Source organism: Calidris pugnax, unplaced genomic scaffold, assembly GCF_001431845.1.
Source record: "Calidris pugnax isolate Ruff unplaced genomic scaffold, ASM143184v1 scaffold195, whole genome shotgun sequence".
In the NCBI taxonomy this organism is placed as follows: Eukaryota; Metazoa; Chordata; class Aves; order Charadriiformes; family Scolopacidae; genus Calidris; species Calidris pugnax.
The window spans coordinates 284,719-356,807 of record NW_015090918.1 but is presented as its reverse complement, the minus strand read 5'-3'; the positions used below and the strand labels follow the sequence as shown (position 1 = coordinate 356,807).

The 72,089-nt window shown below is 36.7% G+C and overlaps 4 long non-coding RNA genes across 4 annotated transcripts; all 4 read left to right on the top strand.

The window, feature by feature from the left end:
• Positions 1-31,440: 31,440 nt before the first annotated feature.
• Positions 31,441-35,833, top strand: LOC106892477. The gene is made up of 3 exons (XR_001412863.1): positions 31,441-31,514; positions 33,904-33,986; positions 35,710-35,833. It is a non-coding gene; the product is annotated as an uncharacterized LOC106892477 (long non-coding RNA).
• A 4,819-nt stretch (positions 35,834-40,652) lies between these two features.
• LOC106892475 lies at positions 40,653-43,647 on the top strand. Its single transcript, XR_001412861.1, has 3 exons — positions 40,653-40,760; positions 41,369-41,433; positions 43,519-43,647. It is a non-coding gene; the product is annotated as an uncharacterized LOC106892475 (long non-coding RNA).
• Positions 43,648-45,441: 1,794 nt separating this feature from the next.
• Positions 45,442-51,181, top strand: LOC106892476. The gene is made up of 3 exons (XR_001412862.1): positions 45,442-45,849; positions 47,473-47,576; positions 51,109-51,181. It is a non-coding gene; the product is annotated as an uncharacterized LOC106892476 (long non-coding RNA).
• Positions 51,182-57,523: 6,342 nt separating this feature from the next.
• On the top strand, positions 57,524-61,409 carry LOC106892478. The gene is made up of 3 exons (XR_001412864.1): positions 57,524-57,589; positions 59,740-59,804; positions 61,130-61,409. It is a non-coding gene; the product is annotated as an uncharacterized LOC106892478 (long non-coding RNA).
• The last annotated feature ends 10,680 nt before the right edge of the window (positions 61,410-72,089 follow it).

Below are 72,089 nucleotides of genomic sequence, written 5' to 3'. Positions count from 1 at the left end.
TAGGAAAGTGCATTAAACCAATATTGATTTAAAAGCAAACTGCAAAACATACAATAGGAAATATGTTTATCCATGGGTACAGAGTGGACCATTACCACTCAAGAGAAAACTCTCAGAATGGTGTTATAGCTTCACTTAGGAAAAAAAAAAGAGTCAAAACACTTAAAGCTTGGTAGTTACTGAGTAACAAAGTTGAGAAGAGGAATTTTTAGAGGGGAGGGAAAAAAGAAGATAATAACTTTATCACTTGGAGTTCTATAAAGTTTACACCCACATCTCAAAATGGATGTAGCAGAATGGGGAAAGCTTCAGAGAAGAACAACAAGGAGGAATAAAAGGCCTTGGAACAACCTCTGTACAAAGGACAACTGTCAGGTTTCAGTCTTAAGAATTAGACGAGGGGAAAATAAACTAAAGGTCAAAAGAAACAGAGAAGTAGTCTGGAGAGGAAGGATAGAAAAAGCTATTAATCATCTCTTTTGTACAAACAAGATGTTGGGGAATGAAATTAAGGTAATAAGAGACTGGTTTAAAAGAAGTAATGAAGCCATTTTTTTGTGCATCAGATCTCAAAATTGTGAAATCCCTTGTCAAAGTTTATTGTGGGTGGGAAGCTTGTATGAGCTTCAAGAGAATGAAGCCATTTTTTTGTGCATCAGATCTCATAATTGTGAAATTCCTTGTCAAAGTTTGTGGGCGGGAAGCTTGTATGAGCTTCAAGAGGAGGCTGGATAATTGCTAGGAAAATGAGTTCACTGAGAGTGCTGGACACATACAAATCATGCTTGTTTCAGAATTAAACGAAGGATGAGAGAATACTCAAAACACCATTATCCCATTCTTCACTCAAGCTTCCACTTTTTGGATGCTGTCAGAGAAAAAATACTGAGACAACTGCAATTTTAGTCTTCCTAATGGCAGCTTTTGTTGTCTCAGTCTTTTATGCTAAAATACATGGGCAAAATTGAGTTGTTTGGTTTTTTTTTTTTTGTAACATCATAAAGAAAAGGATAGGCCAAGAGAAGGTGGTAATGCCATGTCACACAAGATATTAGTCTGATGCCTTACATACACAAGGTTAGTTGCTATTATTGCAAGTATTAAGATATTAATTATTTTCATGATGTTTTTGCAGAATATTTTTAAAACCCTCTCCTTTTCTTATTTCTTCAAATAGATACCTTTGAATGTAATAATAAATAAAAAAATAAAACAAACAAAAAAACCCCAAAATTAAACCCAAACAACCCAGCTGCTCCCAAACAGAAGCAGGTTTGGCTCAGACAGAAGGGTATTTTTCAATGATTTTAATAAACCGAACCCAGCTGCTCCCAAACAGAAGCAGGTTTTGCTCAGACAGAATGGTATTTTTCAATTATTTTAATAGACCACTTTGTTCTGGAAGCATTAACATTGACTGTGGTGGGAGACAGGCTAAACCTCGGTAGCTGTAGGAGCTGGAAAAGAGGGATGACTAAATTAAACTCTTGCAGAAATAAGAAAATTGTGTTTGGCCCCAGAACAATAAGATTAGAACTGAGGACAGTGGTGGTATTTTTCAGCCCTAAATACCAGTGAAAGGATGGATATTACTTCGGATATACTGTTTATCCAGTACTGAAATAGATGAACATCTAATTATGCAGTTTGTCATAATGTTAATTGTTATCAAACACAGAGAACATTAAATATTCATATATAATGAAGGAAATTATTAAATACTCATTTTTGAGGGAAGCACCATTCCCTATCAAATATTTTAGCATTTGTATATTTATGGAAAACTTGGTTTTGTGCGTCTTCTGGAGAGGATTGTTTGGCTTTTGAGCATGACATTTTCTGATGGTTTTGCATTATTAAACTGTCCAGTACAGCCCAGCTGCTAACAGCTGGCCAGAACAAATTTCTTGGGGTTTATAGATTCTGAAATGAATAATTATTCTCAAAAGATGATAAGCTGGCAGAGTTAGCATAATATAGGAGACAAATTATTTTACAAAGACTGACTCTTGACACTCAGAAGCTCTGTAGTTTCTTCTAGTCTGTTCTTTTGTTTTCACTATAAAACCACTTCTGAGGGGACTGTCTTTCCTGGAGGAAATCTGAAGGCTGTGGTATTTCTAACTGACTACTATTTATCAGCCAAAAAACTACTTGATATTTTAATCTGGAGACATATGGTTTGCTGGTTTAGAAATGAATTATAAAAAGGCCACTGAAAAATGATCATTTGCTTGACTTCGTGTTATATTTTAAATTGTGAAAGAACTTTTGGATATGCAGCCTATTCTGAAATAATCCAAGATATTTATAGGTCAGTTTATAATGGTATAAATTTTTGTAAATGTATAGCTTTTTGCAGCAAGGAAAAATTCTTTAACTTGAATATTTTTAAGAGTAGAAAAAAAATAATAAAAGGTTTTGTTTGTCATATTTTTGTAAAATGTCTTGCCTGAAAATTTTATTATTTGCAGATAAAATATAGTTGTGCAATTGCCTGGGGTGTGATGGTCTTAAATATTTCATAAGCATTACTTTTCTGTGTTTAGTTGTCACGGCTTAGGCTTGCCTTGTCAATTCATTGATGACTGATTACTTGAAACTGAGTGTTAAACACCTTCTCACAGTGTTCCAGGACAGGTCCTCGGACTGGTTTGGTTCTAAAATTCAGGTACACAAAAGGAAATGGGGAAAGGTTTTAATGGACAGGGTAAATTTCTGAAAACACTGCCCAAAACTTTGAAAACATTCCCATTATTGGACTTGGTATTTCTACTAGTCATGAAGATTTCGCAGAAGAAAGTGTACTAGCCTTTATGGTCATACTTCAAAATGTCTTCAGTTGCCATAGAAGATCCTTAGTACTATTTTATTTTAGTGAAAAATATGCGGCTTTCTTTATTCTCTAGGCAGAGGGATTTGTTTTTCGTGAGTTATAATCCCCTTCACAAAATCTAATAACTCCTATAACAAACATCGATCTACTATGCTGTGGAAAGAAATAACTTTCCTTAGTTATATTAAACTTCTTCTTTTGACACCACAGCTCAGTAATAAATCATGCTAGAACCCTTTGTTTGAATTTTGACATAGTTTAGATGTATTATATTTCACTGAATAGATGTTGTAGGAAATGTTTGCCTACTTCAGGAAAAGTATTTTACTTTCTACAAAAAGTTCAAATGTAGATGTCTACACTGTTGATGGAAAACGTTCATGAAAAGGACGCAAGTGAATGCACCTTGGAATTATGTAGTGCACTGATCTATTTTAATTTTCTGTGAATGTCAATATTTTTGAAATCTTCATTGATGAGCTTCCTTGTTCTGTTTGTGAGTTTTTTGTCTAGGTTTTCTTTTTTTACACTTTATTTGAAAATTTAGCTCAGAATTATCAGTTTCTATAAACAGATTTTATATTTTTTTTAATTTTTAAACAAAGCTTAATGGCTTCACAGGAAACTCAGCCGTGTGGGAACATCCCTCTTGAGACTGATTAATGCAAGCTGATGTTGTTTTCAGGTGACTGTATCTGATCTTTGTCATGGTGATATATGTAATCTATTTAACTGTTCCAACTGCACAGAAACTAGAATAAATGAATATGCTTGTGTAGGGTTCACAAATACTTAGACAGTTTTTCACATTTATTTAGCTTGCCAAGATGAGTTTAGAAAATAATATTTTATTTCCCTTAAAAGTAATAAAAAAACATTGAAAAGCTCAAAAATAATTATATGTATAAAAAACCAAAATTCTGGGAATATCCTGAAGTTCCATGGCTACATGAAGAAACTTTAATGTCTGGAAGCATTGTAGATATTTAAAATATGCCAATATGTTCTTTTAATTCTCACCAATGCAGTGTACTCCCATGTTCTGTAGAAAATAGACCACTATGCATTAAGGGGCAGGTAGGAGACATGTCCTGTCTCAGAAATGACTTGATTTAGAATAAATCAAAGAGGGGAAGAAAACCTGCCAAGTGGTGTATCTCCAGCGTGTGTTACGTCATGACTACTGGATATTATTTTTTTAAAGACAGCATATATAAAAACATGTATAATTTGTCTGCCTGGATTTAAATCTATCTGCCTTAGACCGTAGAAGGTAAGAAAACAAACTTTTAAAGGTGAAATATCCTCCACAAACAAAACAGAGACAAGAATTTTGGCTGATTATGGATTGCCATCTGTGCCATATTTTGTACTCAACCAACAATTCATAAAATGTGAGCACAAAATAAGTGGGATCACCTCATCCTCACTGAAAGCACCACGAAATAATGAGCATCTGATTGCATTAATTATAGGTCTCATTTTTTGGTTTCTCTGCTAACATAGCCCTGCAACTCAAGACAGTCAAAATTCGACAGAATCACAAAAGCAGAAACCCAGAGGAACTTCCCGATATCTAAACAGTTGTGTGTGCTGTGGGAAAAGTGGCAGCAGTAATTGCAAAAAGGCAAACCAAAAATGTAAATGGTGAAAAACACCATTAAGGAAACTAATAAAAGCCTTCTTGCAATGTTGTTGGTTTAGCAGACCTCTCTCATGAATATGTAGTGGTTTCACTTTGTGCCTTCAGCATCTGCAAATTGAACCTTGGAGCAAATAGTATCATACTATGTTGGTTAGAGTGTTAGTTTTAGTTTTCAGTCAGGATATGGGGAAAATATGTCATGTATTACCTGAACCTGCATGTTTGCATGCACAAATAAAGATGGAGGCAGGAAAAAAAAGATGAGGAAGGATTCAAGTAGGAGATATCGAAGATGTGTGCAAAATTGTTTTATTTGATGGCAAAATTGTGCCAGTTGCATTCACCTTTTTCAGGTATATTTTTAATCAAATGTTTATGTTCAGATTTTTATGGCTTGTATGACGATGTCTTTAACTTTTATTTCTGTAAATATTTTACATGGGAACTTTTATGGCGAAACAAAATAGATTTTGTTGTTAGCTTGTCTCTTAAATTAAAAAATTCTATACTGGTACTGGTTAATTTAGACACTTTCTGCCTACCTAAGCGTGTTAAATTACAGTCTGTTCACTACAGCTGGCAGTGGTTGAGAGTTGTGTCCAATGCATTTTAGGATTCATGAAACACATGAGGTCTTTGATCTTGTGATTCAATTCAGAAAAACATTATTTTAGTTAACGTAAAATTTTTCAGAAGTTAACTCTTAAAACTTAAGTTCAGAATGGTATCTGACTGAAAGAATTGTTTGGTTACAGTTTTTCATGCATAATAGGGTTTTTTTCAGACTTCTTTGGCATTTAGCAGTGTTGCAAAACAGCCAGGAGTAATACAGTTTGCTTAATAATGAATTTTGCTTCCATAAATAGTGCACGTTACGGTTTCGGACTGTGTTTGCTGCTGTTTATTAGGAAACTTGTGTTCAGAAATCAGTAGTCATGTTTGCAATAAATAATGCAATGAAAAATGGTAGCAGTTGCTGGGGCCACTACTTGCTGCATCCTAATAGGTATCCTTAGGTTTTTAATGTGTGAAGTCTCCAAAATAAAAGATGGAAACAGGAAGGAATTGGAAATATTTAATACTGTTGGAGTGAAAAAGTGACAGTAGACTCTGATGTCCTTGGAGGCAAACTTTCATTTGAAGACGTGGTCCTGAAAGTTCTCGAAGTTTATTGTATGTGACGTGCTTTTTGAAAATTTTGAGTGGATTTGCAGTGAGTCCTCCCAATCAATATGGCCTTTAGATGTCAGAATGGAGATCAGTCTAACACCACCACCAAATCCCGCCTTCAGAGTTCTTATAAATCACTGGAAAGAGAACAATAACAAGAGTTGTAAATTTTGTACTCAATCTATTAACTCAGTAGCAAACTCTGGAAGTCTAAAATCAAAAACTGTTTGGTTCCATCGTACACATAGGGACATTATCAGTATTCCATGGTCCAAGAGGTGAGCCAGGTGTTTCTGGCTTCCCAAAGGTTTCTGTAGCTTTAGTAGGGGACAAAAGAGCCAGAATCAGGTTCCAACCCGACTGTTTATTTATGAAAAAGTAGCTGACATCTGGCATAAGCAGTTCTCCCCTTCAAAGTCAATCTAATACTTGTTACTCAAAGTAAAGGATCAAATCTAAGAGTCTTCAATCACTGTGGTGACTTTTTGCCAATCAAATAATCTGCTATTTAATTATTAACAAAATAATTTTTAAGGGCCTATAACTATTCCAGAACATTTTATTCACTCTCATTCTAACATCTAAGCTGAGACTCATTACTTGGGGAAAAATGAATGATTTTTTTCTGCCACCCCACCCCTTACATGCCCTGCCTTCTGATTTCTTCAGACGTCTCTCTTGATTTTTTCTTTCCTGTATCTTTTTTTCATGTCTTTTGTTGATTTTACAGGTTGCTTGCCACTTTTCATTTATTTTAACAGTAGCTCAACTCTTGTGCCAGTATAATATAATAACAAAAATTCATAATACTTCATATTTTGTCCTTGTTATATATTCATCCTACTAGACCTCCTGGCATTGGTGGCTTTGTAAGAGTGTTTTCTGAAATAACACCATGTTAGCAGGCTTCATTTTTCACTAAAGACAATATCAATCATAGCAGCCAAGCAAGGAGTTATAGGATTAAGAGTTACATCCCATGTTTTAGCTACTTTTCCATGGAAGACTTCCCTTATTCCTCCCTCTGTCCCACTTGACGTTTCCATCAGCAATCTGATTGTTTGAATGCCTTGCATAGATTTAGGGTCTTTTAACCTGGTTTTTGAGCACTTGATACTTTTGAACAAGTGGAATAGTCTTGCTACAGCTTTTCTAGCTCTTGGGGGAAGATGAGTAGAGTCATTTTGGTCCTTCTTAGTTACAGAATATGGCTTCCTGCAGCTGAATCCAGGTTATAGCACCTTTGAATGACAACCCCGAGCAGCACTGGTTGGGACAACAAAGGCTCTGCTGTCCTGGCCTTGGTCTCTGCTCCAACAGCAGTCAGGCAGAGCGTTCCAGCTGAACGGTTATCCGCCAAGAAGCTTGAAAATCCCTCCTAGCATAAACATCTCATTTGTGTATCCAACTGGACACAGCCCGGATTAACCAGGTTGTGCACCACCTGGAATGGTTCTGCAGACCAGGGTATGGCCAGATGGCTTTGGAGAAGCAAAGAAAGCTTCATCTCTTTGCCCTTAGCACAGACCTTGCTCTACAATTCTGAAGTAATTTGGAGTAGTCAGGAAACCTAGAACACTTGTACTTTACCCAGCTCTCCTCCTGCTCCATCATCTTCAGATCATTGGCTAGCGAGGTGCGCTCTCAGAGTGGAGTGGGTTTAAAAAAGCACTAAAGGAAAGGCACAATGTTTATAGCACAGAAAATTGTTATATGTTGCTGCTGTGGGAACTGTCTGGCAAGTCTACAGCACTACCCAGACTGTGGTTTTCTTTGGTGGTATTTTCACTATTACTTTTTTGCTCCATTCTTGACTTCTCTAGGATTTATTTATAACTTTCAATTTATCCTTTTTTTTTTTTTTTTTTTTTTTTTTAAGATCTCTATTTCCTCATAGACTACCTTTTTGTCTTTTTTGCTTTTCTTTTTCCCAGGAATCTTCTTTCAAGTTCTGGCTCTCTGAACTTATTACAGTTTTACTTTCTGCTGTAAGAATGGTACTCTGTTCTTCTCAGCCTTCCTTATCTTTCTCTTTTTCCTATCTTCTGCAATTGTGTATCAAATTGGAAATATCACAAAGCATGCTGATTCCTCATGGGAATCACAATGAAGAGCTGTGTCTCTTTGAAAATGCCATCATAATTAAAATCCATTCCATGCAAAAACATACAATGGCAGAATAAGTGCTATTTATCTCCTTTCACTGTGATGTTCCTGGAATTTGGAGTGACTGGTTAATGATGCCAAATTATTAATACCTTTTCCTTGATGATAAAAAGCAAAGACTAATCAAAAAGAGTTACACTGTGTTGTAGTGTGCAAAGTGATTTTGAAATTGTACTTTCTAATAACACAAGGTGTCAAAACCACTGTACCTTAATGTTTCCTCCCTAACCCCAAATGATTAGTCAATCAGTGGTTAAAAGAACTGGGGAAAAAAAACGCACAACCAAAGAAAAAAACCAACAACCAAAACCAAAAAAATAACCCAAACAAACCAACATAAAAACCCACCCCAAAATTAAAAAAAAGCTTTTTTTTTTTTTTTTAATTAACAAATATTGCTAAATATTGCTTTTCCTATCTTGGAGAGAACTCAGTGTCTATGACAGTACCTTAAGGTCACTCAAGGTCAATGTGACAGGGGTTACCTTGGTTTTCATGCAGTTGATGCTGTGGAAGGATGAGACCATGGCCAAATGGTATTAGCCAGGCTGTACTTCCTGCAAAAATTAACATCCCCATAATTCCTGTCTGTGCTTTCAGACCTTTCCACAAGATGACACCAGCGCAGATGGCAGTGCAATAACACAATAAATCCCACAGGAAGCTTGTTGCCATCAGGATAGGTGAGGATGGCTGATCAGTACAGAAGGGTTGTCCTTATGTGCAAATGCCTCAGTCCACAACAGAAGCTCAAATCTGTGAAACTTATTTATCCGTTCATCTTGAGTCACTTCTGATGCTGGCTGACCACAACTCTTGTTCCCAACCTTAAGGGAAACAAATCATGCATACTAAATCTCTCCTGATTATTCTGATGTACAAGCACCATAGGCCCAGATTGCAAATAATGTTTTTTAGATGTTTAATTCATCTTGATTTAAGTAGGGCTATGTATCTAAGCAACTTTGACATTAAAAACATTCCTTTCTGCTGTTTGTTGCAAACCAAAGGACTAGTGTCTTATGTTCCAAGTAACGTTGTACAAAGTAAAATACGAATTTTCTTTCCTGCATCTTATAGAAGAAACAGATACAATTCTATCCTTTTTTTTTTTTTTTTTTTCTTATCCATTTTGGGGAATCACTTTGGGTTCAATCACATTTTATACCATAATAATACTACTATTTCTGAATAACATGTTATAGGGCTCTGCCTTCCTGGAAGTGGTGAAATATCTGCCTGCTGATGGGAGGCAGTGATTGAATTTCTTGCTTTGCTTGTGTGAGCAGTTTCTGCTTTGCCTATTACATTGTCTTTGTCTTAACCCTTGAGTTCTCTCACTTTTACTCTTCCAGTTCTCTCCCCATCCCCCTGTGGGGCACTGAGTGAGTGGCTGGGTGGGCCTGAGCTTCTTACAGGGGTTAAACCACAATGACTGTCTGTAAAATTTGTGTATTGGGAAGATTTTCAGAATCTCTTAAAAGTAGTTCGCAGTTAGGGATTTTGAAACAGTAAGGAAACCTGGGGTATTTTTTCCTTCTATTTTTCAAAGCAAAAGTCTTATTGCAGAGTTCCCGGCACTTTCAGCCATGAAGTTACCTGCACTTTTTTTTATATCTTGTCCAATGCACTTCAAACTTATTTGTTTGGCATAAAAAAAAAAAAAATCACTATATTCCAAAACACATTATGACTGACTTAACCTGCCATAATGCGTTCATCTTTAAATAAACTTTAAAACGTAGAGGTATAAAATCAGGAAAGGGTGTTTAGATGAAGTGTCATTAATGGTCAGGAGAATGGGAAGCAAAGATAATTGCAGAAGGAAAAACCACACGACAGTCCAAGGGAAAATGGGGAACGTCTGGTTTTAACCTTTAGAAAAAGCTGGAGTGAATTCCAAGTTTGAAACCACATAATGGGAGTTTTATACAGAATGTTCATCAGAACTCTAGTGATTTTCACTTTTTGGCAGTCTACTTTGTGACAAAGAGGAGTATCGCTCTGTTCTCCTGTTCCCTGACAACATCACAGATAACGCTGTAGCGTATGAAGTCTTGGGCATATAACTGATTCCCACTTCAGTTATCTATGTGCTCAGAGATTTTATAATGATAAAAGTATTTTGTTTCAATTCTGATTCTTTTCATTGATTTAGAAAAGAAAAAAAAATAATCAAATCACTTATTTTCTGTTAGAAGTATGGGAATGAACAAGTGAAATACAAATGTTAAATAAGGTCAGAAATGTTGTACTGAGATCGAAGTTACTTCAAGAAGCCATAGATATTGGATTTTTAGTTTCCTATGCTTTGTTCTTTTGCCTCTTCCTCTTCTGTGTGTACAACATTTATATATGTGATGGCAATAGTAATCCAGGGAAAGAACAGAGGAAGGAAATGGCGGAAACCAGTGGTGGGGAGGTGGAGGTTAAAAGAACTGCTAGTGAACAAGAGAAACACTCGTAACAACTTAAATAAAAGATCAGTGTAATAATGTTGCTCTTATCCAGGGACCTCTAGAAGCATGGGGTGAATTTGTTGTGGAAGAGGATTACTTTTGCTCTTGGAGTTGTAGTTCCTGCTGGGGGCTGGGGTCAGTACTGAAGGATTTCTCTCGATTCAAAATGCCTGTTCTATCTCAAGGAATTCCTGGTTTTACCTTCCAGGTGGGTTTCAGGTTGGCTGGAATGGGACAGGGATGGTGTCGCTCCCATCTTCCACAGAGATGTGATTATGGATGGCAATAGAAGATATTTGCCTGTTTCAGGTGGTTTCTGTCATTGCGTAGGAAGAAAACCCAAATGTTTTAGTTTATGGTTTGAAAAGGAAAAGGTCTGTCTTTCCAGTGTTGGCAATAACTTTCAAACACCTGCTTACCTGAGCTGTTCAAAACATTTGTATTTCAAATGCAGCAGTGTTTGGGAGAGGATGAGCGTTCCTGAGCTGAAAAAACTGTTAACTTTTGATGCACGATGTTACCCCATGCTCCATGCAGGGAGAGAAAATTGGACACACTCAGTCGTGATGAGGCTCAGCGAGACTTTCACACACAGAATATCGCCTGCCAGATGTGCTTTATCTGGGCTAGAGGGAGGAAGAATATAAATGAGGCCAAACACCTGTGTGTGTAAACTGGCATTTCAGATCATGTTTTATCGCTCTCATTACGTTTGTAACGTTTAGATTTGTCACTTTGGGAAATTGCGTGACACCGTCAATGTGGTGTTAGATTTTTTGATTAATTATGCTACTTGTAAAAATTATCCCAAATCGTGTGCCCTGAACCAAAGTGTAGGTATTGTAGGATTTTAGGATTTGACATCTGAAACATGACTTTTGTTTCCCGAATGCTGAGGGCAGCAGTAACTATGAATCTTTGATGCAAAGCACTCGCGCCTGCTCGTCCACAGAAGAAGCTATTGCATTTCCCACCCCCAAACAAATGAACCAGCGTTTCTGCTTCTTTCAAAGGTGTACTATGGATTGGTTTGGGATTGATTAAATAAAGTATAGCATATGTCAGAAAAGTAAAAAGCATCACAGCCATTGCTCTTTCAAAGCCCAACTCCCATTATAGTGAGAATACTTCCATATTTTTCTTTATGTATTGATTTTATTTAATTTATGAAGTATTAATATTTTAAGCATACTGTTGATGTAAAAATTTAAGAGCTCACATAAGTTACAATGAAATGGGCAGAGTAGAGGCAGAGAAGAAACTAAGGAAGACACAAGGAAGCAGCTTTTACTGTTTTCACTGATACCAGTAACAGTTGACAAGACTCCAACGCTATTCTGAGACTTCACCAGCTTGTGCCAATGTGCTCCCTGGCATAAGTCAAACAATTAATTTCTTATTCCAGAGACTCCATTCCCAGTATTTTCAGCAAATTTAGTGTTAGAAAGCTGGACAACACCTGAAATGGTTGAATTTTTAGCTCTGTATTTCCACTAGGAAAAATGACAAACGTTAGGGAATAAGAAATTATCATTTATAAATTGAATATATTGAAACTATTTTAATAGAAGAAGGTAGAAAGGAAAATAGACACCTATGAGTAAAAAAGTACAGCAGGTAACATAAAAGGGATTACTGTAAAGGGATTTTTGCCAAAGATATCCAAGAAAGGAAAATAGACACCTATGAGTAAAAAAAATACAGAAGGTAACATAAAAGGGATTATTGTAAAGGGATTTTTGCCAAAGACATCCAGCAGGATTCGTCCATTTCTGATTTCTAAGGTTGGTGGGGTTTTTTTCTCTGAAATAATCTGATATTTCCAACCACCTTTAACCCTCAGCAGTACAGAAAGGCTATTATCAGCTCCTATTACAAGGATGGCTGGAAAAAAAAGCCATTGCTTGTTTCAGTGATAGGAGTTTCATTTCCATGCAAAAGGTTGTTAGAGGCACGATGGGCAAATTCAGTTGCTTTGGGATGATGGGGCGGAGGAAGGCTCTGGTTAAGGGAGGCATGAACTGAGGACTGGGCTGTTGCTCAAGGAGAAGCTTTGACTGGAATGGAGCTTCTTCCTTTCAGCTTTCAGAAAAATGATTTTCTTTTTATTGATGAAGAGAAAATGCACCTAAATCTTTGGACAATATTTGACATCTATCTGGGTATAGAACTATAATACTGGGCAATGAATATCATATACTCACTGATTGAAAAGCATACGGTGAAATGGCTTTTCAGTGTCTCAACTGATAAAAGTTTTACCCTCATTTACCACATAGGACATTGGACCTATCAGATGAAACTGATTGACAATGCTTATATTAATAAGCTTCTGAATATAAATTAAAAAGAAAATGATGCATTTTCCTCAAGCCTTCTGTCATTGTATTGTGTTGGATAAATGCATATGAGATCATTTATATTCAGGTTTTTTCCTCCATTTGTATTATAGTAAAAAAAAAATCTATGGTTTACTACACTTAATATTTTAAGATCTCAGAGCAGTCTAAGCAATATTGTTTATTTAGCAATATTTAATTTAAGTTTAAAAATCAAAATATGACTACCAGATATTGGTTAAGAGTGCATCAAGTTCACGTATCCATGTTTATATTGGCATTATCTCTGATTTAGGAGGTGGAGAGAAAGACTGGTTGCCCTCTAACTGCCTCTGCTGTTTCCTCTAGTTGCTAATATTCTTGTATCGTTATTTTTAGACATGCTGGCATTATTCAAGACATTAGCAAATCTTGACCAATAAGGACAAAAAGCTCCCCTGTAGGAAGAAGAGGGCACACTTTGATGTAAATTTATTTTCTTGACAGGACACCATGTTTCTTGCTACTGAATGTATAAATGTTATTAAAATTAGACAAAAAGATGGTGCTAGTTATAGTCTCGGTCATGACTGCTCCGAGTGGTGCAAAAGGACAAAATCAATCAGTTTATTTATAACTGACACTTAAGGAATTTGCTACTGATGTAGGCATTTTACTTTTTTTTAATGCAGTAACCATTTTGCAGTACTTATGTTTAATTAGTGTATTCCACAAAGAATGGTATCGTAGTAATCTTTGAACTTGCACAAACAAGAAGTGCCTATGGACTTGTGAATCAATGTGCTTTTGTTTTTCGTTTTGAAATATTACTCGAATTATGTCTCAAATAGTCTGAAGATTTTGACTGATGTTAGACATCTAGAGCTGATAAGAGAGAGACTGTTTGTGAAAACAGTTGTGATGGAAAGTGGGTTTTATTTCTCATGTTGTGCTCAGAGTATGTGAAATCTCCTGAAATTGTGATGTAAAAATGAATTTTATAATCTGGCATAATCACTTAGAGAGATTTCAAGCGGGACACTTGAAATTCCACTGCTTCCCCCAGTGCCTGAATAGGGATCACTGCTGACTCTGGGCTTTATAGTTTGAGGGATTTGGGGGTTGGAACAAACTCCTAAGTGATGGAGAAACTGATTTTCTGCATCAAATATTTGTGGTACTTGGGAAAGGAGCATATTAGTTCACAGTAGATGATGCTGGTTTTTCATATGCAAATAAAACCGAATTAGTCAAAGTCAGCGTTATCACCTTGTGGCTTTCTGTAATGTCTTGCCAACTACAGGCAGTACTTACTTCATTGGCTGTTGGCAGTAAGTATTTGTATTACCACACACTTTTTTTTTTTTTTTTAATCTACTGCACACAGCTGATTTTTTGAAAGTAAAGATGCAGGGGGATATTATATGCATAAAATCTAGTGATTGCGTGTCTGCAAGTGTAAATGCCCCGAAGTCTTAGAAACAAATTTTGAGATCCACTTTCTAAAGATATTCGGTCCAATTAGTTTCATTGGCAAAAATGTACATCAAATCTGGTTTTGGACCTAATGTTATTGCTCACCAAGCAGAGAGAACTTTGAACCTGTAAAGGCGGGTGTATCTGTTAGAAATATTTTGATTGTGATCACTTACTCAGCCAAAAAAAGGAATTACACTGTAAGCAGCTGAATGTGTCTATTCATTCCTGATGAGATTCTGAATAATCTATAGCAGTTAAAAAAAAACAAACACATACTCAATCCATACAAAAGATCTATTTAACTTCAAAACAAATTGAGATAGAATGTTGCCTAAGAGACAAACTCAATAAAATTGTACCCTTGTTGCAGACAAGTAATTGGAAATGAAGCTTGAAAAATCCATATTATATAATTTCTTTATTATCCAAAATTGAGTATAGAAGGATGATCTTGTGATTAGGGCAATAGACCAGAAAATAGGCAATTCTAAGTTTAATCGCTGGTTCTGCCTTGCCCTCCATGTATGATATAGACAAAATAACTTCTCCTGGTTCTCAGCTACATAAAATCACAATTTATAATAAGATTTAAGCTTTTCATAAGCATAAGGTGCAACCAACTGATTTGAAATATAAATTTTGACTAAGTAATAGTCATAAGTTAAAATTTGGTTCTCACTGAAAGTAATTATGCATGAAATAATATTTCCCTCTTTTGTGTCACTGCCACCTCTCTGGGCCTACTCTGCTTTGATAACTGATGTGGGGATTTTTTCAAAAGGAAAATATTTAATGATAATATTTTAAAAACATGGTACGTTTTATCTTTGTGCTTACCAGGTTATTGGGGGTATATATGTTATATAGGAAGTCAAATAATATTCTTAGTCTAATTATTCCTGAAAGTTAATTAAAACACAGCAAGAATGTATTGTGGTTTGTCCAGTTACAAAGGTCTTAATGTTCCCGGTCCAAATTACCTAATTAATACCAAAAAAATCTCATTAACAATACAGTTATAAATTGTTTTTGAGAAACTTATTAATATGTACACCTCTCTGGTGTCCTGTTCACCCTCCTGACCCTCCAGGTGACCAGGCTGCTGAGAACTCAAGGGTTGTAGTGAGTTGTCAGCATCCCCGGTTCTTTGGTAAAAGTCTTGTTATTTTGATGGAAAGAGGATATAATTGTATTTTGTAGTTTTTTTCAGGAGTGGCTGACTTTTTATTTTTTTTCCATACACTTTCCCCTCCTGTACAGTGGTGTGAAATTATAGCAAACTTGATCCTATAAAACTATTCCTTTTTTTTCTCATTACTGTGCCTGTTGTTCTGTTTGTTGATTATTTATAGCAGCTTCAACTTTCCTTCTTCTTATCCTGTATGTGTATATGCAGTTGTGTTGTGACTGAAGTACTGACTGGAAGATGATTAAAAGTTTAGGTGTGGAGATAAGCACCTCAAAGTTCAGAATATGGAATGGCAAGCTTTCTTCTATTTCAACTTTTTAAAAAAAAAAAAAAAGCCCCTCCTGTACAGTGGTGTGAAATTATAGCAAACTTGATCCTATAAAACTATTCCTTTTTTTTCTCATTACTGTGCCTGTTGTTCTGTTTGTTGATTATTTATAGCAGCTTCAACTTTCCTTCTTCTTATCCTGTATGTGTATATGCAGTTGTGTTGTGACTGAAGTACTGACTGGAAGATGATTAAAAGTTTAGGTGTGGAGATAAGCACCTCAAAGTTCAGAATATGGAATGGCAAGCTTTCTTCTATTTCAACTTTTTTAAAAAAAAAAAAAGTTAAAATAATTTTTCATGGTATTTGAGGGTTGAGGTTTGCAGTGAAGCATACCTACAGGTTTTTATTCTCGTGCTTCAAAATTTGAGTAGGAGGAGTGCTTGGATTTCCTTCTTAAATTCATAGGTCAGATGGCTGAGTGAAAGAAGTGAAAGACAGAATTTTTTTCTGAGTATTTCTGGTAACAAATCCACTGTATACATCCCATTTTGTGAGTTCCTAGTTCTTCACAGGAATTTCATTTTTTTTAAATATCTTTAGAAAATTTTTATGCATCATTCTGCTTTACCAAGTAGCTTCTACTATAATTTTGGAACAATTAAGTGACAAATGGGAAAATCTTTAGATAACCCTCCACAGAAATGTCCAAAAGGAGATGAAGTAAATGAGGTCTAATGAAAAACAAGGTCAAGAAAGTAGAGATAGTCCCAAAAATAAACAGCAGTGGAACATGCTAAGGATCCACTTGTCCAAGGCAGGGAAAGGATTCCAGGCTACGGGTGTGGGCAGAGCTCTCCTACCTTGGAGGTGTGGGACATGCGCCAGTGGTTAAATATGGATGGAAATGTGCTAGGGTCAGTCTGGTTTCCATCCTGTTACATATAAATAATATACATATACCATGTTATACCTTACTCCCACTGCCTAACACAATGAGACCCCTCCCAAACACTTTTATAAAGCTTTGTGAAACTTAGCTCTATGAAAAATAGCTGAAAATAAAACTGTGATTTATTGCAGATGTAGATTTAAAACTTGGAAATATTGTCGGTACTGAGATGCAAACAAAAAATTAAAAAAAACAAACACAAGAATGGCTCTGCAAGATTTTCCAATAAACCTTTGTAAATGATTGTTTGGTCATGAAGAGCTGCAGAAAATTAGTGAAGTAAATGCATATTTTACTGAGAGTTTTGGTTGGTGGTTGTTTGGCTTTCTTGTTGTTTGAGGGTTTTTTAAAAGAAAAAGGCTTACCCCTAAAAACACAGATTGAGTGAAAAATAGAAAATAGAAAAAGTGCTGGAGTTATGGACAAACACACATATTTTTTTTTTAAATGTTGTAATTTTTTAGTATGAATGGTTTCAAAATTTTCATAGGCTAAAAAAGAGACATTGTTTTTGACTTGAGATCAGGTTTTTGTGTTTCGTAAGTGCCCTAGTGGTCAAATTAGATTGTGTGACAATTATGCAGATTAAATTATTTTAAATGATCACTGTAGGAGCTACTATTTGTCCCACTCAGATGGTACAGTAGGTAAGTAGATAATGAATATTACAAAAATAGGCTGATGAAAATGCTTTCTAGTAGTGAGGGATGCCGTTAATTGAGTTTTGTCAATCATAATATAATTACATATGAGAAGATATAACTTCGCTGCACAGTTTTCACAGCCATTAGGCACAACCAATAGGTGCTGAAGAAGGATGGGGATGTGAGAGAAACTTGTGGTTGCATTAAATTTTCATGTGTGCTGCTAGAACAGATATGAGGGGTTTGAGTTGCCAACGGCAACAGTTGAATCTTCCTGAAACTTGTGGTTTCACAGTTTGCCTAAAAGCACAGATTTCATTGTTTCTGGAAGTCTGCCACAAAGCAACCGATATTGTGGGACAAGAAATAGCGGTTCTCCTGTTGTTACTATGCATTTTTTCAGACTTTTTATTTCTTTTTTTTAATTTTTTATTTATATTTTATTTATATAATCTATTTTTTATTTATTTTTTCTTTTTATTTCTTACCTGGATCAGGAAAATATTTCACTGAAGTTCATCTTTGGAAACATACGTGGAAAATCCCATTTTTTAGCATAGATCTTCATCTAGAACAATTCTGTAAGTTATGATTTAATTTAACCAGTAATATATTTTAAAAACGCTGTTGTCAGAAAAGACTGGTTTTATTTGATGGAAAACCTTGAAGGACAATGTCTGTAAATAGCATAAAACAGACAAGCTGCAATGCTTTCAGAAGAATTTACAGAACTGCATTGTTGATTTGTTTGTGTATATATTTTATACAGTTAGAGAATTACACATTGCAATTTTTTATCTTCAGAAACAACGTTGGCATCAGTTAAAAAACAGTGATAAATGACTGTTTGAAATTCCCATTAAAGTTAATGGAAAGCAGTGCTGATCTTCTCATGTTCAGCTTTGGACTGACTTAAAACAAAATTTAAAAAATCATTCAACTGACCAGTTTTATTCTTCTTGCTGCCTATATTTTTCCCATATGGTATTAAATTAAACATCTTTATCCTTGCATGTTGTAAAATGTTGAAACTAGTACCATATACAATTAATCAGCAGAGAGCTACTATATTCTAATATTTTTATCCTCATCAATTTTATTCTATTGTTTTTATATCCTGAGGGGCACATGCTGAAAGAAATACAATTAGGACAATGGGATTGCAAATGCTTCCTCTTTTGTTTTATAATGTCTTAATAACTTCTGTCAATTACTTTTTATTTTTTACTGGGGATCTTTATCTGCTCAATTTTTCCCTTGAAAATGGTTTTCCCATTGACTTGATGTCTTGGTTGGCTGAGGACTGCAAAATGAACCTTTCAAAAGGACATGAGAGTATGAATTTAGTTTCAGAACTGGCTCCACTAGAATCAACAGAAAAACTATTCCTTGATTTACTAGATGAGGTAAACTGCCCAGGTTTCTTGTCCAGCCTCTACAGAAGAACCAAGTGCCCATAAATGCAAGTAATTTTCTGACCAGTACACTGAAAAAAAATCACAATCAGGAAATCAAAGAGCAGAAATGGAATGAATGGGGTGAAAAATCACATCTCGTTTAGCTGAAACTTTTGCTGATGAAAAAGATGCAGAAGCATTTATTTTAGGCTGGAAGGTGACTTCCATCTTCACTTCTAAATTCTCTGTAAAGCAAATAACTTGTCCCTTTCTTACAGAATATACTTGGAAAGTCCTTACTTGGATGGTGAAAAGCACAGCTAAAAATAAAATAAAATACTACAGCCTGCTCCTTATGCCTTTCCTGATGCAGTTGTGTAATTTTGGGGCCAGAAGGAGTAATGACTCCTTATTCCAAGGTCCTGCAGCATTTGTTGAGGCAGATTGTGGATGGTGAAAAGCACAGCTAAAAATAAAATAAAATACTACAGCCTGCTCCTTATGCCTTTCCTGAAGCAGAAATGGAATGAATGGGGTGAAAAATCACATCTCGTTTAGCTGAAACTTTTGCTGATGAAAAAGATGCAGAAGCATTTATTTTAGGCTGGAAGGTGACTTCCATCTTCACTTCTAAATTCTCTGTAAAGCAAATAACTTGTCCCTTTCTTACAGAATATACTTGGAAAGTCCTTACTTGGATGGTGAAAAGCACAGCTAAAAATAAAAGAAAATTTAAAAAAATATATCTTTCTTTTGCTCTCAGGCTTGACTAAGGCATATGACATCTGAAAAATGTTGTACCTTAATTCCAGGCTGTAAAATACTACAGCCTGCTCCTTTTGCCTTTCCTGGTGCAGTTGTGTAATTTTGGGGCCAGAAGGAGTAATGACTCTTTATTCCAAAGTCCTGCAGCATTTTTTGGGGCAGATTTTACTTGAAGAGCTTTTCAGAGCTCCCTCCCATAATACTTTCATCTTTTCTTGGTTAACAGTAATTTAATCTGATGGAACTAACATTAACTTAAATGTATGTTGTTATTTCATTTATCTGCATTATGTCTCAGGATTATAAACCAAAATAATTCTTAGAAAATTCACTAAATAAGTCAAAATTCAGCAGTCATTTTCACCTCTGTCTATTTTTAGTACATTCCCCATTCCTAGCGGCGATACTACTGTTTGGAGGTTCCTTTACTAGGCTGTGAAATTATGTGTAATTTTGGGGCCAGAAGGAGTAATGACTCTTTATTCCAAAGTCCTGCAGCATTTTTTGGGGCAGATTTTACTTGAAGAGCTTTTCAGAGCTCCCTCCCATAATACTTTCATCTTTTCTTGGTTAACAGTAATTTAATCTGATGGAACTAACATTAACTTAAATGTATGTTGTTATTTCATTTATCTGCATTATGTCTCAGGATTATAAACCAAAATAATTCTTAGAAAATTCACTAAATAAGTCAAAATTCAGCAGTCATTTTCACCTCTGTCTATTTTTAGTACATTCCCCATTCCTAGCGGCGATACTACTGTTTGGAGGTTCCTTTACTAGGCTGTGAAATTATGTACTTTGTAATTTAAAAAAGAAAAAAAAAACCACACCCAAAACCATAACAGCAACAACTTCCTAATATTTTACTTATTTTTTTTATACTAGCATTTTAAAATATATTATTTATCTCACTGAAAAAGTAACATTAGAAGATGGTCAGTAGAGACAAATATGGGGCTGGCAAGCACTGAACTTACACGTACAAATGAAAGTCAGTGTGGTCATTTTGGGTACTACATTAGTTTATTAATATATGTTGTCTGGTCTTCATTTAACATTAAAAAATATGTACTTATTCTGTTGTCGTTCTTGCACTCTTCACTATTTCTATGCATGGGGCTCTCCTGAATCTCGCCCAAGTTCTGAACTAGTTAAAGCTTTTGTTCACTTATCATTTCTTGTTTCTCCTTGTAACCCAGAAGTAGAGTAGGATTTTTGATGAAAGGAAGCATACAGGCATTCGATGTGAAATATCTAGTAAGTCAAAGCAAGGAATCAGCTTCATGAAGTTTAATGGTTTTGCTTTGTTTCAGCTTGCCATCTTTATTTGCAATAATGGTCTTATTTGCATGGTACAAGCATGTCTAGGTACAGAAAGCATTCTGCTGGCCTTCAGCCACTCAGGATTAAATCATCAGAGTTTGTAGGAAGCTTCTTTCTAGTTTAAAGATCAGCAATGCTTCATCACCTCATGTTCTTTCTTTGATTAACAGAACAACCTCTCGTGCTGTTTACTCACTATGTGTGTGTCTGGTTTCCTAGAGACCCAACAAAAAAATCACAAGTCAGGATTAAATCATCAGAGTTTGTAGGAAGCTTCTTTCTAGTTTAAAGATCAGCAATGCTTCATCACCTCATGTTCTTTCTTTGATTAACAGAACAACCTCTCGTGCTGTTTACTCACTATGTGTGTGTCTACAACAAAAAAGTCACAATGAAAAATTCTATTTCTGAAATTTTGTCCCAGATTTCATTGCCCATGTAACTCTCTTTTCCCTGTTTTTTTTCTGTAAGCATTCCTACCTGCTGCAAGGCTGGCTTGGTGCTCCCCTCCCACCCCCCATGTGTTCCCCATTTTTAGTGTGTTTTGATACTTTAGCCCTCAGGCCTTTACTTTGAAATGTAGAAGCTGTAATCTTTGGACTGCCTTTCTAATCTTTACAGTCCTTCTGTCATCTTTGGACTGCCTTTCTAATCTTTACAGTTCTTCTGTCTCTTCTTGTATCAATAGATTTTAATACTATATAAAAGTGTTTTCATTGAGATCTTAACATACTCGATCACATCTGTGAGGTCAGTAATGATCTTTGAATAAGTGCTAATGAGAAAATGTTAAAAATAACAAAAATGAGAAATAATTAGGTGTATTCATGCTATCTCATTAATTTAGAGCATAAAGTAGGAGGAAAAAATGACAATCTTACATGAAATTTAAAGTTTAATTAGGCATACTAAAAAAGAAACCCACCCTGAAACCAAAAGAACCCCTGAAACCAAACGTAAGTAGTTTGACTCATGAACTAAAAAAAATATTTCATTTAGAGTACTTTCTACTCAAGTTTTTTATTTTTTCACAGAGAAATCATATGGCTCTCATCAGTTCCATTCTGTGCAGGGAAGGGAAAACTGTAAAAACACTACCTTACCCTATTAACATGAAACTGCGCAGTTTTAAGGCAGAAAAGGAGTAAGACCATCCTCCCACTCTGTTCTATGAGAAAAAAATTAAATTACCTTTGTTACAAAGCTGGGAAGGTTTTGGAGAAGATTGATGAGGACTCACTCTTTCTTTTTGGGTCCTCCACATGGAATTCAGTGCTGTAAGTGTGGAGAAAATGTTTGCCTTTGGGCAAGCAACAGAAAGGAGATGAAGCGATACGATACCTGCATTGGGAACACAGAGGTGTAGGCAGAGACATTAGTTATGTACGTCTGATTTAAAAAAAAATAAAATATCAAAAATCGAACAAACAAAAAACCACAAACGGAAAAAGCACTGAACTTTGAAGTTCATAGTACAATGTCTGGTGTTTGTGTGATGTTGAAATTAAATATGACTCAGATAATTGAACGGCATCAGTATTAATGGTTTAAGGAAGGAAGCAGTAACAAAGAATTGCCCTACACTTGAAAAAAATGGATGAATGTGCGTGAACATCTGAAAAAAGCCATATATCTCCAAGGTGTCTATGTTCTGTCATGATATGCTAATGAGGTTGAACTAATATTTTGTTTTGAGAAGCATTTCTCTCCATCTTTCATAGCAAATAACTGAAAATGACTTTTCCAGGTCACACTCACTACATTTCTCTGTCCTGAGGTAAGGATTGGCCCTTACTGGCATCACTCATAAGCCTTGACCAAAAGTACTGCAGTACCATCATAGTCACTTGTCTGTCATTGCAGTTTCATCATCACCCGTTAAAAATCTGCTCCAATAGTCGTGACTATCACAGAATTTTCTATTCTTCACCCTGTTCCATGAAACTTTCTGAATGCAAGACATTAATGCTAAAATAACTGCTACTAATGCAGATACGATAGGTTATAGTACAATATTTTTAATTTTTCAATAATGTTATTTACGTTTTACACTGATGCTAATGGAAAGGAATGGAACATCCTGCCTGTGGCCGTGCAGGAGCACAACTCTTGTATTTATTCTGCATTACACTGTATAAATCTCACTTTTTGGAGCAATGTTATTGTGATACAAATGAGAAAGGTCTTACAGCACAATATATTTTTTTTCTAGGCATTTAAATTACATGTATTTGTAAATCCCTGCCCTAATCTCTCAATTATGTAACTTCTTATGGGGGAAAAACTGCTTCACTATCTGGTAAATTGCTGTCAAACTTCTCCAGAACATATTTTCAGGGGACAGCAGGGTCTGCCTGCATAAAAAAAAATCGCCCTGTTCTCAGTGACTACCAAGGATCCCTTATGATCACAGTAATTGACACGTTGGTTGGAATAACTTTCTTAATGAACTATTGTTGGAACAAGTATGGCAAGCAATTTGTTATGAATTAATGAGGGGAAAATAAAAATACAGTAAAAAAATATACCGAAACACAAATTATTGCAAATAAAATATCGGAATAAAATATAGTAACATTTTCTGGTAATTCAGCAACTGTTAGTTGGGTTACTGCTGCCCCTGGGTAAACTGACATTTTCATATGCACTAATTAGCAAAGAGGTCAAATAAAATTTCAAATAAAATAGTTCGTTTGTGGCATTTTTGCCTCTATGGCAAAAAAAAATCTCAAATAAGCTACGGAATAAGTGAAGAAGTAAAACACTAGTATCCATTCTACTTGCCAGGGATGGTTATTATTTACAGCTAATCAACTGCGAAAAAAATGGAGAAAAATACATTTATAGTTTTTTTTTTTTAATTATTTGTATTTTTTAATGAAGGCTGGAAGATTGCTGTATGCTGCAGTACAAGATAATGTTGACACGTGTACATACACATACTTGCTTTTGGATATAATCAAAGGCTGGAGCACGTAAGGGCAATTCCAGGGCTGCCCTGTGAAATAAGAAACATTCTACCATCCCTCGACGTGTCTGCGATGCTGCGTGTTGGGCTGGCGATAGCAGGGAGCTCTTTTGCTAATTGGTGCATACAGAAATACCCAATTACACAGGAGCAGTAGCGACACGAATAGAAACAGCTGAAGTACCAGAAGAAATGATAAACTGTTATTTCCAAGCCAGCCACAACCTCAATTCTTGTTTTAATCACAGAATTCCCCAGTTAAAATTTCCAGCTAATGCAACCATATTTTTATCTCTGTGAAAAATGGAAGAATAAATGACTAAACATTTAGCAATAGCATCATCCATGCTCTCGGAACCAGTGTCTACAACACAAGTGCTTGTAGGATTATAGGATATTCTTAACTAAAACACCAACATTATTCTGTGTTTTGTCTTAATGAAAAGCCAAAGATTGTCTGAATTCCCACAGCATGTCTCAGTTCCCTGATTTCTTCAGCCAGAAGATCATACACATTTATTCACGGAAGCGAGTGGAGCTAAATCCTAAGGCTGCTCTTAAGATTAGCAAAACCATTACTTGGTAAATTACAAATTTCTACATAATTAGTTTTGAAAAATACCATTTGTATCTCCTCAAAATACTTAAAAAAAATGCACATTGAAATGTTCACTTAAAGACAATGATTGGTTTTAGATTCCATTGAAATAAATCATATAACTGTAATGGCATCAGTTACATTTCTTTGCAAATTAACTCATATGTAAAGTTGATATTTACAATGTGTTAAGTGCTTTTTGTTCAGTATTTTTCACTACCTAATTACCTCCATTAATTTTGTAGAGATGGATTTGCTTGTCTCTGCATAATAATGCATTTTTATATATTCATCCATCATGCATTATTACAGTGTGCTGTTTCAGAATATAAAGGTTTCATGAGGATGAACTTGGCAGGATGGTTTTCCACATAAAAGTTAAATAGAGCCAATTTTAACTCTAATAAAGTCAGAAAAGGGAGGTATTTGTCAATAAGAGCTAGTAAAAGGTTTCATGTAAAGATGTGGAGAAAACAAATTTTAGAAATGCACAATTTTAAAATGCTTATATTGATATTTTTCATTTTATCCTCCATGAAGAATTAATCTTGGGCAAAATCACTACTACTATCAAACTGTCATTTGATACTTTTGAAATATCCTAAAACAAAAGAATTTTTTTTTTTTCCCTGAAACAAAGGTAATTCTTAGTCTCCTATTAAAAGCTTCACAAAAACCAAACCAAGTTCAGTTTTCCCCTCTGTGAAGTCAGTTGAGTGTGGGCTTCTGAGCAGGGTGAAGGTGAAAGAAACATGATACAGCCAATTAATTTCTGGATTATCGGTGCTATATGTTCATGGCACATGCTCATTACCTCTTTTTATTTCAAAGTTTATGTATAGTGTAACATATAGAATCATAGAATTTTCTAGTTTGGAAGGGACCTTTCAGATTGAGTCCAAGATGTCGACTTGATGGAATTACATACGTGCATGTAATATTTCAGTAGGCAAAATAAGCCACCAGAGATCTCTTGTGATCCATGGTACGTAGATACTGCTGACGATGTAGCCATTTTCACTGCTTTCTTTGGAGTGTTTAACTCTCTCTGAAACCATGGAAGCGATTCTCTAATTTTCTAGTTTGGAAGGGACCTTTCAGATTGAGTCCAAGATGTCGACTTGATGGAATTACATACGTGCATGTAATATTTCAGTAGGCAAAATAAGCCACCAGAGATCTCTTGTGATCCATGGTACGTAGATACTGCTGACGATGTAGCCATTTTCACTGCTTTCTCCTAAAACAAAAGAACTCTCTGAAACCATGGAAGCGATTCTCTCAGTGTTTAGAGGTGAAGTACAAACAGCACTTTAAAATTTCTGGGGTATTGGAAAAATTCTTCAGGTCCCGTCTCAAATGTATCCTGAGCAGGAACAAATCCTTGAATGTTGCCCTGTGCCACATGCACTGGGAAAGAAAGGCTTTATTGTCCTCCAACTCTTTGTGTCCTTAATGCTTTCTTAAGGACACACAAGGCACTCATATGTAACTCATGCCCTTTTTTGGTTTGCTACTTCCAGAAATATCTAAAAGGTTGGGGTTTTTTAGTTTTAATAATCTATTTTTTGTATCTAAAAGAAGAGATGGTATTTATTTTACACATTACGTACACAGAGGGCAAAGTCTTTGCTTCACTGAAGTTTATGGAGAAATGTCCACTGAAGCCAAGATTTCCTCAGAGAATCCTAATGGCAACTGCTCTGAGCACTTCAAAAGTCATTCTTTTCTGCATTGTCCTACATCTGGTTTTCAGGTAAAACGTGAATAATTCTGTCATCTTTACAGGAATGTGGTTTTAAGTGCACCTTCAAGACTGGTTTTCAATTTGTTTGTTTGTTGTTTTGTTGTGGTTTTTTGTTGTTTTTTTTTTTTTAATCAAATTAGTAGTTCCAAATACATTTTTGACAGCTGAGTCATTTGTATTTACTATATCCCAGTATTACACCCAGGGCTGCAGTCAGCTTTCAAAATATAGAATTGTGATATGGATGGTAAATAGATAATTTTCCACATTTGTTGGTTAATGACTGTGCTAACCTCTATAGGCAAAAAATTTTATGCTAATGGTACTTATATTGATATGCTCACCTCACTTTTTTGAGCAATTCAATAAAAGACTTCAGCTCAGAAACTCCCAGCGCAGAGTCAAGTGTTGCAGTTGGTGGAAGACACATTGAGACAGTGAACTTTTTGTGGGTATGAGTTTCTTTTGTGGGTACAGTGAAAACATGCTCTGGTTTTGAACAGAGGCAGTATTTGGCAAACTGCAGTGTTACCAGCCCTCGGGATTTGTTTAAGGATGCTTTCAACTTGCCTGATGTTGCAGTTCTCACCTTGGCTAGTGGCTGGACCCCTGGTTGATGGGAATGATGGACCACTGCTCAGTCTGCCACCAGGTTAAACACCCTCGTTTTTGTTGCCAGTGTCACCAGAGTGAGTCACAAATTCATATCTTAAAATACAGAAGATTAACTAACTATTAAGAGTTTGGCAATTGCATACTTTGAACAAAAGTTGGTTACTGGAATATCATGTCTGGCTGTTAATTAGTTATTGCCTTGGAGGCAAGCTCATTTACTGAAATATGAGTTTCCCAGGCCTCTGAAGTGTATTTTTGCTTCCACATGTTACATGAGGAAATGATGCCTCAAGCTGTGAAGAGCAACAGAAAATCATTATTTAAGAGAAATCTAGTCTAGTCTGTGCAATGAGCAGGACTGTGAGGGGTGGACGTTCAATGTCTTGCAAATGAAGATTAGGTGAAGGTAAATTTTTGGGAAGCATATAAAAAACTTCAGTTGACAATATTATTCCTCGGGGATGTTGCTTTTACCAGCACTTTGGTTCTTTTAAGTGTCCTTTATTTGCTATGTTCTCTGAAAATCAGCAGTACAAGAAAAAAAATTTCTTTACAAATTCTTTCAATTAAAAATATTATAAAATAGCTGCAGCAATCAGTGGATGGGGAATAGGTTTTAGAAGGAATAAGCTGATAATTTCACTGAATTTCACTGAATTTCTAGAGTTGGAAGGGACCATAGAGATCATCTAGTCCAACTCCCCTGCTGAAGCAGGATTGCCTAGAGCTAGAGCATGTTACTCAGGACTGCATCCAGGCGGGTTTTGAAAATCTCCAAAGAAGGGGACTCCACACCCTCCCTGGGCAGCCTGTTCCAGGGCTCTGTCACCCTCACCGTGAAGAAGTTTCTCCTCGTATTTGAGTGGAACCTCTTATGTTCCAACTTGTGCCCGTTGCCCCTCGTCCTCTCGGTGGGAACCACTGAAAAGAGTCTGGTTCCCTCCTCCTTCAACCCTCCCTTGAGATACTTGTAGGCGTTGATAAGGTCTAACAGCAGGGTAATTGACTTATCGTGTCTTTCCTAGAGTTATCTAAAATATGTTGCAAATCATATTGTAAAGTTATATATGTATGTAAATAAATCACAGATGTACGCTCCTTAGATTTTAGTCAATCATTGATGAACTACCACCTAATGGGACTCATAATATAGATCTAAAGTTTTAAATTAGGTAATGCCATGAATATATGCAATTAAAATCTAAGAAGTTGAATTTAATTTAAATTTTTATGCTTCCTTATATGATGCTGGAGAGGTGATTTAAAGATGTAAACGTTGATTTCACACCAAAAGTTGTCATAGATAATAGAGTGATATTATGTGAAAAAGACTGTGTTAATTTTTAGTAGTTGACACTGAAGGTATTTTGGAAGCTAGAAATTTTTTGTGAATATAGTTTCGATATCCCAGACGGAAAAATTGGTTTCCTTCCCAAAAGTTGGGAAGGAAAAATGCCTTACAATCCAGTTAAAATTAACAGAAGACTGTGTTGTTCTTGTATGGTGGTGAAAATCAGGTCTAATGCACCCACAGAGGGGCCACAGAAGACATGTTGTTTCCAGAAGTACATGTTAATGTAGTTTAACCTTTGTGCTTCTGGAAGCTGAGCATAGAAAAAGTTTCATTTTTTTCCTACGTGCTTGGCACTAATTGCTCACTCCACTGATCCTCAGAGGCAAGAATGTACATTTATTGAGGTGAAAAGCAACAGCAAAAGACAAATTGCCTGTCAGGTTGGTTGAACTTGTTGAATGCACTGGGAGATTTAGGAACCATGCACAAAATCACCTTTGCTAGTCACAGGGAGAGTTAAATCTGGAAAAGGGGATGATTTGAGGATGGTGCACACTTTTCCACACCTCCAATACTATCACTTTGCCGTTGTGGTGAGGGGACCAAGGCAGCTTTATTGTGAGCTATGTTTTCATACAGAGCCTTTAGGACAAAAAAAAAAAAAAAGAGGAAAGAATTAGTTCCTCGTGATCCAGTCCAAGCATGGATAATGCTGGCTTTTCTCTTACACCAAAAGAGGAGGAGTTCTGAGGAAATGGGGGAAGAACAAGCAGTTGCCCAACCAGGAGCACAGTGTGCTCCATTCACTGGGCCTACATTCAATAGGGCTACAGATATTTTTGAACCCTAATTACAGTTTTAAATTAATAGAAGGCATACATAAGAAGACTACTATTAAATACAAACATACAGGCAATAAATTGAGCAGAAAAGGGAAATACAACAGCTCTATGTGACTCCATGCTTAAATCAGACTATTGAAAACCATGTTTTATAAAACAATGTTGAGTCCTCAGGACAAAACATGTCTTGAAAACTGAAAAATGGTTTTCTTATTTAAGAACGCAAATGACACTTTGAAAAACTGTCCCTTTCCTAAATGTCTGGTATTTTTAACTTGATTTCAAGACAGCTTTTCGTTGCTAATGTCATGGATTACCACAAATGTTTCAGTCAGTAACCCAATTTGAAATCATCTCACACCTAAAAGAAAAAACAGTAATTTACCTTTGTTTTAAAAATTTCTTTGGTTAACTCTTGCCTATTCATTCAAAAGTAGAGTATTGCCTATGAACTTGGCTGTCTTGGCTACCTAGATAAAAGACTGAAGCTTGATTGCCTAGACTATAATTCCTCCTCACCCAAAAACATGTAACTACAGAAGGGTTAAATGAAATTCTTTGCTGTAGAGTGAAGATGTAAAAAATGTAACTAAAAATAAACCCTGTTTCAGCTTGTGAGGACAGGAGGAGCAGAAGAGAGGGTTAGTCAATCCAAAAATAGTCGTCTTATATCTACAAATTCACAGAAAAGGCATATTTCATTTTACATGAAAATAAGGTTTTTCAAAGCAAAAAGCTGGCAGAGTTATCCATAACAGCAGCAATTTTTCTCCAACATATTTCACTGTCAGAGGATTGTACGAACAGCAAAAAGCTGCTTTTCAATGTACAGATATTTTTAAAATATCCACAGGAGATGCTTTTCCTAGAATATTATTGATGGTCTGTTTTCTGATGGCATTTGTATTGCAGATAACCTCTTGCTGTCCCAGGGAGATTACACCTGAGTGGTGTTACCTTTCAGAATTGGGAGCCTGTTTATACCAGCAGAGTATCTGGGTACAAAAAAAAAAATTAATTTGCCACATTTTTCTCTGCAAGGCTTTCGCTGTTCTCCCTTCTGTAGGATGTTTCTGCTGTTGCTGCGCAGTGACACATTAGGCTGGGCATGTAGAGTAATGCAGTGTGACTGATACAAGCTGATGTTACACTTCACAGCACAATGCTTCATAATGTGTTATGTCAATGAGAGCGTTTAATAAAAAAAAAAAAAAAAAGTAATTCTCCAGAAAGAACTCATAAAAGAATCTAAGAATAACCTTCCTTCTCCCCTCCTCCTGTCTCCCATAAAAGAAAAAAAAAAAACAACACTGAGAGCAGAAAGCAATTTGTGTTTGACACACAAAAATAACTTTTGGAGGATTCATAGCAGTAGGTCGTTGTGTAACATACTTTTAGCTGCATTAAGCAGGGAAAATATTGCTCTCCATAATCAACTTATTTGAATTTATAAACTTTCATTTATAAAACTACTTCCCTGGGGAGTCTTTTCCATGGCTTGACAATACTTTGCGTGAATAAATTTTTCCCAATATCCATCCTCAACCTCCCCCAGTGCAGCTTGAGGCCATTTCCTCTTGTCCTGTTGCCTCTCCCTTGGGAGAAGAGACCCCCCCGGCTACCCCCTCCTTTCAGGGAGTTGGAGAGAGCGAGAAGGTCTCCCCTCAGCCTCCTCTTCTCCAGGCTGAACACCCCCAGCTCCCTCAGCCTCTCCTCACCAGACTTGTGCTCCAGACCCCTCACCAGCTCTGTCGCCCTTCTCTGGACCCTCTCCAGCACCTCAATGTCTTTTTTTGTGGTAAGGGGCCCAAAACTGGACACGTCACTTAAGGTGGGGTCTCACCAGTGCCCAGTACAGGGGGGCAATCATTGCCCCAGTCCTGCTGGCCACACTGTTTCTGATACAGGCTGGGATGCTGGTGGTCTTCTTGGCCACCTGGGCACACCGCTGGCTCATGTTCAGCTGCTGTCAACCAACACCCCTAGGTCCTTTTCTAGCCGGTCTTCCTCCCAGCCTGTAGCGTCCATGGGGTTGGTGCGACCCGAGAACAGGACCTTGGCCTTGTTGAACCTCACACCACTGGCTTGGGCCCAATAATTTCTTTGGCTTGGGCCCAATAATTTCTTTGGCTACACACACTAATGGGATTACAGTATTTCCTACATATTACTGTGCTGTCATTGCTTCAGCAACGCCAAGGGAAAATTAAGCACAGTTTATTTTTTTTGATGTGGGCCATCAAACCCACCCTTGCCATGGGCCAACTGCTGTGCCAGGGGCCTCACTGTCCAGAACAAACACAAGCTGTGCTCCAAGTGCCAGCTCTGACAGCTACACGCTGTCGTACAGAACGGTTCCAAGGCAGGCGAGCAGCTTTGTACAGAACATTTCACAGGAACTGCAGTTATTACTGGAAGGTAACATTAAAACCAACATGAAAACCGACTAAAGGTTACAGCGTTTGGCGTTACAAGTGTTTCACAGCCAGCATGTAGCCCTCATGGGGTGAGGGTGATGGAGGCAGGAGCAAGTGTTGCAACATGAGATCTGACATCACCTGATTTATTTATGTGCTTGAACAGCGGGTTATGTTATCTATGTGATTTGTCATTTAAAAAGGATATTATTCTAACTGAATTTTAGCTATAGCCATTAAAAAGAGACATGCAGCCTGGAACACACTGTGCTAATATTTAAGTTCTGAGTGCAAAATCACTTATTTGGGTTTTTTTGTTGGTTTTTTTTTTTTTTGCCTATGGATGTACATAATAAAAGATGGTGATGTGAAGATAGCTGAAGATCTCCATTTTCTTTTCCCTGAAAGCAGCAGAGAAGGTAAGATTTCTGTTGAGGAGACATAGGGAGCTATGTAGAAGGAAATTAAGATGTTGTTATAATCCTCTCACAGCTGGGAGAGGCATACCCCACCAGGAAGCTACTTCATCTTCATAGCTTATTTTTATATTAAAACATATTAAATATTTAAGATGATTAAAACCTACAGTGGTTTAAGATTTATTTTTGGGAGGCTACAGAGAGATTGTAGAAAACTGAGCATGCTCTACCTTGAAAACTGTGAGGGTACTTTCCTATTCTTAGGTCATTTAAATAGAAAGCATCTATCCTTAAACACATTGAAGAGTAACAGTTGGACCCAGTCCTCTTTGTTTTCAAATAATAAGGTGTTCAGCATTTACCCCCAGTGCCAGGTAGTATTAAGTGCTCAAGCACCATACATCGATCTAATAGAATGCTTTAATATGCATATTAATATATGTTTATCATTAAAATAATTGTAATTGCCTTTAAATATTGTTTACCTGAATTAATTTCTACAGGTATGTTTTCAGTAAAGTAATTTACATGGGCTGGAATGTCTCATCAGTCTAATCCATTCTGTCCAGATGGTATTTTTCTGGTTGGGAAAAGTAACAATTATTCATGTCTCATCAGTCTAATCCATTCTGTCCAGATAGTATTTCTCTGGTAGGGAAAAGTAACAATTATTCCTATACTTTTATCATAGACTGTTTTTTTCCTGAGAGTTGTTTGACAGCCAGAATTACAGCTGTTGAAGATTATAATTTGTTTATAGTAAAAATACATGGATTGTTTGACAGCCAGAATTACAGCTGTTGAAGATTTTCATTTGTTTATAGTAAAAATACTGCTTTCTTTTAGGGGGCAGGGGGATATCTATTATTGTGTCTTGTATTTTGGAAAATGGGGCTGCATTCAGAGTTTATTCCTAGACACTTTGTAATAAACAAAAATCAATAATTACAGTCTTAATTAGAATATTATCTTTGCCAGCTAGAAGATTAAACGTTACTTCATAGACATTTTGTTTTTTTCCTGAGAGTTGTTTGACAGCCAGAATTACAGCTGTTGAAGATTTTCATTTGTTTATAGTAAAAATACTGCTTTCTTTTAGGGGGCAGGGGGATATCTATTATTGTGTCTTGTATTTTGGAAAATGGGGCTGCATTCAGAGTTTATTCCTAGACACTTTGTAATAAAGAAAAATCAATAATTACAGTCTTAATTAGAATATTATCTTTGCCAGCTAGAGGATTAAACATTACTTCATAGACATTTTAGAGAGGTATCTGTTTCTGTCCTTACAGCAGGTCTGTATTTTTGTTATCTCTTTCTTTAGAGAGGTATCTGTTTCTGTCCTTACAGCTGGTCTGTATTTTTGTTATCTCTTTTTTATGTATATATATTTTTATTTTGTGCCTATCATTTAATTTCAAAACTTTGAGTTGTTTTGTTAGGGTATGAGCCTATACTGGCAGTAGGAAACACATGTATTTATGCATGATCAAGAGCCTGTGTTTTTTAGGGAAATTATTCCTTGTTATAAAAAATAGGGCACTTTCACAAAGTTTGAAAAAATTATTTGAAAAGGGATAGAGGCAGTAGAAACTGTTGGGGGGAAAAAGAGCAGAGACTAATAATACTAATTTTCTGGCACTAAGGTAGCCTGGAATAATTTGCTTAAATAGGCAACTAATCAGGTTGAATTTTTAATGGAAAACTAATGTTGGGATTTTTGGCTGGGGGACTCCAAGAAAAAACTGGCAGTAGGAAACACATGTATTTATGCATGATCAAGAGCCTGTGTTTTTTAGGGAAATTATTCCTTGTTATAAAAAATAGGGCACTTTCACAAAGTTTGAAAAAAATATTTGAAAAGGGATAGAGGCAGTAGAAACTGTTGGGGGGAAAAGGAGCAGAGACTAATAATACTAATTTTCTGGCACTAAGGTAGCCTGGAAAAATTTGCCTAAATAGGCAACTAATCGGGTTGAATTTTTAATGGAAAACTGATGTTGGGATTTTTGGCTGGGGGACTCCAGGAAAATATATTTTTAAGGACACGATGGATGTCAGTGATGAAGTGAAAGGATAAAGGAAAAGGCTCTTTATCTAACTGTAATGATGCATGATGTGAAAAAATAAAAGCCCACAGGGAGTGACCTGACAACTCACCAAGGCCACCACCAACCCCCTCTGGCACCTTCACATCTCGGAGCTCTTCTCTGGGATTTGTTGAAAGCAGCCACGGGTAAGTTCGGAGAGGTCTCCCAGTTGGCCAGGGTGTTGTAACACACGAAGGGAGGCTGGTGAGAGCTGAAGTTCAGTGTAAGCAGGGCTGGGAAGTTGCCTTAGGCTATGCAACAGCAACAGCAGCCGGCCAACCTCAAGTGCGTTGTTACAGGAAGGTCAAGGAGCTTGCCTGATCTTGAAAGAGAAGAGATGAAAAATATCTGTGATGGGAGGAACTGAAGAACATTTTCGAAGGTATCGAATGTGGAAAGTGTTGTCGGTCTGTTTAATCATAGAAACACGCTGAAGGAACTTTGTAATTTGTATTTTTAATCTATAATATGCTATAACTTGAATTTGTACCAATAGAGCCTCCCAGGGAGCTAGATCTTGGTGCTTGCCAAGCTGGGAACTTCCACCGTTACAGTGGAAGGCTTCAGAAAGGACTCTTGTACTCCCAAGAGTGAGGAGACAGCTCATGGCACAGGAGAAGGGAGACAGATGTCTCCTGCGCTTTGCAGACACTCTTCCCCTCTGCTTTGCCAGTTCCGGAGTTAGTTCTGGCAGGGTCACAAGGACAGAGTTAAATCTGTCCTGACCCTGACCATGCAGTGATGCTGGGAACGGTCCTGCCCTCTTACAGTAGCCCATTGCCACTCCAGACCTCCTGTTATTCTTTCAGCATCTTTGTAAGTATTTTTGGGAAGAAGGAAGCACAAAATACAGCTTCCTCACCTGGCTTCCAGAATTCAGTTCTGAGTGAGCTGTAACTCTAACAACCAAAGACTCTCACAGAAGGATCAATTGTACAACTACTCTGTATTTTGTAAAATAGTTTAGGTTGGAAGGAATCTTAAAGATTGTCTTGTTCCACCCCCCTGCCCTGGGCAGGGACACCTCCCACCAGCCCAGGTTGCTCCAAGCCCCCTCCAACCTGGCCTTGACCCCCTCCAGGGATGGGGCAGCCACAGCTTCTCTGGGCAACCTGGGCCAGGCTCTCACCACCCTCACAGCAAAGAAGTTCTTCCTGAGATCTCATCTCAATCTCCCCTCTTTCAGTGTCAAACCCGTCCCTCTCGTCCTATGGCTCCCCTCCCTGATCCAGAGTCCCTCCCCATCTCTTCTGGAGCCCCTTGAGGGACTGGAAGGGGCTCTAAGGTCTCCCTGGAGCCTTCTCTTCTCCAGGCTGAGCCCCTCCAACTCTCTCAGCCCGTCCTCCCAGCAGAGAGGTTCCAGCCCTCCCAGCATTTCTGTGGCCTCCTCTGGCCCTACTCCAACAGGTCTATGTCCTGCAGGTGGGATCTCACAAGAGATTGCTTCATCTTGATGTAACTTTCACATCTTCATCTTGATGTAAGTGAAATCCATTTAAGTAACAATACTTGCCTTGATTAGACCAGGTAACATGTTGGATTATGTCATTTCGGTAAAGCCATGTGCTTGTGCTCAAATGTTTTAATATGTTAGCTAGCTTTCCTTTAGTTAGCTTGTTTGTTTTTAATAGTCAGTCCTTAAGATGTGATAATTTGAAAAATCTTCCAGACTTTGAACTTAGATTGAAAGCATACTGTGACTTTTCAGTGAAAATTACCATGAACTTGGTAGACAACCTGGGTCATAAAAAAATAAATATAGTTGATCCTCTTTTGCAGTCCTATATCACCAAAGTATTTGAAAGCTCGAATTTCTAACTGCAAGTACAGCCTCAGAGTTCGTAGGAAGCCAAGTCTGATAATAGGAGAGAAAGTGTGATTCCAGTATATGCAAAAGTCTTTGAAAATTACTGGAGTTTTGATGCTTCTCCTCAAATGTAGTTTCGGGTTGGTTTTTTTTTCTTTTTTTAGCTGAAAGTGTATTTTCTGAGTTTGAATCCTGCATTAAAAAATACTAATAATGATAATGGATATTTTAGTACATATTTGTAAGTGACCAAAGTCTTCTTTGATGGGATTTATGTATATCTGCTCTCCTTCCATAGGGTTTTTACAGAGCTGCAGATTATAACTGTATGACAAAAGTACAGTTCCCAGCACCTACATCACTCACCTGGGAATGAAAAATGTCTCAGTGGGAGCTCCTAATTACCCACACGAGTGGAACAGGAACTGTTTTATTCTCCAATACCGTTTTGTGGCAGAGTGGAAAGTAAGAATGGGTTGTGTTGAAAACATAAAAGATTATGGTAAGGTTAAGAAAGTATGCTGTGCTGCTGAAATAATGTCTGAGGAGTGCTCTAAATTAAAGTTATCTTGCCATGGATAGGACTATCAAATATAACACAAAATAGGAGTAAGGAAGTGGATATTTTTTATGCCTGACACCTCTAGCATCCTGTTACACAATAACTGTGTTCAATTAATAGCTGTAGTCTTTACTGTTCTACTACGTAGAACCAACACAAAGATCTATAAGAGAACAATCTCTGAATCTCTTGATGAAGCAGTTTGAGCCCTAGAGGTGTATGTGCTCAGAAGAATCCTTTGTCCCAGAACTATATTGAGCCAAGCTGAAGTCTGTCATGCTTTATTTATATGAAATAATCCAACCCAAAACCTGAATTTATAGAGCACCTGATATACGAGAGTCCAATATAATTCACAAAAGTTATTTTCCCCTTATTATTTTGAGTATTCTCTTTATTACTCTGAGGAAAATACTCTACAGCTAAAAAACCTGATGCTTGAGATACATACAACCTCTCATTGATGTGCTGCTCCGTTATCTCCAGAAATAGCAATGAAGCACTTCCCATTCTGCATCCTTAGCACGTACCACCGTTGTTGGTTAAGAAACAAATCAAATGAGCTAAAACCACTGGCATCTGTGGATGAAAGCATGGAAACTGTTGGACTTTCATTTTAACAGAAGTTGAGAAATACGTTTGCTATTATGAAAATAATATTAGTATCATGTCAATCACTTCAATTCCATAATTAAGTCTTACTTAACAGATGTTTTACTGAAATTTGCATAGTGATGCTGCGGTCGCTTGAAGCTTTTCCTACAGCATATGTTGGTGTAGGTTTTTTTAGGTCAGTGATTACCGTACACACAGATGAATTCAGAAAAAAAAAAGTATTCCTACTCCTTTTTACTTTATTTTGCTATGTTAAATCAAAGGGCAAGATCAATAAGGTGACCCTGTCTTCTAAAAATCAGTCTCACTGCTTCCATCCTATTAAGTTATGCAAAACTTCTAGAATCATTCAGCAGAAGGTCTTTCCTTAAATAATTATTAACCAAACCCAAATTTAAAAATTTCATAAGCCTAGTTTGTCAGTCACAAGCATGTCTCTGTTAGCATCTTGATGGACTTAATACCTCTACAGCTGGTAGAGTCTTGTTTTGGTATCCAGTTTTTATCTGAAAGCTTTGGATTTGTAACTTTCCTGTCTAAGCTAATAAAATAGGATAAATGCAGGTCAATACTTGGATGAAGGCTCTGCTTTCTCACAGGGTGATCTAGTAGCAACAGCAGAAAAACTCATTCAGCTCTGAATCATTGTCAAACTGCTCTGCAGCCAGCTATGCTGTCTTTTGCAAAGACTTTCAACATAAAGATCCAGCTTATTTGCTTCCAGAAAAAAAAAGAAAAAAGATTTAAGTGTAGACATATCAGTCTCAGTCCTGACAAAATTCCAGGCTGGTTATTAAATTCTGCTTTTTTAAACCTTGGTTTGTTTTTTTGTTGTTAATTGAGTGGAGGAATTTTGTATTCTGAGAAAATCAACTCTCTCCTTTCACTGCTGTTGACCCTGAATCTTAAATTCTTTTTCAGATAAAACAACAGAGTTACTTATTTTGAACATGACAATTATCTGAAAGTGAGATAACAGTTGTTAATTTTCATTGTTCGTATGCAGGTCTCAAGGCATTTCACACCCTAGGAAAGAATCACTATCCACACTTTACAAGTGGGAACAAGGCATTGGAAGCATCAGGAGATGTCCCAAGGAGAAATGGCAGAAGAGAAGATACTCCCTCAAAGCCTGTCTGATGACTATCCACGAAGCCAAACTCTTTTGCTGGAGTAAGAGATTCAGTTTACTGAGCAATCGGTGAGTTGTTCAACCTCTAAAATACTGGAGGAAGATGCAGAACACCACCATAAGTAAATGCAGGGCTGGCAAAATTCAGAAAAGCAAGTTAGAATACAGCAAAGATATTAGAGCGAGCAGATGTTAGTTTAAAATGTGATTGCAGAGATGTAAAAAGCAGGCAAATTATAAGCATCCAATGAATAATGCCAATTGTTGGGGGTTTCTTTGAGTTGATGAAATGACTGGCATCTTCAGGGTGGTCGAAGTCAGTATCCAGTGTTGATAATCACAGAGTTAAATAAGTAGATACTTGTAATCAAGAGCTGTACTACTGTAATTATTTTAGGTAGTTTTTAACAGAAAATATGTATTTATACCTAAGATTTAGTATAATCAGGTTATGAAAGATGTCTTATGTGATTTTCAACATCTTTTCACCTTTTGAAAACTGGAAGGTTGAAAATTCTGTAAGAGTTATATTATACATCAAGGATCCAGCCCAACCATTTTTTGTCTAAAATCCGTTGCCACAGTAGAAGAGCACAGGACTAGTTCATATAGTAACCACCTAATGAAAACAAATGAACCTCTCACCTTTTGTAGGAAATGCTTTTAATAAGCAGGAAATATTCTCCCATAAACAATACCCACATTCAAGTATTTCATTTCCTAGATGCTACACTATATCTACAAATTTTCATTTGAAGGTTTTAACCTTGTTACGGGTTATAAATCTATCCCCTGGTGCACCGGTAGGCAACAAATACCAAATCACAAAAATCTCATAGTATCTGAATTAATTACTATTGTACACACTATTTTATTCCTCGTATAGACTGTAGATCATTGAGTTGATATGACTGATTTTGTGATGTTTTGTAAATCCAAAGAATTTAAAGAAATAACTCAACACATTGTACACAGAGCATATTGAGTCCATAGAACAGTCGATCAAACAAAATCTTTTACAATTCAGTTTAGTATAATTTTGTGTCACATTATTCAACATGGGACAGTGGCAGCTGCATTTCAAAAATAGGTATATCTTTTTAAACTGTAAACTTCAAAAAGCTAGAAAATAACTAAAATTATCTGAGGGAAAGAAAAGATAGAGTTGTTTTTAATTGCCAATTTATCCTCCTTATATTAAGATATTTTCTGGAAAACCTGTTTTAAAAATAGCTTTAAATATATTTCCATTAAACAGAAATGAAAACATGGTCTATTCTGAGTGAAGTCAAAGAGAGCGGTGACATTTAATGATGGGTTTTAAAGGAGGGTAGACAAGTTTTCAGCCAGGGTTTCCAAATACATAAGTAGTTTTAGCAGTTGAAAGCAGAGCATTTAAATCCTTTTGACATTCTTAATTGGATGTTCCCTCGCTCTCTCGCCTGTCTTGCTATTTGCCTTTATTTCTCTCTGAGTTTTTCAGAATATTCAAAATGTTCATAACCTCGCAAAAATAATGCACTTAAATATTTATAATGCATATGAGGTCAAATTGTGCGTGCGGCACAGAACCATTGGAGTCAGTGGAATTATACCTGCTGATATTTTACCCCTCACGTTTATCAGTCAAGGCAGATAAACAGATGCATACACTTCTTTAAAATCATCTTATTGCCAGAGGTTAGATATGTGAAGAATCAAACTGACAGTAATGGAGGTTTGGGTACAGAATGGGAGTAGCAGGAGCTCTGCAATCATGTCCATGTGTGTTTATATATGTGTGTGTATATATGTATATGTGTGCCACTATAGATTAAAAACATTTTTCGCAATTATTTTTATCCTAGAATCTAGATTCTAGAGAAGCTATCTCACATTATATGAAACTTCAGTATTTTTTGGTTGATGCTTTTATCTCATATTTGTTTGTCTGTGATGTGGGACGTGCTCATGGTATAGTAATATAAGACCACCAACCATCGCAGAGCTTTCAATCACACAAAAACCTGCATGTGAGGGAGGAAGGGAAGTACGGTCTTTACTGTACGTGCTCATGGTATAGTAATATAAGACCACCAACCATCACAGGGCTTTCAATCACAAAAACCTGCATGTGAGGGAGGAAGGGAAGTACGGTCTTTACTGTGTTTAAAAAAAAAAAAAAATTAAAAAGAGATATAATTAAGAGAGGAAAAGAAATCAAAAAAGCCCACATAATCAAAAAAGCATAATCAATGCTAGTGTGTATGTCTGTGATTTATTCCTGGTCTTCAAATACTAAATACTAAAATACTCAATAAATGTAGAGATAGTCCTTCCAATTAAAAAAAATACATTGTAAGTCAGGAAACAGCTTAGAGAAGAACAAATAGGGTATCCTAAGAAAGCAAACTGTTCATTTGAGCAGAGCTGTGGAACGTTCATCAGCCCTGAAGCTGAGAGGGATGTGATGCCATGGGACTGCGTTAGAACAAAGTTTAATCTACTCCAATGTGGGTGTTGCAGGCATAAAGAAAAAAGCCAGACAGGTGGGATTTCTGAAATTTTGGTCTTTTCCAATCACCTGCATTTTTCAAATTGTTATTAATTTTTTTTCCACTTGTCTTGGGCTCATACATTTTGATTTTCTTATGCCAGTATCACCAACCCTTTAAATAATGTGTGTACCTCTTTACCCTTATTTCTTTATTACATGATTTTTAAAACGTTTTTAGGACGTTGCTAGTTTAGCATGGAAGTGGCCAATCTAAGCAAACTCAAAATTTTCAAGAATTTAATTTAATTTTACTTTATTTTACTTATTCTTTATTTTAGTCTATTTCCCCACCCCCTCAGTTATATAACTGCTGTGTTTCTTTTTTTTTTTTTTTTCCAAGTGACTTGCTTCAAAACATTTTATCTGTTTAGCACAGTACATCCCAAGCTATTGAACATATCAGGAAAGACAAAATGTGGCAGCTGTAGCCTCAGGTAACTCACAAATGGGCTGCAATCACAACTGAGAGATTGGAGGAAGAAGCACAACTTGCTCGGCTTAGAAGTAACTGAGTTAATTATTTGCTGACATTGATATTCCATGATAATTGCCACATTTCACAGGATTCCACAGAGATTCAAAGGTTACCAGGTGATAAACCAAACTGAAAGAAATGAAGTCAGGAAGTTCGTGAACCGCAGATAGCTGGAAACAGTATGGCAAGAATAGTGTCAGGAGCAGCTGAGGGAGCTGGGGGGTGTTCAGCCTGGAGAAAAAAAGGCTGAGGGGAGACCTTCTCACTCTCTACAACTCCCTGAAAGGAGGGTGTAGCCAGGGGGGGTCGGCCACTTCTCCCGAGGAACAGGTGATGGTACGAGAAGAAGCGGCCTCTAGTTGTACCAGGGGAGGTTGAGGATGGATATTGGGAAAAATTTCTTTACTGAAAGTGTTGTCAAGCCTTGGAACAGGCTGCCCAGGGAGGTGATGGAGTCGCCATCCCTGGAAGGATTTAAAAGCTGGGCAGATGTGGTGCTGAGGATCATGGGTTAGTGGTGCTTTTGTCAGTGTTGGGTTGATGGTTGGACTCTATGATCTGAAAGATCCCTTCCAACCTTGATGATTCTATGATTCTATATCGCCACAAGCTCATCCTCTTCTTATACCTCCTGTAGGTACCTGTTCCTGACCTCAGACAGAGCCAAGCACCAGGCTCCATGTGATTTTGTGGCCTTCCATGGTGAGTCCCAGACTTGACTGTGGCACTTTCACAGCATGCTGGGAAAGGGGTGCACAGATGATAGTTGTGCACCAACACCTCACACTTTCATAACATGGCTAAGTCACTGAGTGGGACTTTTTTATGACTGTGGATCTGGCTGAGCTCCTGACCACCTGGAGATCCTGGACCAATCTATGGCAATACTCCCTTTTTATTCACTGGAAAGGAATATAGATGCTGAGAGGAAGAGAAGCTCTGCCACCAAAGATCGGACATGTTAGGAACTGAGATTATAGGTGGAGGACAAGAGCTACCAAGAGCTGCTAGAAGCAAGGTTTTCAGAGTGCAATGAGCAGGCAGCGTAGGTAGGTAGGACAGCTTCTGGACAGAGACCTCTGGAGATCATCCAGGCCAACCCCCCTGCCAGAGTAGGGTCACCCAGAGCAGGTTGCAAAGGATCATGTCCAGGCAGGTTTTGAATGTCTCCAGAGATGGAGACTTCACATCCTCTCTCGGCAGCCTCTTCCAGGGCTCTGCCACCCTCACAGGAAAGAATTTTTCTTATTTGTTGAGGTAGAACTTCCGGTGTTCCAGTTTGTGCCCTTGCACCCTTGGGAAGGGCCTGACTCCACATTCCTGCCACCTGCCCTTTAGATATTGGTTGGCATTGATGAGATCCCCTCATTTCTATGAACACCCATTTCTAATGAGCTTTGGGGCATCAGGTTCAGAGTTCTCATTTAGGAATACAGATTTTTTGTGTTTACTGTCTAGAGTTAAGGATTTCAGAACTTCCCGGGGGGGTTATGTCGCACCCATGGCCCTGCAGGACCCCCTGGATTGTTCTGTCTCCCTTTCTCTGTGGCAGCAGATTTGCCAGGCAGTGGCATCCACTGCTTTGCCACATAACGGGGTACCAGAGCAGGGTCTTGGAGTTGCTTCTTTTGAAACAATAAACATCTGCTTCTCTGTTCCTACATCCAAGCTGTGAAACAAAGAAGTGTTACAATTACCCATATAAATGCTTCCCAGACGTGAAACTTTTGTGACAGTGTTTTTAGCCCCAAGAAAGTCAAGGTTATTTTGGGGTTTCTTTCAGCTTTTGCAGTATAGATGCAGGAGGAGAAACGGATGGGCTGGTGGCTGTTAAAGACCTTTATCCATGCCACAGCAGTTTGATCTTCTCGGGCAATTATTGGAAATAAGGAGAAATAGAGTTTTCTAAGGCACAGCTGGGTACAAGTGAGGCAGGTTGAAAAACAAATTAGGTGCAAAGTATGTTTTGTGCCTTGGATGTCTTTGTGTTTTGTGTCTTTTACCTTTGGGTAAAAATACCTTTTTGGTATTTTTGTTTCATTCTTTTTGGAACACAAGCGAATTGGAGGAAGTGGCTTACATCTGATTTTAGCACCTAACTAAGCTAAAAAAAAAAAAAATCCATACAATCCCTCATCCCTCTATAATGACTTAAAAAAAAGGGTCAAAACTAATGACCTGTATTGCAGAGCCTATTCAGGACAACACAGATTTGTTTTCCAGAGCTCCTGAATGCAGATACTGAACAGATTAATAAGGAAAGAGGTAATTATTCAGAGTGGTGGATCTGGGGAGAGATGATGGGCAAGGAGGTGAGGGCAGATAGGGACAGGACTTCTACGCTGTGGTTCACAACCTTCTTTGCTGTTAGTGGACAAGGGCTGAAGGGTTTTAAGCTAGGAAGGTGCTGGCTCAGCGTGGTTTATAACCCTCAAAGTGACAGTTGCTTGCTGAATTTGAGTGTACAGAAGCTCAATCTTCATTCCTGCCCATAGCACAAAAGAAAACAGGTTTTTAATTTTGACTGTGCTGTTATGAGGATGCTTGACAGCCCTCTCCTTACAAGTGCCTGTGAGTAATTTAATTATTACTGTTTGCTGTGCGGTACCTCGCGTCCTGGGGGGAAGAGGGGGCTCAGCAACTTCTTCAGCTTCTCACAGCTTTCACTAAGGTTTGCATCCTCTGCCCTTTGGTAATCTCTCATGATCAGCACTCTTTAATTACCTTTATTAACTGATTTGCTAAATACTACTAAGGTTAGTAATCTTGTTTGTTTTCCCCCAATAGCATCTCCCTGCTTTTCTGGACCATTGCAGGAGGCACACAGTTATGATGATGACAACAGCAACTGCACTATGACTTGCATGTTTTTAACAGCTCTCTCAGGTAATTTGTACTGATTTCTTACTTTTTCTACTTCGTTTACTATTAGTGCCGTTTCTTGTTAGAGATGTTTTAGAATGAGAATATTCATCTATACCTTAGTACTCTTTTTTTTAACCATAAAACCTGCTGTGTTTGCTCAGATACGAAACACAACCCATACAGTAGGCAACTGATCCCTCCCAAATGCACCATGTGCTAACACATCTAGAAAAGGCATTTGAATTAGACACCTTTTCCCAAGAAAATTCCTCCTTTAACTGAAGGAAATTGTTCCCATTTTGCCTGCCTTCAGCTATTTTGGGCTTGTCCAGAAAGAAAGAAGTTTAGGAAGCTAGAGGGAAACAGAAGTTGAAAAAATTCTTCAGTCTCCCCAAGGTCATCCTGGGTGCTGTGTCTGAGGAAACGTCTTTGTACACTCCGTAAATTCCCATTTGTTAACTCCTCAATATAACTTTGGTGCAGGTTTCCTCTCTTAAGAGTGATATTAGCTAATAGAAATACAATCATATAGCCAGTCACGAGGATACGCACACATCCGTAAAGTCAGATTTGTGGTGACTTGTCCCTTCTACACCACAAACACCCCCCATTCCCTCCCCCTTCTCAAAAATACATCTCAGAGGAATATTTTACTCAGAGGAAAAATTATCATGTCTTAAGTGTTTTAGAGTATTTTAAAGCAGTCAGTAATAGAGAAGAGTGGGAAAAATTAAACAAAGGGTTGGAAAACGTGTCCTCAACTTACTTTGTTGCGTAAAATACTTGTTTAAAGGGCTAGAAGCATATCTTTATATTATTTTAAAAATAACTTCTGTAAATTCATATCCAAAACACCAATATTCTAAAAGACTTCTTCTCAGAGAAAAAGAAATAGTGCAATATGATGCACTAATAAGCATTACATAAATAGCAGGTCCCTGAAATGTTAGATTCTGCTTTCTATAATAAAGATGATCCTGAGGCCATGGCCCGCGATACGTGTCTACCTGTAACAAATTATCATACCTGAAAGAAAAAATATGCAAAGTAAATACAAAAAAAAAGATGTTTTTTTACCTCTCCAAGTGTATCAACTGTTCCTGTCACATCTCATTTTCTTTTTAATGAGCAGAAGAATGTTGTGGTTTTTTGGTTTTCTTAAATCAGCAGTGGTATATTAATTTCTTGTAGCATTCATAATACCATACAGAACTTGAAGCTTTGTAAACCTCAACCTTCTTTTCAATTATTTACATATGATAAATATATATTTGTCAAGATACTGAACATGCTGCTGGAGCAGGTCCAAACCATTAAAGGAGAGTCCTTGCTGTGAGGGTTCCTCTTGTTTTATTCACTTTTCTCCCATTATCATGTGAGAAATTCCAGTGTCATTTTTAAATCCCATTTTTTTCTGAATGTTTTTGTGCTGGTATTCTTCAGTGCTGTATTTGAAACAAACAAACAAACAAAAAAACTCCAGTCTGGTCCCGAGCATTTACTGCTAAGTTTTGACATCCCCCTGGAAATCAACTACCGTGTTGCAGCGTAATCTTTCATTAGGCATTAAATATTAAAAAATCTTATAATCATAATAATATTATATGATTTCTATAGAAGATTGCAGAAAGACTATATGCTTCCCTCAGGGCCCATAATCCAGTCTTTTTCTACATACTCAAGACCAGGTAAAGAGCTGAGAGTCATAAAAGCACAGGAAGAATTTTAAGTGGAGAAATTAAGTTTGTGCCAGTTTTTAAAAATAAGTCCACAGAGTTTTCTTAAAATGTAATGTTGGGTCCAAGAACGGAGAAAGGCAGCCGTATAGGGGCAGGGAAAGGAATAGTGACATGGGATTCTGGATGTGGGAAAATTCAGAAATTCAGTGTTTTGTCTGGGGGGCTTAATTTGTGTTATATGCTTTTCAGCTATGAACGTGTAAACCTAAATCCCAAAAGATAATGCCTTTTTTCAGCTGTATTAATCACAGTTTAGAGAAAAGCAAAGCTTGCCCACCAATGCTGAGAGAATTTCACTGTCTAAGAAATTGCCTCATGAAGGTGGCTGGCATGGAGAGGAATTCAGGCTGTGACAGGCTCAGCATTATCTTCAAAATATGCAACACCAGTGGGCAAGTAAACACAAGCCAATGCTGTCTCTTTACTGTTTCACAATTTTATTTATATATTTGTGCTTTTCCTTATTTTTGAGTCAAATTGAATGGTACATCACGCCTCATCTTTTAAAATACGGGTGAGTTGCACATAGTGAACACTTTCCTTTTTTTTTTTTTCCACTGCTCTTTCTCTTATTTGCTATTTCATCCTGGAATATTATTTACAGATATTTTTTGTCCTCTCCAGGATTGTGATTTTGAAAATTCTGAAATTTGAGTCACACAGGTTACCTAAAACACAATCCATGAGTGGCCACCACAATACTTTTGCTGTGCTCACACCAGGAGAACTGTAGCGTTTTAAACACCACTGTGTACTGTTTTGATGCCAACCAGTTACCAAGAAGGCATTAAACTGGGAAGTCCAACCGATGTAAAATTGACTTGAATAATTGAAACAGAATTTGACCCTACATGTTCCCGTTGTTAAGCTTTATAAAGCATTTATGGTCCATGAAAATGAAGACAACTCATGTATATTAATGTAATGCTATTATTCTAATTATCTTTGCATATGGCATAGTAAATATTGATACTATTAATAAAGTTAAAGCAAGATTGAATTGAATATTCATAATTGAGCTCACAGTATGTTACAGATGTTTTATGCTGAGAATTAATGTTGTGTGAAGTTATATATAACTTTGATAGGTTTTAATTTGACTGCCTATGTTATCTACCATATGTCTATTCTGTCCTTGATTATAACCTTCTGGCAAAAAAAAAAAAGTAATAGTTGTCATCTGTGAGTTTTTCCATAAGAAGAGAAACACCATGAACTAGAAATGAAAAGATCTTAAATTAGGTTGCTTTTGAAGAACCTCCACATTTATCTCAAAGGCTTTTTTCTTGTTTCAACGCTGATGTAAAAAAAATGCATTTGTGTGTTCCCCGCACTATAGCTGATTTTTCCTCCCCCATTGGTTTAGTATGGTGTCAGCATTGCAACTTGCTGTTGATTCTTGTTATTCTCCTCCTCTCTATTTTGGGCCTTCCAGATTTCTAGAATTTCAACATAAAAATCTTGTGTAGGGTCCCAAACCTTTGTTTGAATTCCAGTCCTTGTGAATCTGAGGTATTATCTCTTGAATCCTGTTGATGTCTGAGATTCAGTATTTCTAAATCTGAATGTAGAACTGCCTCCTTTCAAATTTCTCTTTGCTGCCTCATTTTTGTCAGATTATTGTCATTCCCAGGTTTGCATTGACACTTTTGGTCTATTTTTCCCTCTTCTTCACTCTGACAATTAATGCTCTGTTGCTGTCTTCAGTTCAACTTCAGCAAGTTGCCATTGCTCTCTCTACTGTTTCTCTTTTTCTGAACTAGTGAAAAAAAATTTCCAAGGTTTGAAAATACTTTGAGAAAGAGGATTCACTTATCTTAAAACTAAATAATTCCACTCCCTTTTCACCACTGTTTATTTTCCTTGGAGCACAAGCAGGAAATTCCAAGAAGGGTCCATGGGCCCCATGTCTTTTGCTTCTGTGTGTGGCCCCAGGCAGTTGTTGCAAGTCTAGTACTCCTTTTTTCCCCCTTGAAAAAGCAGGTTTATATAGAAAAACAGTGTCTTGGTATAATCTGTTCTCTAGAGATAAGTGGCCTGGGATTTTTTTTTATTTTTTTTTTTAATTTCTCTAGAGATAAGTGGCCTGGGATTTTTTGGTTTTGTTTTTTAACATTTATTTGTTTTCTTCCTGCAGTAGACAAGACGTGCTTAGAAACTTGTATATTAACACAACTGCAATGGACTTCCAGGACTTTGAAGCTCCTGTATGAATGTGCTTTAAAGAGCAACTATTGGCTGGTTCGTATATTGCAAATACAGACATTTCATTGTATGCACTTAAAATTGCATATATATGTGAATATAAACTAAGCGAATGAAGGAACTGCTATTTGTCTGCTGCTCCTATTCACTGTTCAGGTGCTCTGCCACCAGATGATAAATGGAAAGGGATTCAAATAGAAATGAAGAATTAAAAATAATCTTCAGGGAAACCCCCAAGTACACCTTAAATCACATTGATTAAGGCATATTTCAACAGATGCTTAGCTTGAGATAAATCTATAATAAGTCTAATTCGGCAGGGTATAAATCTCACAGATACATGCTTAAAGTACATTTAACTAAAGTTTATCTCTAAGTGCTCTTCAGTTTTGCACATCAGGCCCCCAGGATGGTATTTTCTGGATGCCTGGTTGCATTATCTGTGCCTGGTACAAAAGTACTGACCGGAAAGTCTTGTCTAAGTGACCATCTAAGAATCCTTTTTTAAAATGAGTCACAACATGGATGGGATCCTTTTCTCTAGAGCAACATAAATTATTCTGCTTTAATTACAAAATCCTAATTTTTAAACAGTTTTCTGCTGCAGTTAGAATATACCTTTAAAGAAATAATGTACAAATCCTATGGATTAAGTCACCTTGATTCATCAGGTGCAAAGGTATTTTGAACGGAATGAGGCAATGATGAGGAGGATGTGGGAGGAAGAGAGGGGAAATTCTAGTGTGCAATTGTTTCCTTAAGCACAATATTTTTTAAAGTCCATCTTTGTAATTCATCCAATAGAACCGTAAATCCTTTTATTTAGTGAATTAAGACCTACCACTTGCTTAAGAAATATTTCACTGGCGTTCTCCCATTCCACTTGGCACTAGTTAGAACATTAAAAAAACCACAGTGGCAAACCCAAAAACCCAACAACGAACTTTCAAAATTAACAACATTTTCATGTGGGTAACATCAAATTATCAAACACATCATGTAGATAGTAAAGTAACAGCTGAACTAATAGAACACATTTATGAGGCAGTTCCTGTGCCCAGGATGCTGATTATGTGTAACCCACAAATAATGTACAGTATCTCTGAACATCTGGTTGCTCATGGCTTTGGTACAGCTGTACTCAAGTTTTCTTGAAAGCAAAATGTTTGCAGCTCTCAGGTTTTGTTTGAATTGTTGTAATTTAATTGGTTTTCTCTCATTAGAATCTGATCTTCTTGGTCCAGTCACAGTTTTCTTTGTTCAGGGACTCTGAATTTGAAGTAGATTTTGAAGTAGATTTTCACTTTAAATCAAACTTTTTGGATAATTTTTCATTTTGTATTATGAATTAAATCCATGTTTCTTATGGTTTTTATTTCTATGGAAGAAGATTCTCCTCCAGCTAAATTTATTTGCTGTAAACTGAATAAAATATAATTTGATATGAAGTCCTTCAAAACAAACTATTTTTCAGCGAGAAAGATGCTTTCTTTTGCCACAAGCACTTACATTTATGGCAGGGTTCTAGGCTGCGAATCCCCAGTGGAGAAATAAAACACTTTTTCTGTGTGTTTCCTTTGGCTGGATTAGCCAGACCTTGATTTGGCTACAGACAAGTGCTGTCGTCTGCTTTCTTTTTCTTTCTTTCCTTTCCAACATATGGAGGGGAGCACGTTACTCACGCTACTCCCTGCCAGCTGCTGATATAAAATGGTACTGCTCTCTAGGGAGGCTTGTTTTACACATGTTTTTCCAAAGATCAGGATAAATTCTTCCCCTCTCGAGTCCGTGGTGTAGCCTTACCTTACATTATTCTGCCTTTTGTGCATCCACAGCTCTCAAAAGGAAAAGCAACTTACTGTTCCACTCTTGCTTTATAAATACTTATCAGCCAAGAAAATGATCCACAAGTCCTTTCCTGGGTTTCTTCATCCATCAGATATCGTGACAATACGTTCAGCCTTTTATCAGGGTATGCATAATTAACATAACTTCTTCTTCACAGAGAGTGAAATCTCCAGTCCTTATTCCCATTTTTATTGAGACAATCATCTTGAAAATACACATCAGCCACAAGAAGATAATTCCTGTCAGCAATGATTCTTTAGCCGGGGTCACTGACATTGACTCCACTAAGTTGTGGAAACAAAAGAGAGCTATTTGGCTTTGTCCCCCTTTTTTTAGTTTTTCTTTTTTCTTTTTTTCTTTCCTGTTAGAATACTGTACAACAAAGCCCTGGAAGGGCCTGGGGGAGCAATTATCACCACATTTCTTGCACTTACTCTTCCCCACCCCCCTGTTCCTCTCACGCTGTTCTGCCTGCTTATTTTGTTATTTAATAAGATTTCTGCACAAGAAGCATGTATTTTTCCTGGACTGGAAACCGCTTTAATACTGTAGGTACTATTGCAATGTACAATTATCATTATGAATAACAGAATCTTATTTAATAGCAGTAATCTGCAGAGGCTGGCGAACTCCTGGAGCTACAGTTAGAGCATTTTTCCAAATATACAAAATCAAGTAAAAGTGTAAATTATCTCAGCAAAAGTGATTCATTACTATCCAAATTGTACAGTTGTGAATTTTACTTGGTTTTAATCTCTCAAGATCCTGCTAGCTGTCTGTTCTGACCCCCACCCCAGCATTTTGATGTTGTTGAGTCTAAAGAGCTTTTCCTACTATAAATTGGATACCTGTTTTAAAGAGGGAAAAAGAAAGAATACAGACTTTGTTTGATTGTATTATTTTGGTAGGAAAACCTTCTCCTTTCTTACAGATGTTGCATAAAACATGAGTGCATTCTTTTCACTTCTAGTATCTTATCTTCAAGAGCACTTTAGAAATGCAGCTCTCCTTTATTATGTATTAAAACGTTTGATTTGCTTAAATATATTCTCTTTTATGCAGGTTAGTGTGTACACTGATGAAACTTATTTTCTTCAGTCCTGTGAGGACCTTTAGAATATTTCAATTAGAAAATGTAAATAAAGTCACTTTGTCTGAAGGGCTATTATACAGGTAAAGAAGAAAATTAATTACATAATTGGAACAGTACCAGTTGACCGGCTTTGAGCTTAGAAACTGATACTTCTGTACAATGCCCTCAAACTAGTAGATTTTCTGGTAATAGCTTCATTATGACTCAATCCTAAATGTGAAGCTATTATACACTACTGTTAAGTTTAAATGTATTTCACTTGCTTATTATGGCATTGTCCAAACAATCATAAAATCATTTAGGTTGGAGAAGACCCTTAAGAGCAACAAGTCCAAGTGTTAACCTGGGAGATGAACCTGATTTGATAAAACTATGGCAAAAAATTGTTGGGAACTTTGAAGCTTTATGGAGTATTTATAGCCTAAATCGCAAACAGATCTTCAGTTTACTAGAGGTTTGTTTCACAGCTGGATGGAATATAAGTATTCATCTAAAATGCCTTCATTTCTGAATACTCTGTACTGAAGATACACTGCAGAGGAGTGCTGTAGCTCATTAATATCAGAGAGAGAAACTATTTGCTCCAGAGCAGCCCTAATTCTGCAGAATATTTTGTTTTTTATGCAGGGGATACATTTCTATTTGGGATTTATACTGACATCAAATGATGGTACTACAGTTTGGCAGCCTGACGCAGGCAGGTAAGTAGTTTAAGTGAAACCAAATCACACAATGCAATAGTATTGCACACAAGCAACATCCAGAAGACTAATTTAATGCTTACTACAATTATAGTGATCATGGAAATGAGTCCTTTGAACAGCTTGGCTCCATGTTCCTTCTGGTTCACACTGTACTTTTGCGAGTTTCAAATCAGGTATTTGGCATATATTTTATGCCCCTCCGCAGTCAGGAGGTTTTTTTTTTGTAGGCTATTTATTATATTAGTGGACTCTCTGCCAAGCCAAAACTGATATTCAAAAAAGAAAAGAAAAAAAAAAAAGAAAGATGTTTAGAAAGGAAAAACAAATTATCTGATAAAAAGTAGTCTGCTTAGGAGTGGAGGATGGGGGAAAAAATTTTGAGATTAACACCACTACTACCACATCCCACCTAGATTGCCTGTAAAAGTGACTGATTAATAAGAATATCTGCAGAACCACCAGCCAGCTTGGCACTAATTAGGTGGCAGCTGGTCCAGAAATAACAACATTTTCTAGAGTCACAATCCTAAATAAGTCTAGAAAAGCTGGGGAGAGTCCAAAGAAGAGCTAGACGGGATAAAGACCCATAGAAAATATGACACATTGAAATACTTGGATATTGCCTATTGGGGACAATGGGAACATAGAGTTGGCTTAATTTTTAATTAAAAAAAATAAATTACTTTGATAAACTGAAAAAAACCTAACCATAGAGAGAATTAATTACTGAAATAAATCAGCTCAGAGGTTGTAGCGGCCCTTTCATTGTAAGTACTTAAAAAGAAAAGGTAAACCTTTCTTCTTAAATCTGTTACAAATAGTCTATGGAGATATTATTCTGCTTCACAGATGGGAAACTTTCCACTCTCCCTCCCAGGTCCCTTTTTTTCATTAGTATTATTATTATTATTGTCTTGCAAAGCCACTTGTACCTCCTAGAAATTACAACTTTAATCTGGGACTTCTAGATTCTATTACAATGGAATTTAACATAAAACTCTTTTTTGGTTCAGTGAATTGGGAGAGAAATTCATTTAACACCCTGGGCTTCTGGAAGCCAAATAAGAGAGAACATAAGATATAACGAGACCTAGTTCTTACACAAAAACTTAGAAAGAAATGAGGTAACATCTATCTTGTATCAATAAAGTTTAGTGATTCCAAGCAAGTGCTCTGGTAAATTGAATTTTCTAGGCTTTTCACAAATATGCATATATTTCTGAAAGTTTCGACATCAGCGTACATGAGTTACAGGAAAATCTGCATTTATTTAAATTGTCAGGAAATTAACAAATAAAGCTATTTCACATCTGATTGTTAGACTAAAAACCCATCCGTGAGCTAAGTAAGCAATAATCTTTAATAAAGTTTTCACTTTTAATTTAAATCCAAGCTTTACAAAGGTGAGAAACTGTTTCCTGGAGGTCAAACATTTCTTGATACCCCAACATTCAGGTCTGTTCAGTATTCTAGAAACTGGGGGAAAGAAGTGAATCTACTGCTTTGGATTAATAGGATCTGATTGTGGCTTTTTTGGAGGTCAGTAGCTTTTGAACCTATGGGCGACAGCAGTAACATATACACAAGCTAAATCAAATTCAGCAGCAATTTTATAACCAAATTTAGAAAGGCTTAACACAGCTTGAGTTGCTTAATAGTGGTGAACGTTTACTTCATTCCAGAAGAAAGTGCCTTTGAATGATGAAAGCTGCTCGTAAAAGAGATGTGTCATGGGATGTCAAAAGGAATACTTACAATCTATCCAGCCTTTTTCTTTCTTATCCTGTTGAGAGCTGGTTCCTGAGACAGATCCACAGGAATTCGTGCAGGACTCTTTCAAAATACTTGTATAAAGGATTTGGGCATGAGCTGGGAGGAAACTAGTGAGTCAGTGAATGAAAAAGCAGCTTTTATGTGGTATCTGCCAGCATCAAAGCCAGAAAACTGTAACACCTATGGCCTAAAGACCAAATACAAGTATCCAGCATTGCTCCACTCGGTGTGTCCTCTATATCTGTTGTAGAAGAGAGGTCATCGATATGACATAGGAATGAATGAGTTTTTGTTTGGTTTCCTACAATGTAATCTCTGACAGACAGAAGGCACTGATGTCAAAAGGACTACAGAGTGGTCTGTGAACCTCATTAAGAAATGAAATTCTAGACATGCTTTCATTCCAGATAACACTTCGATACTTCAGTAAATTACAATGATAAAATATTTGGACTTTTTGTCTCAATTTAAAGCAAGCTTTATTTTTAGATTGGAATTATTTCTCTTTGACATTTCACGTGGAAGTCATGATTTCACACATGCTGCATCCTTTATGAATATTATAGCTGTCATCTCTCAAATGTTTTGGAAGACACTTTTGTGAGTTCATAGTAAGCAACAGGACAGGATAGGGTAGAATATTTCAGTTGGAAGGGACCTACAGCAATCACCTAGTCCCACTGCTGGAATGCTTCAGGGCTGACCAAATGTTAAAGCAAATTAGTAACAGCATTGTCCGAATGCCTCTTAAACACTGACAGGCTTGGGGCATTGGCCACCTCTCTAGAAAGCCTGTACCAGGGTTTGACCACCCTCTGTAAAAAAATTCTTCTTAATGTCCAATCTAAACCTCTTCTGGTGCAGCTTTGAATCGTTCCATGTATAGCCTAAAATCTACCAGTTCCTTTGCTATTGACATCAAGTCGGATGCATCTTTTCAAAAGTGCAATTAAGCAACAGGACAGGATAGGGTAGAATATTTCAGTTGGAAGGGACCTACAGCAATCACCTAGTCCCACTGCTGGAATGCTTCAGGGCTGACCAAATGTTAAAGCAAATTAGTAACAGCATTGTCCGAATGCCTCTTAAACACTGACAGGCTTGGGGCATTGGCCACCTCTCTAGAAAGCCTGTACCAGGGTTTGACCACCCTCTGTAAAAAAATTCTTCTTAATGTCCAATCTAAACCTCTTCTGGTGCAGCTTTGAATCGTTCCATGTGTCCTGTCACTGGGTCCCAGGGAGAAGAGCTCAGCACCTCCCTCTCCACATTCCCTCCTCAGGAACCTGTAGAGGCTTCGGCTGTAGGACCCCTCGACCTCCTTTCCTCAAAACTATTGGAAGGGACCTACAGCAATCACCTAGTCCAACTGCTGGAATGCTTCAGGGCTGACCTGAAGCAAATTATTAGCAGCATTGTCCAAATGCTTCTTAAACACTGACAGGCTTGGAGCATTGGCCACCTCTCTAGAAAGCCTGTACCAGGGTTTGACCACCCTCTGTAAAAAAATTCTTCTTAATGTCCAATCTAAACCTCTTCTGGTGCAGCTTTGAATCGTTCCATGTGTCCTGTCACTGGGTCCCAGGGAGAAGAGCTCAGCACCTCCCTCTCCACATTCCCTCCTCAGGAACCTGTAGAGGCTTCGGCTGTAGGACCCCTCGACCTCCTTTCCTCAAAACTAGACAAATCCAGAGTCCTCAGCCGCTCCTCACAGGACATTCCTTCCAGCCCTGTCACCAGCTTTATTGCCCTCCTCTGGACGCATTCAAGGACCTTCACATCCTTCTTGAATTGCAGTGCCCAGAACCGCACACAATACTTGAAACTGGAGACTTGGAGAAAAAAAGGAAGCAGGGGTGGGAGAAACAACAAGATTAAGGTCTGAAACTGCTTCTAATATCACTTCTTTTTTTCTTTTTTTTTTCCCCTCTGGCTTTTTCATGTCACAACTCAACAGCAAATATTTTTAAGTATGTGGAGAAAAAGCTGTTATCTTTGCATGCTCTTTTGATGTCATTCTGCTTTTTTAAAACCAGCATATATCCACATACAGATTCCTCAACTGCCTCTTTCTTTCATCTCCAGAGATAAATCTTTTTCCTCCATTTTCAAAGGTTCCTAAAATGCTCTGATGTACCACACAGGCAAAACTACCCAGCTCTATGCAAGTCACTAGAAATTCATATTGCCTTGGAGAACTTGGGAAAATATTTGCTGATACTAAACACTTCCTTTTTAAAAGATGTTTAAGTAAAATCCTCTGTACTGGTTTGGCTTAGTGGAAACTTATGAAACCTCAAAAGGTTTAAGGAATATAACAGCTCTATCTCTTCACTCGTGACTAATGGCTTTTAAGAAAAGATTGTTTAAATTTATGACTATGGAATACTTTGAGATTATACCAAGAATTCAAAATATAATGAAATTTCTCATTTTGCAGGCAGAATAAATGAATATATTAGCTGATATTGGTATAAGGTTAAGAATGTATTTGTTCCTTTATGGATGTTTGAACACTGTAGCAAACACCAAAGGAAAACTTTATTTTCCTTATACTGTTAGCTTGCTTAGTCCAGCTTATTAAAAATATAAGCATAACAGTCATATCATACAGCATCCTATTTTCTGTTCAGTATGTACTGAAACTACCTTTTAACTCAGTGGATAACTGAATGTGGCTCATGTAGATGCTCATACAGATGTTGCTTATATACAATCCATAGCATTTGATTATGCTACAAGAAAATCATTTATAGCAGAGTATAGCTCTAGCTAAAACAATAAAAAGAAAAAAAAAGCAGATATCTTGCAAAATATCTTGTTTGACATTTTAATGTCTTACTTGCATAGCATGCATAGGTAGTTTGCCTATTATCTTTCTATAGTTCTTGAAGAGACTATCTTATTTAATAGAGAATTGCAACATAAATTAACTATTCCTTGTCTTTCTTTAAATGCACATTTTGTTGTTCCTAGCACCTCGTTTTTAAGGGACTGTAAAGGCATAATATTTACTGCCAAGAAAACATCTTTCAGCTTCCATCTGCAGTTACTCATGAAAGGCACACATCTGGGAAGGTCTGGGAAGGACATGTCTCTTTGCGTTCCTTTCATGGTTACAGAACTTGCTTATGATATAAACATCAAGATCATTTGGAGATAAAATTAGCATAACAAGTGACTAGTATCTGAACCGTATGAAAGCAGTGAAGTGGATCGTGCCCTTAGCACTCTGTGAGAAGGTCAGCAAATGAGATTGCTAAATCACTTTACTTTTTATACTCTTTAGTAACTACTGCAATTAAGTCAATTATACTGGTCCATGTCCTGGAGTGCCTGCCTACTGTAAACAATGCAAACAACAACAAAAAAATCCCCAACCCTCTAAACCTACAAGGTATGCTGAAGATGAAGCAAGCTCCTCAGTGCTCAGAATCTTTGTTGGACAAGGTTTTACATTTTTCAGTGGAGAAGGATTAACAATTGGCTACCAGCATGACATGAATGTCACTATCCTAAAGGGAGCTAATGCAATAGTCACCAGCATTGTGTTTTCAAATGACTCCCATGTTATTGATGTTACAGACTTTTGAAAAACAGGTATTGACCACGCTAAATCTATATATGTATTGCAACGATTGATCATTGGTTCAATTTTAGTCCTAACAGATACCAAGACTCTGTATCAGAGGACAGACTTGAGAAAATAAGGTGATCTTCTCAAGGCTATATTTATCATCAGGGCTGGGACTGAAAACAAAGAGAAAGCAACTAGTATAGGTCTGTTGGCACACTTTGTTGATCTGGTTTTAAGGCAGTAGTTACTGTTTTTCCCATCCATTAATAGCCCCAATTGGTGATGACTTGCTTCCAGTCACATTGGGACATTAACTAAGGTATTAAAGGTAATCTGAATCATACAGAGAGATGGAATAGCTCGTTTCTTTTTATCTCTGTCTACATGCAGGGAACAGGGATAACTGTTCTCCAGATTTGCTTCTGAACATGGGACTGGCTGGGATATTGAGAGACATAACAACAAAAATTCTGACTCCATAACCCATTCTTGCTCATAAATACTTAGTGACTACATACAGGAATTACTTATTTGGCTTTTATAGTTTATTTTTAAACTTCTGTATAATGCAAGAAGTTATTTATTTTTTGGAAAATATTGTCTCTTAGTCTGTATTCTCTCCCACTGTTTGGTCTTTTTTTTACTCCAAATAAGAGAACATCCTTTTGTTTGAAAATGTAAATACTTTCTAAGAATACCATTTCAACAGTTAGGGTACACATTAGGAAGAGTTTTTCTGATCTTAACCACATAAGCTAACAAAAGACAGAGAATTCAGTGTCGTTTGCAAGAATATTATACAAGTCTGACATTGCAAATCTTCATTGGGTTTATATTAATACAGCATCAGGTCTGAAGTTTATCGTAATTACTAACAGGATGGTCTTTCTATCTTTTATTGTTATTATTACATGCTGTATCTCTATATAGTATCTTATCAACAATACATTTTCTTTTATGTGCCAATGTAGCTGCCAACGAAGGAAACACCAGAGTTTGGGAGCGGCACCCTGGTTCCGGGAGCGAGGCAAAGAACACAGAACTAAAAGACCTGGTGAGTTATTGGGGAAAAATGAATTCGGGGGTAAAATTCACCTTGTGTTAACCACAGTCTGTTGAATTAGCCTGTGTGCTTATATACAAGGATAATATAATGCTATTAATTTAATAGCGTTAAAATAATTTATAGTGGTTTGATTTTAAAGCTCAAAGACACTATTTTAGAGAATTTAATTGTCAGTCTTTAGTAAAATAATGCCTTTTCCATTTTTTATAATGATTTTCTTTGCTGGGAAGAGTTACCTATTGCAATTATAAGAAAATCTCCTCTCAATATATCTGCTAACACAAAGTTATTCATATACTGTGACCACAGGAACAATTCAGTATTTTAAGGAGCTCTGTTTAATGGTAGAATTTTGTTGAATGAACTGAAAGTTGGTAACTGAGCCTTTGAAAAACAGAAAGAAGTGACTCACTGTTGAGAGCCAAAAGCTGCAAATAGTATCTTTGAGAAACAAATACATGACTCACTTGTGAAACAGAGAGCAGCTGATTTTCTTGATCAGAGCACTGATTGGCAAAAGAAAGTGGAAATAATACTCTGGAAATGCAACATCTGTAGGGCATATATATGTAAAGTGCATTGACACATCAGTTTGAAAACTGAAGTCTTCGTATCCTGTCTTTCAACTTCTACAGTTGTATCCACTTCAACTATAAAAAGTAGTTCCTCCTACAGCAATGGCATCCTTTGAAATATTTTAAGTTCAAGGATAATCTACTGGAAACAAGGTAATATGGTCAAACACTATTACAAAGGGGACCAACTGAGCTATCACACAATTGGCCACATCTACACCTGCACTGCAATCCTCCTTACGTTGCTCTCTGGGGAGCTAGGGTGCTTCAGTGCTATACACTGTTCAGAACAGTGAATGCTTTTATGTGCGTTATTATACTTTGTTTTATGTAACTATAAACAAGCAAAATGCAAAATGGTCTGCATTGTCTTTAATTTTGTCAAAAACAATAGATATAAACCAATGAAATATACTCCTGAATGGAAAGGAAATAATTTTTAACAGTATTAGTTTTTGTAAAGTTAAATTTTGAAACAAAGAAGTTATTTTTGGCATTGTGAAACTGTTTGAATCCAGTTTGTTCTAGTTATCAGAACCCTTGAAAAGCATCCAGGACACGACCATAACACCTGGTCTTTTCACTACTTTTTTACAAACATGAAGATCAAAGTAAATAAATGGGGCTATTCAGGAAGAGAAACTGCAAGTCTAAACTCTTGATTGCAGAGAGCCATTGCAATGAAGGTGAGGGTCCCAGTGAAGTATCCATGGATGCGAGCCCCTAGAAAGTAAATAGAATTACCAGGTCTCCAATAATCTACAAATCTGCAATCTACAAAACAATCTCTAGTTATTGGAGAATGAAAACTCCGCAGTCTTTTACCTATTTAATGCCAATCTCACTTTTAAAATAGATGAGATTCTTGTTAATGTTCATAAACAGATTCTTTGGAATTGCTGTTAACATGTAACCTCTGTCTTTGAAAACTGAGGAGTAATTTAAACAATTTACAATTGTCGTGAAATGCTGATCTTGTTAATTTGATGAACTACCTATATAAGAGAAGAACAACCACTGACCCACTAATTAGCACAATATTTCACATTAGTGTATTTGCTGTTTCCTGAAGATTCAGCTCCATAAAAATGCATACAAATAGGATTACAAGTGGGATTTCCTATCTGTTTTTTGACAATAATTATGTCTTGCTCCAAACGTTTATGCTTCTGATTCATTTAGAGTCAGTCCACATCAGGTCAACTCAGTTTTGATTTCATTAGGGATGAGCATACGTCAAACATTGTTGCCTGTGCTGAGACTCAGAATTTCAAAGATCCACAAAATCTAAACTACAGTGACCTGAAGTAACACTGATGCTTGTCACCTCCAATGAAGATCAGCAAAGGCATCGTTTTGGCAGAGTTTATAAGGAAAGCAAAAACTGTTGTTATGACTAGGCAGGCCTAGCGGCATCCTGTTGTGGGTTGGACACAGACTTCCCTTAGATTGAGCATGTTTAGTGAGTTGGCTTCTAAATTTCCTCTTGATCATGAATGGCTGAACCTTGACTTAATCTTGACTTATTGCTGTTTCATGCTGCACATTCACTGTCTCTCTCAGCCATTCCAGGGTCAGTCTGTGCAAAAATTCACGGAGTATATAGAATGTGCACTGCAAAGCCACAGGTAAGGTCTTTCACTGCATATCTTTAAATTAAGACAGTGATGATCAGTGTTTAAACTTTTATGGATGCTCCTCCTCAGATGGAATTTCATGTATCTCTCAAATTGTTGTCCCCCTCTCACTCTCCAGAGACCCCTCCAGGTTTCCTGACCTGAGGTACCTCTCCCACACGACAATGGTCACCATCATTTTCTTCTTTTCTAAAGATCTCCCTCCACCATCTTTCTCTCCTCAGTGTGTCATTCTATACCCATATTACTTTGTTCATGAAGTCTCTTTTGGGATGTAGTTAAGTACCTTCTAAAAGTAGTACCTTCTAAAATGGCTTTTAAAAAAAATTAAAAAATCTGCCCAAAGCAACAATAAAAAGGCCCCAGCAGCCCCCTCTCAAGTTACTTTTTAACCCAGCATCACCTTGGCAACAGGTGAGGCTCACAGCCTATTACTTTGATTCATTCAGGTCACACCAGCATTACTTCATAGAAATCTCTTTTGACAGTTTTGTATATGCATATATTAATTTTTCAGATAACTCCTAGTCAGTCAGGCCTCTGTGTGTGTGTGTGTGTGTAATTGCTTCCTCTAACCAGAATAGTGCTGTAAGGTTTCAAGCACTTTTATGCCAAAATTAAGTAAGCATCTAATCTAAACATAAAATAATAGTAACAAACTAATCTAAAATGTCTTCTCAGAGGCCCATTTCCATACACCACAACAAATGGTGCAGACCTCTACTGCCTCAGCAACTTTTTACCCTTTTTTCCTGTATTTGGATGCAAAACTGAAGACAAGAGAGTTTCCAGTCTGTTTTCTGTTCCCTGTAATATTTCTGGTTAAGAATTAGGATGGAAAGCCTTTACCTTCCTACATGGAAAATAATAATTTGCTCCCTGTAAACGCTAGATAAATGCCAATATAACATAAGCACTTTAAAGTTATTGATCGAGTTTTCCCATTTTTTTGATAGGGCATGAAATAGAAAGATATGCCTTAAAATTACCATTTGTAACTTTGTTCTCTTTTCTACTGCTGGGCAACCAATTCCCAGACAGCTGTTATTCCCCCATTTATTCTCTACATCTTTACAACCCTTTCACTGCAGATTGCTTGCTCTCTATAACAGAAGGTCACGCAGTGTCTGAGACCCAGAGAAGAAAATGTTACTCACAGAAAGTTCCTCTGATATCGCATGTGGAAATTGTACAGATGATGATTTTAGTGTAGGTGGGGTAAAGCCAGCCTATGTTGTTTAAAAAAATATAATTAAAAATGGTTTGCAGAAGTATGTAGAGATATGAATCTCAGAGAAAGCTATTGACTCTTCCAGAGAACTGCTTCATTTGCCCACAGTTCTTCTACTCACAATACTGCCTCCAAATCTGAGGAGTTAAACACAAGTTTATCACCAGAAATAGCAAAAAGCAAGAGAAATTAAGTTTCAAGCTCATACAGCAAGAGAAAAACAGCCCTGCTTTTTCAACAAGATGAAGAAGGAGATAAAAAGGTGAGGATCTTTCTTCTATATCAAAAGTTAGAAAAAATGGCTTTTCATAAAGAGGAAATGAAAAATAAGGCATTCTAAACAGATACAAATAAAGCCGGGATATAAGTTATGAAGTAACTAAAGGAAAACAAATGTGATCAAGGTTAGTAAAGACAAGTAACGAGATTTGAGGTACAGCAGAGAGATTAAAAAATGCTAGCTGTGTACACAATATTGCCTCTGTTCATAGTAATGCGCAATGATTTATTTGTCTCTTTAAAACAGGCAAGGAACAAAAAAACATAACTTGAAACAAAAGCTATTTTAACAACTGGGTTCCCTGGCAGGAAGCACAGAGGCAGAGCACTCCAAGCCTTTTAAAGTGCTGCTTACCATGGTTATCCTGTGATTTAAATTTAGTTCATGTTTAAAAAAGGGTAAAAAAGCCAACCAAGTCCTAAGTTTATGTTAAATAGATAATATAATGGGAAAAAACCCCCTCCAAATTGCTCAGAGTGATTGCTATAGCCAAAGCTTTTGTGATAGTACCTTACCTTTAAATATGTGAATTTTCTTTGGAGCAGCATTTTAATGGTACATTTCATGTAATGGTATGTTTAATGGTACGTTTTGTGAGACAGAATGCTTTACGGAAAATTAAGGAGAGGTGATCAGTGACGGATATGATAGTCATTTAGTTACTCTGCACAAAAAAACTCCTACCAAAAACAGAAGCCAAGAAAAACTCTAACCAATTTCTGATTTATTTGGACAAAGCCAGAATTCAAGTTCCTAACCCTTACCTTTAATACAGGCTAATTTTGTGTCTTAACCTGAGCCTTCTAAGGACATCAGAAGAGATATTGCTTACGTATTTTGTTATCTACACTATTTATTTAATAAAAATCAATGATAAATTGAAATATCTATGGATGCACTTTTGCTCCCTTGTATTTTAAATGTTTTCAAAATGTTGATTCTATAGCACAATTTTATATGTAGAATTCTGTGTTGATTTTCTTTATGACTTAGTCAACTTCAACGGGAGGGGTCTATTTATGTTAGCTTCACTGTGCCAATTAAGTTGTACATTCTGATATTGGGGGGCCAGTGCTCACTTGCTTCTCTCCACCAGTAAGATCTCCCATCTTTGGTTTCCAAAGAAAGTGGTTTGGATTCCAATGGCCCTGCAAAACCATCCCCTGAAAAAGGGCTAAAGAAATCCTTGCTAAAGGAGGGTTTTCTTGCTTGATTATTTAAACCAAATGGTTTTCTTTAATTCCCAACTTCCCTGTTTGTTTAGAACATGTAAGACACAGTCTGCAGGGAAAATAACTGGGGAGAGCTCAAGCAGTGAAGGAGTTTCATCCATACAACGTGCTGCGCTCTGATAGCATCACTGCATCACAGAACGCATATTTGAGTAAGGTTTTCATTTCCTAGGCTTGTATAAACATTCCTGTTCCAGCCTAAAGAGGAATGGCTGGGAGTTTTGCCAACCCACGTCTGAACGCAGCGTGAAGACTCTCCCCCATCAGTGGCAGCAGTTGCAGGAGATATGATAGCTCCTTCTCAGATGACTTAACCCACTTTTTTTAACAGAAGAAAAGAACCAGAACGCATTGCTTTTTTGTTTTGATTTTAAACTGTGGGACTAGGGCAAGCAGGCAGTTCCAGCCTCTTCAGAGACCACAAGGCCTGTACATATTTCAGTAAGTTTGGTGAGTAGAAACTCTGTCGTGCTATACAATTATTTTATGCACAGTGGGTTTCAGTTTGTTTTCTGGCAAACACAGCAACAAGATGTACTTCGAGATGTAAGTAAACGAATGTGCTTATGAAACTTTAACAATTAACTTGTGGACGTTGGAGTAAGTGCAGCAGACATATGCCTATGTCAGCTAAGATTTAGTTGACATCTTTTTTTAAACATATTTGTAGACCAGGCATTTTCTCCTCCTGCTGTCATCGTTGTAAGTTAGATTAGATCTTTAGAAGGCATTTGAAACACTTTGGTTAAAAAAACAAAAACAGAAGGACACCTCTGGAGTGACTCTAAGTGGACAAAGTAACCCAAGATGAAGGAAAAACTGACCAAATTTGTTGTTGACAGAGCATTTGGGCCACCAGCTACAAGGTTCAGTAACAACCTGGATCCCTCACAGAAGCTAATTCTCATTTTCAAATAAGGAAGCCTAGCATTTGTTTCTACATGCTGATGTTTAGTAAGTAGGAATGCATTTCTACTTTCATTTCCATTTTATTTCTCATTAATAACCTCTTTTTATCAAATGCATCTTTGTTTCTGCACTGAGTTCCAGGCATCCCAATTATTTTGTCTCTGGCTGTTAGACCTGGCTAGCTATGAGAATCTGAGTTTAAAAGAGCAATTTCAGGGCTCACAGGCTGACCCTGAAAAAAAAATCAAAATAAAGATAAGGATCAGAAATATATTCAGCAACTAGTAGTTTATAGTTTTCCAAAGGCAGCTTCCTCTGAGAGCAACCAAGAAATATATATCCCTCAGGTAATAAAGCAAACCCTTAATTACATTAAAAGCGGCACTAAACATAATTGAAGATGCACAGCAAAGTATGAGTTTTTCACACTTTGCATTTCTAATAAATCTGGAGTTAGACTATCATTTCTCTTACAGGTAAAACCAGTGATTATTATTTTAATTACACCACTGCTACTGAAATATTTTGAGGCTGGAATTGCATACACATATGCAGTCACAGAGACAGGTTAAACTATTTGTTAAACGATTGGTGCGACCATGGCAACTGCATACATGGCAGCACTGCTCCCCTTTCTGAGGCTGACATGGAGACACCGAAACCAAGAGATGACATTAAGAATGTTGAGAACATAAAAAGATGAACCAAGCACAATCCAACAGCTCATTGTCACCAGACGAGGAGAAGGATGGAGGAGACCTCACCATTGCCTGCTCTCGGGCAGGAGCTGGGACACTTGTTGGTACCACATTGTCTACTGTAGCAAATAGTAGATAATTATCCTTGCCAAGAAACAAAACAAGGTGGTGGAGGAGAACAAGGGATGGCAGCATTAGCAATTCGAATCCACCAGAGGAGAGTTCTGACCACTACCAGAGGTAGCTGGTGTTGGTGTGCAGCCTGGCCAAAAGCCAGTACACTGCAGGTTCTTTTTCTTAGGAGAGGGTTTTTTTCCTAGTTTTTTTTTTGTTTGTTTTAAATCATAATCTTTACAAAAAGTCAAACTCAAAAAATTCCAACAGGTGTTTCAGTAAATATCTGAGTGTGACACACAAGCTTCAGCAAGGTCGAGGAGAAACACACACGGGAAAAGTCTACAAGCTCCCTATCTTATTAAAAATATCTCATGAAATTGCTACAAAATAAATTTCTTAACAAATTCAGAGTCTCAGACTTTCTTATATAAAACTGCAACATGAAAGTCAAGGTACCCCAAGTAAGAATACGCACAACACTAAAAGGCAGATTGTCACAAAAAAATAAAGAGAATTACACTTTGCAAAGGATTCCTGTCTGGGTAATATGAGTAGAGTCTCTCCCAGATGGACTGGTTCCTTTTCTGATTGGAGAGAGGGCTTTGGAAAGCACTATTTAGAACATCCATGGGTAAATGCAGGTAGCATGGCAAATATCATACAGAGATTCATGAAAAAAGAGTGAAAAAACGCATCTTAGTGAAATAACATGACATTTCACAAGACATTTTAGTGAGTGCCATCATTAACATGTGGCACCTCAGTAAGACACAACCCTCTGGAGACTCTCACCAACCAGTAATGCCAAGTGTTTGACATTAGATCTGCAATGAAAACACTTTCCATCCCTTTTTGATCTGCTTCTTGAGCCCGATGTTACCTATTAGGAGACAGACAGCTCAGCTGATGGATTTCTACTGGAAAAAATAAGAAATCCTTATGCATTAGAAGAAACACAGTGTATCATAATCATAGTTTAATTTCAACAATGAGGAATTTAATTACTCAGAGGAAAATGAGAAATAGAAATCCAAAGTATGATTTTAAAAAAGTATTTCTAATAATTCGTATGTTTAGCAGTCTCAAAGCAATGCAGGCAGTTCACAGGAATAGGGTATTATCCAAAAGTATAAGATCAGAGAGGAAAACTGTCATTGGTGCTTGCACAACAAAACAAGAGCACTTGTGTTTTCAGCATCCAGATGTGAGCACTTCCACTGATAGATCTAATTCCCTCTGCTTCAGAATAACCACGGAAGAGCCTCTTTCACTGGGGCTGATGAGAAATGCTTACTGAAGAGCGGAACTGCTTTAGAGACACCATTGACTATAGATACCAAACTCATTAATTTAATAAAACATGCAGTGATTCTGTGGCTAGGTGGAAAATTTGCATGTTCATTCCATGCCACTGATTTACAAAGAGAAGCAATAATTAATGTGTGTGTGTATATAATTTGCGTATGTATATTTGCAAGTAAATTCTTCTCTCATTGATTTTGCTTCATTTTACCAGAAAAATATCCTGGGATGTATAATCAAAACAACAAAATATAGCGTATATATACATAACACCATATATATAGAGAGTGTAATATTTTGGGTAAGGCCTCTGTGCTTCAGTAATAATGACAGAGGTTATTTAAGGTGGGAATACAGTTGGAAGTCTGCACTGAAGACAGGAGAACAGACTTTCAAGTGTCAAATAAGGATCCTTTTTCTTGCTCGGCAAAGAATGCATCTGATGTTAAGGTTCATTTAAAAGTCTAAAACCTGAAGCAACGAAACGTATGATACCAGATAACATAAATCAAAGTGTCTGTACGTGATGCGGCCTATTTAGAGATAAGAAGAAGAAATGTGTCAGGCAATAGACTGTGCATGAGACGGTTTCGTGGTTTTTACAAGCACCTACATAGCAGTCACACCGTGTGAAAATTCACTCAGAGAGTCTAACCAGACACAAATATTGTTTGCTCCAGCCATGCACGCTTTTCAAAGAAATATTACGGAGCGATCATTGTAAACAAGATGCCTTTGGAGATGTTGAGAGGGTGCTAAAGTGAATTTCCTGTTGGATCAGATACCGTGGCGAAATACACACTGTTAATAGAATGAGACTGGCATCAAAGCATGAATTTGTTGTCCTAATATAGAAATACAATGAGAGTGGGGAAATGCATCAGCCTTCATTTCACTGTGAGGCAACAAATACGAAAGAATTTATTGCACAGTATCAAGAGTAAGGAAATGTATAATATCTTATACTTGCCTTTAAAGCTCTTCTTTTCTTTTTTTTCCTTGCATTCTGCTTCAGGCTGCTTTTTATTGCTCCTTGTCTTTCCACCTGCACAAAACACATCCCAACATTATATTGACAAACTATCGTTCTGCACATCAATTTTCCCAATCTCATGACTAATTTGTCCAATCTTTTGAACACTTAGTGCTGCTCATTTTCTAATTTCATAAGAATTATTGTCAGTGCTATGAGGGAATATTCACATAACTTAATGGCAGACAATATAGAAAAAAAAAAAAGGTAAGCACCCTTTCTTTTTTCCCTGCTTCATGGTCTATTTTACAGACAGAAGCATGTGTTCAACTTACAGATATATCTATCAGTTAGTAATTACGGATTGAAAGCTGAAATAAGGGTCTTTTTCAAAAATATGTGCACAGATTTTGTCTGGCTTATTTGTGCTTTGCTACAACTGAACAGGATCCAAGTAAACTATTTGAAGGGTACCCAGAAGATTGTGATGGAATTCTCCTGCCACTGCTTTTAGCTCGGGCTTTCTGAAAGGTGGAGAGGAGTCAGAGTTCTGTGGAGAACTTCTGAGCTTAATGATATTGGTTATTCCTTTAGCAAAAAATGGGCCATTGGTGCATTTTAAAACTCAATTGTCACTATTCCTGCTATGTGGGTTAGTTATTTCCCATTTATAGACTGTAGAAATTATATTTCATCAGTGGAAAATGTGTTACCATCGGCACTTTTCAGCAAGGTACATGAATTATAAAGTAACTTTCTTTTCATGTTTCTGTTACTGCGGGCTGTATAGACAGAATCACAGTCCAAGCGTGACTGTTCATTGCGCCTGCTTATCAGTAATTATATTCTTCCAAGGTAATAAAATAATTAGAGAATTAAAATAAAAATTTAATAAAACGTATTTTTTAAAAAAGCGATTGCTATGCTTACGTCTGGTTTATGATGTAACCAGAGCAAATAGAAAACCAAGGCAATATGTAAATTTACAAACACAAATTACTTCATATTTCACTTCAGCAAATTCCCAACCTTAAAATAAACCATCTTCAAATACTTCCCTTTCCTTCGCTTTGCAGGCTGTAAAGAAACTGTGGGTCTGAGGCGACTTGTTGCTCTGGATGAAAGATCAACTTCTCTTATGTGTTGCAGATGGCGTTTTGCTACTTTCACAGGCAGGTCACCAACCACGTTCTGTTTGTGTCTATAAATGCACCACAATTGCCAGATGTTATATATGGATCTCTACATCTTTAAAAATATTTCCTTGTAAAAACAAAAATCTAATAACACCCACTTTGGTATCACAGAAAGCAAAACACTGTTTTAAATAGGTTAAGAAATACAGGTATCACAAAACATAGCAGTATTTTAAACCAGCATAGAAAAAATACTTGAAAAATATTTATATATGCTATAGTGAGGCAATAATTTTTAGAAGCAACTTAAGTTGTGGATTTTAGTTAATTTCTGACTAACTGGTTGGGTTTTAATGACTCTAGTGCATTTGTCCACCTATCGGCAATAATTTTTAGAAGCAACTTAAGTTGTGGATTTTAGTTAATTTCTGACTAAGTGGTTGCGTTTTAATGACTCTAGTGCTTTCACAAAACAAAACAAAACTGGCACTACAGAATTGAGGTCAGATCACCTCAAAGGTATAGAAGGAAAAGATTAGCAGAGTTAATATTTCCTACCCCCTCTTCTCTTAAAGCTTGAAGTGAGACATCAGTGTTTTCTTGTTTTGTTTTCCATCTGTTACACATTTATAACCCTATTATATAAACTTATTGTGAAAAATAGGCAAAAACTTGCCTACTTACCCATAACTCACCTACCAATACAGCTACAAGTTCAAGCCGTCTGCTGACAAAACAATGGGGAGCAGATAGATAGATAGGAGTATAGCTCAATATATTTAATTTACTTTTTTTTTTTTTACTTAAAACCACACTTAATTCCTTTTTATAGTTATTCAGAAATATAATAACAGCATGAGCAAGATTTTGAAGCTTTCATTCTTCCAAAAGAAAATAGTAGAATGAGGAAATCTACAGATATCTCTTGGTGTAACCATGCACTGACAAATTTTAAGTACGCCATTAACCAGCATCATCAGCTGGTCATATGTCACACTGGATGAACAATCAGAACAAACTGAAAATATGCAGAGGATTTATAAGAAATAATCTTTTTATAATGGTCAGAAAATGAAAGCCCTTGTGAGTAATAAGAGAAATCAATGTTTGTTTCTCCTTTGCTTTAATAGAGTTGAAAAATCTTTTATACCTATCTCATACTTTTAAAATGCACTGGGTTTACCACAATGCAGTACAGTGTCTTCACTACAATTTAAGTGCATGAATTTGGGACCTCAGGAGGCAGCTGCACAGAACACAGTGTGATAGATGCTGATGTATACACTTGGATTACTAGCTCTGGGCAACAATAAAAATATTTTATATAGAGGAGTCATTTCATTTGTGAAATCACTGCTCACCCTGAATCAACAGTTCAGAGAAATTGCTTCAATGTAAAAGCACTATAGAAATGAAAGAAACAAAAATCCAGAGTCACAAATATAAGAGAGAAAGTAAATGTGTGAGTGAACAAACAAGAGACCCGAATATTGAGAAAACCAGTTTATGACTTTGTGTATTTCCACATTTAAGTTTCATCTTTCATTAAATTATGCCATTATTTAATAAGCAACTGGATTTCTGTATTTGTCAATGGCATTTCCTTTGCCTAAGCAGAAGACTGTACCATTGGACCCTTCTATTAGCTATATTACTCATTTTTATAATTACTGATTCAGGCTGCTCCATTCTGTTTGCATTAAACAAATACATTTAAGATGCTATACAGGGCAGCACACTCGAAAAAAAGTAAAAAATAACAAGTTATACAATTTTCTAGTGATAATGAGAGAAAAAAAGTTTTTATTCTTATGTAAAGGACCCTTAGATAATTCTAAACAATGACAATTGGAGCTTACTAAAATACCTTCTGGAAAAGCCCAGACTCCAATTGCCATGAATGTTTTAAAAACAAACATTCAATGACATATTTTAAAGCCCACTGGCACAACAAAGTTGATAATATTTTTCATAAAAATATGTATTTCCATTTGAAATCCTGTAATGTAACCTCTCAACTCCTTTTAGCATCACAACTACCTTCTAGGGTCATGTAAAAATAATATCCTCTTACTAAGAAGTCCTTATATTTAGAGATATTGTGACTCATACATGATTGTCTAAAATAAGACTCCAAAATGTTTTTGTACTTTTCAAAGCACCAAAAAAAAAAGTCAACGAAGGGTTGAAAGGTCCCCAAATGCCTTTCCGTCATACATTAAGTACTGCAGCAGACAGACTGTCAATTTTGAGGCTGATTCAAAATCTTTACACAGTGATATGTTAAATTCAGCATTTGTAGATTTGGACTAAACTTCAGATTTTTCAGCAAGTTCGAAGCAGCTTTCCTGCCTGGGTGAAATCTGCAGCCTTATATTAGACCTTAGAGAATCCACAACCTGTGAAAGCTTTGACCATTAACAGGACGATTAAAAAAAAGTTTTCAGTGACTGAGTTTCTAAGCCACTATTCTACAATATGTTTTAAGTCTGAACGTCCTGCCAAGATGTTTTTATTCTTCCTGGAATTAGTTATCTATATAAACATAATAATATTTAATCACAGTTTCCCTCCAAGTTAAGATCACAGTTCTCTTTTAACATATGCTTCAAAAGAACTACTAATATTTGTCATTCTGTTCCAGAAGGGACATACTACAGTTGCCAACACCTGTGTAGTTAGTCTTGCAAGACATGACGAAAAACACTTAGATTTGGTTTTCTAGCAGGAGTGAAAAATCCTGTTCATTCCAGCAGCTTAATATCCTTCTTGCCAAAGTTAAAAAGAATTTTACTCTTCATTCCTCATTTCACAGGTAATAGGGTCTTGAGATTTTCATCACCATAATCAATCTGAAATATATTATCTAAAGGTTCTATGGAATAGTTTTTTGTATAAAACTTCTTACATTACTAAATGATTGCCATTGGTCCACTTCTCCCTACTTTAGTACAGCATTTATTCTGAGCAAATAGAAGACATAGTCCCATCACAAACTGTTTCCAGGATGAGCACTGGGATTTAGAAATAAATAAATCTCCCCCACATTGTTGGAGGCCACCAGGCAGCCAATTCAGCCAGCTTTGCCTGAAAAGCTGAATTCTCTTATGTTCAGTCAGTGAAAGCCTTGATGTGCCTTGCCTTATCTACAGCACTAATTTCATAACTTCTGCCTAAATATGTTTTGTAACCAATGGGGAGCATTTTCTAAAGCATCGCAGTGATTTATCAGAAGTCCCAACTGACCCAGGAAAATTTGCGCTCCCTAATTGCTTATGTGCTTTTCCACTTCACACATTTAGCAAAATATTCAAATTGGTTTTTCATTTTTAAAAAAAAATCTATTTTCTTTGTCTTAAACAGAGTTTCATACAATGTTTTTCAGAGCTTTAACTAATTTTCTCTGAAGGTAAAGCATTTTTCATTTTAAATTATTGGAGTAGAAAATTGCAGATATTTAAAAATTTATGAAAAAATATGTAAGGGCCTGCGGTCTCATAAAATATGTATCATATAGCACCATATTTATTCTACCTACTTGTTAAATTTGCTTAAAGTGCCCGCTGTGATTTGTTTGGCATAACGTACTCCTTTTTCCATAAAAGTCTTTTCTGTGTTTTACGCATTGTTGTCTGTTTTTTGAACTGTGCCAGGGAAAAAGAAAGCATCACGTTTCTGATGATTTTTCTCCTGTCCGTATAGACAATTTCGCTGCAAATGGGAATTTAACACAGCACATTTATGAAATCATGGAGGCAACTTAGAACTGAAGACCATCCATTAAACAATATAGCAATAAACGGTGGGGGTTTTGCATTCAAACGAAATTTTGCATCAAGATATGGGAACCTGGAAGGAAAATGTTAATTTTATTTCATAATGAGATCATTTCAGGTAGCCTCTATTCAGTACCAAGGCTAAATATCAGGTGTTTGTTTGTAGAAGAAAATAAAAGCCTTTTCAGTGAAATATCAATATCAAAGCCATTCAATAGAATGGAAGAGAGGGAAAGTTGCCCTTCCCCCTTAGGCAAATGAGAGTTTTTCTTTTCATGTTAATTTAATAATTTCTACCTCATGTATGCTAACAGGTGGACAACAATATTAATATTAATTGCTAAAAACCTAAGAACCATTAAATAAAGGCAAAGAAACTTTTTAAAAGTATATTTTTCATTAAAAGACATTAGATTTGCTTTCTAAATGTCAAATTAATTATTGGTTTTATTTTACCATAAATTGTTCCATTTCAATTTATGATAGAATAAATACAGTGAATGAGTTTTTCAAATACACAGTATTGTTCTGCAGAGGGATATAATTAATTTCCTGAATGCTACAGATAAAGTCCAGAAGGGGAGTCAAAAATTTGATATCCTAATAAAAAAAATCCTTGTTT